The sequence below is a fragment of the Phoenix dactylifera genome, chromosome 8 (assembly GCF_009389715.1).
Source record: "Phoenix dactylifera cultivar Barhee BC4 chromosome 8, palm_55x_up_171113_PBpolish2nd_filt_p, whole genome shotgun sequence".
Taxonomy (NCBI): Eukaryota; Viridiplantae; Streptophyta; class Magnoliopsida; order Arecales; family Arecaceae; genus Phoenix; species Phoenix dactylifera.
This window is the reverse complement of record NC_052399.1, coordinates 3,426,146-3,497,168: the sequence shown is the minus strand read 5'-3', so window position 1 is coordinate 3,497,168 and position 71,023 is coordinate 3,426,146. Positions and strand designations below refer to the sequence as shown.

The 71,023-nt window shown below is 43.2% G+C and overlaps 5 protein-coding genes and 1 long non-coding RNA gene across 8 annotated transcripts in view; 4 read left to right on the top strand and 2 right to left on the bottom strand.

Moving 5' to 3' along the window:
- LOC113463628 overlaps positions 1–1,217 on the top strand; it is a 4,526-nt gene extending 3,309 nt beyond the window's left edge. For 2 of the 3 annotated variants that reach the window (XR_005512691.1, XR_005512690.1), the window contains exon 3: positions 1–142. This exon is cut by the window's left edge and continues 287 nt beyond it. This is a non-coding gene — a long non-coding RNA (uncharacterized LOC113463628). Of the gene's footprint in view, positions 143–381 lie in introns of those variants that run through there. The other variant, XR_005512692.1, reaches the window with a different exon arrangement.
- A 21,253-nt stretch (positions 1,218–22,470) lies between these two features.
- On the bottom strand, positions 22,471–25,400 carry LOC120111516 (acyl transferase 7-like). The gene is given in 5 exon segments (XM_039128672.1): positions 22,471–23,123; positions 23,125–23,223; positions 23,225–23,628; positions 24,868–24,985; positions 24,987–25,400. Coding segments are annotated over 5 exon segments (1,257 nt in total). The 5' UTR covers positions 25,281–25,400; the 3' UTR covers positions 22,471–22,781.
- A 7,720-nt stretch (positions 25,401–33,120) lies between these two features.
- On the top strand, positions 33,121–35,959 carry LOC103720854 (acyl transferase 9-like). The gene is given in 3 exon segments (XM_008810798.4): positions 33,121–33,601; positions 34,907–35,542; positions 35,544–35,959. Coding segments are annotated over 3 exon segments (1,233 nt in total). The 5' UTR covers positions 33,121–33,193; the 3' UTR covers positions 35,733–35,959.
- Positions 35,960–41,656: 5,697 nt separating this feature from the next.
- LOC103720855 (syntaxin-32-like) lies at positions 41,657–47,012 on the top strand. The gene is made up of 5 exons (XM_008810799.3): positions 41,657–42,344; positions 44,393–44,643; positions 44,769–44,938; positions 45,444–45,647; positions 46,411–47,012. Exons 1-5 carry the CDS (start codon positions 42,107–42,109, stop codon positions 46,568–46,570), a joined length of 1,023 nt encoding a protein of 340 aa, XP_008809021.2. The 5' UTR covers positions 41,657–42,106; the 3' UTR covers positions 46,571–47,012.
- An 8,820-nt stretch (positions 47,013–55,832) lies between these two features.
- LOC103720856 (neurofilament heavy polypeptide-like) lies at positions 55,833–66,510 on the top strand. The gene is made up of 3 exons (XM_008810800.4): positions 55,833–56,755; positions 65,324–65,585; positions 65,879–66,510. Exons 1-3 carry the CDS (start codon positions 56,450–56,452, stop codon positions 66,259–66,261), a joined length of 951 nt encoding a protein of 316 aa, XP_008809022.1. The 5' UTR covers positions 55,833–56,449; the 3' UTR covers positions 66,262–66,510.
- A 2,787-nt stretch (positions 66,511–69,297) lies between these two features.
- Positions 69,298–70,783, bottom strand: LOC103720858 (F-box/kelch-repeat protein At1g80440-like). The gene has a single exon (XM_008810802.4). It carries the CDS (start codon positions 70,471–70,473, stop codon positions 69,397–69,399), a length of 1,077 nt encoding a protein of 358 aa, XP_008809024.2. The 5' UTR covers positions 70,474–70,783; the 3' UTR covers positions 69,298–69,396.
- Positions 70,784–71,023: the final 240 nt, after the last annotated feature.

Genomic DNA, 71,023 nt, shown 5'->3' with positions numbered 1-71,023 from the left:
GTTGGCCAATGGAGAAGGGGAGAGGGGAAGGACTGAGTCAGTTGCCATTAGTTGAAATTAAATGAACCAAATCTTGTACTTGGTTCATGAGCTGAAAATTAATTTCTTCATTACTAATATAAAAGCTGTTTTTGGAGGCTTAGCTAAACTATTATGTTTTACAAAATCCTAATATACTTTATTGCAAATTTAGTAATTCTCGTGATACGCTTAATCATGATAATTTCTTTTCATATTTAATTGTTTGAATCGGCTAAATGGTAATTCAAATTTGAATTTTGCTTGAATCAAACTTGTTTCAAACTTGATCCAAGCTCAAATTGATTTCAAAGCTATCGAACTGAATGAATGTTCATGTGACGAAATTAAGATGAAAACCAGGTTTTGTCAAACAGCGGGTAAATGAAGCCTGATCTTAGAATTCATGCTGGAGAACAGTTTGAAGCCAAGCTGGAGCAAGAACACCTAGGTTCCACGACAAGGGGGAGAGGGAGGATAAGGGAGAGAAGGTGTACTTGAGTGTAGATTGGGTGAGGAGGGAGACATGGGTGTGTCTGTTAAAATCTAGAAGCATATCTGATTACGGCAAATCCAGTGATGGATGATCTCAGATGAAGGTTGACATTGGTGAAGATGATCTCAGATCTCGCTCTCTGAGAATTAAGACTGGTTAGAGCTGCTCCAAAACTGTTTGTTTGCTTCATTTGGTGCGAAAAGGCATCAATTCATGTGCCATTTACACCAATTGGCACGCGCACAACTTTCCAATTGGTCAGAATCCACAGACGATTTTAACCCAGAGCGGGCATCGCATGAAACTTCTTTTCAGCGTTATAGCCTGAGTTGTTTGTTGTGATAGCAGTATTCTTGGTCCGTGTCCCATGTTCCAATGGAGAAAAACACCAGGGGAATCTATTCGGAGGCCGCCACCTTTATAGCATGCGGAAGCCATGAAGCTAAAGCTTGCCCCGCATCGGAGGCTTTTTAAACAGCCTTCACCAGCATCGGATGCTTGCTTGATTCTTCAGCTGAGGGTACAAATATGGGAAAAGTTTAGCTGTTGATTAGACCACATATCTAAGACATCAACTAACTCAAACCCACGGTTTTCTTTTTCCTTAAAGAAATGTATACATCTCATTGTATCAACTATTTACTCCAAATTAATTGTAATACATCGGGTCAGGAGTTCCTAACTTTTTCACTCCAAAAAAAAATAAAACCGTATCTATGTTGCATCAAAATCAGGCTCGTCTGCTAAGATTATGCCAGCACCCAAATCCATGGATTCCTGTTTTTTCTAAACTGTGACCCGGCAAAGAGTTGGTGAGGAGATTGAATCTTTAAACTGTCACCAGCTCGAGGAACAGGCTAAGCAATCAGAGATGCATCTTGAGGACCGGATTTTGGTAATGCGGAATTGTGTCCGGATAGTCTCAAGCAAGGCCAAGACAAAGCTCCAACTCTAAAACCCCTCCAAAACACAGCCATATCATAAAACAGTCCAATGTCTAATCCACGTGCGTAATGGACCTATAATGGCTTAATTAAAATGAAACATTAGTAGTAGAGTATCAATTATTGAATCAATATTTTGTACTCCACTGCTAATATGGATCAGACTGAGTACAAAAGGTTCCCTTGATCGAAGCAACTGTTCTAGACTTGTCGGCTGAGCTCCTTGCTTCTTGATAAGTTTAACCCCACCTGCCCACCTATTTCCTCCACATAAGTATACAAATTAATTCCACGGCCGGCCTTGTAATTATACGTCACCATCGAAACCAGCCAACTCTTCCACGTCAACTCTTCCGTCTGTTTCCTCGCTGTTTGTCTTCTTACATTATCTATATCTATCTATATAAATATATATATATATATATACACGAGAATCTAAACACCGAGATCGAAGATTAATGGCTGTCCACGTATTCGCCAAGGGGGATGGGCCCCATTGGATGTCGGGGCGGGCTTCTCGAAGGGCAGGTGGGCGGCAGCGGGAGGATACAAAGCGGGACCGGTAAGGACGACACGTGCGATGTTGGAGGATGGTGCGGGGTTCGCCTCACCGAACCCACACGGCTCTCTTCTCTTTTTCTAGCCCCCTTCCTTATGGCTTGTGACGGCCAGGTGGATATCCGGCCCTTTTTAAATGAATGAAGTTACCAAATTATCCCCTGGATGCATTTTTTTTTCTTTTCTCTGATCATAATTGTATTTGCAAGCACTTTTCTATTGATAGAAGCATATTTTTTTTTAAGCCGGTCGTTCTTATCCATCTAGTCCTTTTACGGTAAACATGGATTGCAGGTACATAGAGAATGCAGAAATTCTAAGCTACTTAAATTTAAAAACTTATGAAAAGGTCTCTCATTTTTATCATCCTTGCCCATTTATCATTTGGTAATTATGGAAAAGTCCCTTGCTATTAGGGGCTCGTTTGGTTCGTGAAAAAAGAAGGAGAAAAAGTGTGGTCAAAGAAAAATAATGAGATGTCTTTTATTTGATTGGAGTTTTCAAATGAGAGAGACGGAAAAATTGTATTTCCATGGAAATATTATTCTCACGTTTTATGAAAAAATCTTTTCTATGAGAAACATAAGAAAGTTACTTTTCCGTGAGCCAGAAATCACTTCATTTTTATTTTTTTCAAAAAAGTCCTTTGACATTAAAGAGGCATTAAAAACCTAATTTTTGTTAAGGATATAATAGAAATTACATATAAATTTTTCAGAAAAATGGATGGTCAACTAAACATAAAGAATATGGAAATCCGTCACTTTTTCATTGTCAACTAAATATACCAAAAATATTTTTTCAGATATTTTTTTTCTCAAAAATCTATTTTTTAGGGATGAAAAAAATAATTTCCGCAAACCAAACGAGCCAGATAAAATATGTATGACAATATTATATTAAATAATCCTGGTCGCCCCCGTGCGAAAGCAATCGCTTGCAAACGAGTGGTTGGCATTCCGGTCATTTTACAGGTGCAAGCCTGCAAGTTAATTTAACGCGACCTCACCATCAGCTCCTCTCCAGTGGCCTATTTAATGACGCGACTCCCTCTCCCACGCCCCGATCGATCACCCCCTTGGGACTTTCTCAGCTACAGCTAATTCTGTGGCCATGGCTGTTTCCTCCTGCTACTTCTACTCTCAAAGCTGCCAGTCTCGCCGGCGGCGTTCCCACAAGCCCGGGCTCCGCCGGAAGTGCCTCGCGATGGTGAAGCAGCAGAAGACCCGCTTCTATATTCTGGGCCGCTGCGTGTCCATGCTCCTCTGTTGGCACGCCCACGATCCGTCCGACTGATTCCTGCTCCGCCGCGGCCAGCCTACGCGCCCACCCTTGTGGCCGTCTGCTGGCTCTCTCCCTCTCCCTCTCCCTCCATGGCTTCAAAACGAGCGAATTAATGACCGGGATGGAGAGAAGCCACGCGTACGGTGGCTGCCATCAAAGTCGCAACAATATCAGGTCTCTAATGGGGCCCGCATGCAAGACGCTATGGTCTTAGAAATCTTCGTTTGGGCTTGCATCCGAGGGATAGAGAAAGGGTCTCTTTGGCATGAACCCTCCTCCGTATGGAGAAAAGGAGGGTGGGGGAAAAAAGGAAATACCACACCACTATATCTTTGGATGGGAGGTTGTAGTAGCGAGAAACAAAATTTGATTGGAGAAGAGACATTTCATCTTCTTCGGCACGGGGTTTCAAATGAGCCAGCTTAATTAGATGGGGTTCAGTATTGCCCAATGTTAGCTTGAATTCCTTTGTTGTCAAAGATGTACGCTCAATTCGCATCCTAAACGATCAGTATAGTATGAACGATGTTGGTACTTCTCCTTCGGAAAAGGGAAGTCGTGAATTCGAATCTTGTTTTGCTGTTCTGGAATTGTTGAATTATTTTATGTGGCATGCTGGTAGACTTGTTCATGAGGTATGTGTATAAGATGGAGACTTAATTGTGAAGCTAATTTAGACAACTCTTGGATCTTGGTGCCTGAATTAATATTGCAGAACTATGAGTCTGGGTGGGAGCCCGAGGGGCCCTTGATCTAGCATTTAAAGGCTTATTAAATAGAGAAAGATAAATGATAAGAAAAAAATATATGATAAGGCTGGGTTGGCCTTAAGAAAATTTTCTTAAGAACTTGGCATGCATAAAAAATTTTCTGAATTGAAGTAGGGTTAGTCTATTGCAAATAGTCTCACTTCCAGCTTAAGAACTTAAAAAACTAGGACTATCAAAACAAGACCTCTCCCCAATGTATGGTTTTAGGTTAGGTTGGATTCAATATTCATTTAAGCTCAAGTTTTTGAGGTTCAAAAGCCTAATTAATAGGTTCAAAGCAGATAGGCACAAATCTAATATACTTATTATCCAGTATTAACTATTTAACTATCATCATCATGATAGTCATAGTAATTAATCTAGAAGAATTTCTAGAGTCGATGTAGACTACTTTGGCCGCTACAAATATGGCTGAACAAGGTTTCGGAGCAAGATCCGCTACATCGGAAAGCCGGGTCACAAATTAAACTTTCGGATGCCATAATTTGCTCATACGGCGTCTGATTGAGTTGACTTCTTCTTTAATCGAACAACTTTCCGAGATCTACGCCATGACGCCACATACTTTAGAGGGCGATGCCTCTAATGTTCGGGCCTAAATTTCATCATTTAGGACTTGAAGGACCGATCAAATCGAAAAAAACAAAATTCGGATAAGATTTTGAGCAAATGTATCTCACAATCTGGAAAGAATCAAGTGGAGCAACATGAGACAAAGTTGATGTAAAAGTCGAGATATACCTTTTAAAGATTTTCATTTTTTTCGAGTTAATTTGTACTACTTATGTCTATTTTAGAAATGAGGGTTTTATTAGAATTAGGAGAAGAATCCGACTCAGATTGTGTAAAGACGGACCTCACCATTATAAATAAAGGTGTGTACCTTAGTTGTAGATCATCAATGAAAGAAAATGAAACGTAAACTCTATTCTATATTTTTTTCTAATTTTTTTTAGAGAGATTCTAGTTGAGCATGTTGAGAAAAATCTTTCTTTTTTTTCCTGATGGGATAAGTAATAATAGCATACACACTCTTGAAGGTGGATTAGGTTACTGATATCAGAAATTCATCGGAAGCTGCATAGCACTCTATAGTATGGCCCATGCATATAGTCCTCCATCGCCCTTTGACCATCACCTGCGCATATAGATAATATAAAGTAATAACACAGTATCAACTGATGTCCCCCATGGAGGCGCTGGCGTTTGGTTCGCATTTTTCTTACCATTTTCTATGCCGCGTCGAGAGGGACCACGCGCGAGGCAGGCCATCAGATGCTGGTAGCCTGCAGACTTCAATTCGATTTTTTCTCCGCTAGTTCTCACCGGCGCTCGGCGGACGAGCTTTCGAGGACCGGGCAATTTTGTCCGCTAGTCTGGGTTGGTAGCTTCTTGTAGCAGCCGCCTTCCACGCGTTGGATCAGCGGTTAGTGAATAAAAATCCGGGATCGGCAATTTTGTTTTGAGTTCTTGACTTGGACTTTGTTTAAAGGAAGTTAAGGAACTGCCGTGCTTGTCTTTTATGGAGAGACGTGTATTTGCAGGCCACTTCTAACTTCTGTAATTTTGGCTTATGCTCAGTTTGTAAATTTGTAAAAATAAAATATAGGATTTTTTTTTTTTTCGGGCATGGATACTGTTGCTGGAAATTGGACCCGGGGGCGATCGTCCGTCGAGGAGGGGGAGCTGTCGGCGGACGCGAGGGAGTAGCGATGCGTCGGCGGGCGGCGTCCTCTGTCGGGGTGCCTGCAGAAAAGCCGGTGGCCGGGTCTTCCGGCGCCGGCCCTCCGATGCTTAAGTCAGAGGGGGCAAAATAGTGTTCAAAGAAAATGGGAGCAGTAGTACTTTCTTCTCTCTTTCTTTCTGTTTTTTTCCCCCCCGCCCTTGAGAAGCACGGTTCCCTTTTATAGGGGGGTTTACCTGCGATGTGACCGGTCAAGGCCGTCGGACAGCTCGGCACGTTGCTTGATCTGGTGCACGGACAAGTAGATAATTACACTGATGTCGGAGGTAAGGCCGTCGTACGACCTGAGCCGTCGCGCGATCGGGTGAATCATTGCGTTGATGTCGGCGGTGAGGCTGGGGTCAGACTTATCATGGCGGGCAGGACTCTGCCGAGCTGATTTGCCGTGGAGAGCTGAGGATCCGTAGATGAAAGGAGCCACGCGCATTAATTGTTGCGTAGGCTGGAGATTCACATTAATTGTTGCGTAGGCCGGAGATTCACATTAATTGTTGCGTAGGCCGGAGATTCACATTAATTGTTGCGTGAACTGGGGATTTGCCGGGATCATGTGTAATAAATGCTGGGGCAGTGGCAGGATATGGCCCTTGGCCGGACCTCGGAGAGATACGGCCGCGGCAGGTGGTTGACAAAGACAAGCCTTTGAGGTTGGAAGTCCTCTAGGTCGGATGATCCGGGATCGGATGTTCTGGGGTCGGGCGCCGACCTCAATCGTCCGGGGTCGTCGACTGCATAGTCTTCCGGTGGAAGGGTTATTGTATTACTGGGGGAAAACCGTATTCCCCCAACACTACCCCCCGACTTCCGAGTTCGAGCTGCAGACTCGGACGTGGGAAGTAGAAGTTGTTATCGTGGTTATCAAGGTCGAAGGGGATCACGCCCGCGCCCCTAAAGCTTCTGTAACGAAGCCCGCGCCTTTTGAACCTTCGAGGTCGCTTCATGTGGTGGATTTATGATGAGGTCCGCGCCCTTAGGCATTTCGAGGTAGTTATGGCGTGGGCTGCGCCCTTACGTATCTCGAAGCAGCCATGATGATTACGCCCTTTAGATCTCTGAGATCGCTTTGTGGGGTGAGCTCATAACGAGGCTCCCTAGGCCCGATGAGGTGGCGCCTCGACCTTATAATCGAAACCGCCTCCTTAAATAGGCACGCCGTTTCGCGCTTCGAAATGGGCACGTGGCATGATCTGAGGTCGGACGTTTCCGATTTTGTATTGGCGGAATAACGATCTGGGAGGCTGGGGTTATCTCAGCGCTCCACGCGTCCCTGAGGCTTATTAAATGAAGGAAGCGGAGGTGATGTCCGCTCGTCTTTTAAGGTGATCCGGTTCAGTGGGCCTATGATGAGGCCGTGAGATCCGATGGGACGGCGCCTCGGTTGCGTACCCGGGATATTGATCCGGAGTGAATGCGGTGCTTCGGGTTCCGAGGTTGACACCTGGCGCAATCTGGACGGGGGATGGAAACTAAGCCCGCCAATCCGGGCCGTTAGGGGGGTCTATATAAGCCCCTCGAGTCTGCCCTAATAGTCCTATTTGGTCGCCCTTTGCTTTTGTCGTCCCTACCTCCATTCTTTCTTCCAACAATACTTTGCCGACGGTCCCCGGAGCGGTTTCCGGCGACTCTTTCCGTAGGTTCTTGCCCCATGTTATTTAGGGTTTCCCTTCTTCTCCTACCTACTCCTCTCATCTTTTAGTTTACTTCAATTTTCTGAAAAAATGGGTCTTGGTCCGGAGGAGGTAGGGTCGAGCTTATCGAGGGAGGAGCTGGAGTTAATCCGCTCCCGGTTCTTCTTCCAGCCCGGGTTTCGTCTCGAAACTGCAGGGCCGGAAGACAGGGTGACGCGGCCGCCCCCAGGTCAGATCGCGATTTACCGCGAGACGCTCTGGGCCGGCCTGCGGTTCCCTGTTCACGAGTTCGTGAACGACTTGCTGGTGGAGTATCAACTCGTCCCAGCACAGCTTGCTCCGAACTCGTGGAGAACTATCATCGGGTTCTTGTCCTTGTGCCTCGCGCACGGGATTCCGATCTCGGTGAGCATTTTCCGCCGGTGTTTTTTATTAAAGAAAAACCCGGCGGATGCAGAGTGGCTATACTTCGCCTTTCGGGGCGGTATGTCGCTCTTCCAGGGTGCCCCTTCCTCTATTCATCAGTGGAAGGGAAAATTTTTCTTTCTTGCATCCGAGGTGCCGTGGGGGTTCAACCCAAGGTGGGGGCATCCTCGGTTGAAGACTCTCAACAGGCTCTCCGATCCCTCGGGGAGGGAGCTGAGGGTCTTGGACTCCCTACGGGCCCTCGGAAAAGGATTCGACCTAACCGAGCTCCTACGGGAGGGCGCCTTGGCGAGCGTGGGCTTGAGCTCGGCGCGCCCCGAGGGTAAGAATAGTTGTCTCGTCCTATTTTTTCCTATTTCTTTTTTTCGCTAACACTGGTCTGACACTCGAAAACTTTTTTGGTTTCAGACATCCCCCACATGCCGACTAGCAGCACATCCCTCTTTTCTCGGCTGAAGAGGCGGGAGGCCGAGGCCGGCGGGGCCATCCCTCAGCCCCGGAAGAAGTCGAAGTCGGCCGCTGCTTCCACCTCGGCCGGGACGGGAGGCCCGGAGGCGGGGGTCTCTGCGGGCGCCCAAAGGCGGGCGCCAGATACCGGCAATGCGGGCTCAGCAGCCCCACTCCGTCCTACCCCTGTCGCCCAGCGGGGAGGACCGATGGTGATCCGACTGCGGCCTTTAGAGCCCGGACCGAGCAGGGGCCCCGAGGTCCCCAGCTCGGGCGAGCCGAGCTCCCCGAGGGATCAGGCGGGGAGGTCAGCCGAGCTGGGGTCCCCAATCCTTGAGGGGAGCTCGGCCTTCCACGATGCCGATACCGCGCGCGCGGTATGTCGGCACGCCATGCTTCCAGCGGACCGGGCCGAGTTCCGGAGGGCGTCGCTGGAAGAGATCGTCGACAGTACCTACTGTAATACTGTTCGGGTGAGCTATTGCCTCTCATTGGCTGCTAACTTATGCATACACTGCCTGCTTTTTACTTATAGTTGCTTTCTTCTTCTTTTTTCCTCTTTTGCAGCGTATCCATGAAGTCGACTCCCTGGTGTTTATTGCCCAAAGTTGTCAGGCGGAGACTCGACAACTCAGCCGGCAGTTGGAGCCGGCCAAGAAGAGGGTCGCTGAGCTGGAGGCCGCGCTGGCCGAAGCCGAAGCGCGAAGGGAAGCCACCGAGGCCGGGCGACTCGCCATGGTCGAGGTGCTCGAAGAGGAGAGGGCCGCCCATTCGTTGACGAAATCGGCCCTGCGTGCCTCGGAGGCGCGCCTGGGGGAGGCCCAGTCCGAGGTCGCGGGTCTGAAGTACGAGGCTGGGGTCTTCCGCCTCAAGATCGAGCAGCTCGAGGCCCGGGAGAAGAGGGCGCTCGAGCGGGCCGAGAACGCCGTGGAACTCTTCAAGGAGTCGGAAGAGTTCCGCGATATGTTAGAGAAGGAGACTGTGGACGGGTTCCTCCGGGGCTTTGACAACTTCCGGAAGCAGATGGCTCGGATATGCCCCCAGTTCGACCTCTCGATGATCCGTCCGAGGATAAGGTTCGGGTACGGCTCCGACGACGACGACGATATCCCCGCTGCCCTCATGTCCGAGGAGGACCTTGCTGAGGCCGGAGCCGTGGCAGCTGAACCGGCGAGGGCGGAGGCCATACCTCATGAAACCAGCGAGGTTGTTCCCGCGGCGCCGGCCGAGGCCCCTGCCGCAGACCCTGAGTCCGCGCCCGCTGCAGACCCTGAGCCCGTGCCTTCTGAAGACCCGCAGGTCATTCCTGTAGACGACGAGGGCGATGCTAATGAAGCCACCGCCTCTTAGGACTTCGGTTTTTTCTATGTTCATTGTAAACGAGGTCGGCCTACAACTTTGTAAAAGGCCGGCCTCTAGTTTTGTACTTAGCCTTTTGGCGTTTCATCAATGAAAGCTTTTTCTTTCACTTCTACATTTATTCTTCTTCTCTGCCTTTTTCACTCGCAAACGAGGTCGGTACTTCTGCCGACTCTCGACTTCGTATCCGAGCCTTCGGATAATATTAATGAAGACATGTTCTTTGGCCATGTCTTACCTTTCTTCTGGTGTGTATAAGTGTCCGAACTCTGATTATGCTAGCTGGAGGGGGCTCCGAGCTTAGACTTTAGGGAATTTCACCAAGTCTTGTAGCTCGGATTCGTAGGTCGCAGAGGTTGCCAAGTTCGGCTTTTAGGTTCTCATGGCACCGGGTTCGGGCTTCGGGCCCCCAAGTGGGGCCGCGCTAGACCTACATGGGTCACTACCGAGGTGCTCGGCCAAGCTTTTGAGCCTGGCTCTTGGGGCGCAGGCCCGTAAGAAAGTTGTCCCCCAAAGGGGAGCTTAGGCCACTAGTCACATCGTCGCCAGGTTTTTCATAGTCATTGCCCTCGGACTCTGCCGAGATTCAGGCGAGCAGGGTTGGGGCCTGTAAGGAACACCTCGGCCTTTGAGGTTATCTTCACAAGTTGACATCGGAGTCTGGGCATGGGGGCTGTGTTGGGCCCTAATTTATGAAGACTTTGTACAAATTGTGGAGACTTGATGAGCGGAGCATGCATGATGTGGTTAGGAGATCGGTCTTAAGCCGACCCATTGGAGAAGCCCGGGTTTGGGGCGAGATAAGACTCCAACGTTGGATGAGGTTCTGCTTAGCAGTATGTAGATAAAATTTGACAAGGAGGGCGTCGAGTTAGATGTACCTCTTGCCTTCTCAGAGTTGTGCTTCACATGGCGGAGTAGGTTGCCTCCCTTCCTCGTCGACCTCCGGAGTCATTTTTGACTTTAAGGGGGGCTCGGGCTTCTCACGGACCCGACGGCACCCGCCGAGGTTGAGAGGATTTGGGGAGACTTTATTGATTTGTAGCTCTTTGCGAGGTCGAGGGAGCTTGAGACCCTATGGTCGGACCTCGGGGCGCCCCGACCTTGGTCGAGGGATCTCGCGTCAGGTCGGCGGGTCTGTGGGCGCTTTGCTGACCTGTGGAGCCTCCCGAGGTCGAGGGAGTCTGGTCCTCTATGGTCGACCCTCGGGGCATCCCGACCTTAGTCGAGGAATCGTTCGTCAGGTCGGCGGGTCTATGGACGCTTTGCTGACCTGTGGTGCCTCCCAAGGTCGAGGGAGTCTGGCCCTCTACGGTCGACCCTCGGGGCATCCCGACCTTAGTCGAGGAATCGTTCGTCAGGCCGGTGGGTCTGGGCACGCTCTACCGACCTGCGACGCTTCCCGAGGTCGAGGGAGTCTGGTTCTCTACGGTCGACTCTCGGGGCATCCCGACCTTAGTCGAGGGATCGTTCGTCAGGCCGGTGGGTCTGGGCACGCTCTACCGACCTGCGACGCTTTCCGAGGTCGAGGGAGTCTGGTTCTCTACGGTCGACCCTCGGGGCATCCCGACCTTAGTCGAGGGATCGTTCGTCAGGCCGGTGGGTCTGGGCACGCTCTACCGACCTGCGACGCTTCCCGAGGTCGAGGGAGTCTGGTTCTCTACGGTCGACCCTCGGGGCATCCCGACCTTAGTCGAGGGATCGTTCGTCAGGCCGGTGGGTCTGGGCACGCTCTACCGACCTGCGACGCTTTCCAAGGTCAAGGGAGTCTGGTTCTCTACGGTCGACCCTCGAGGCATCCCGACCTTAGTCGAGGGATCTTGCGCCAAGCCAATGTCTCATCGTCCTGCGATACTTCCCGAGGTCGAAGGAGTTTGGGACTCTACGGTCGAACCTCGGGGCATCCCGATCTCAGTCGAGGAATCGGGGGGCTTGGCGCTTGATTCGGCGAGCCTCCGTCTCGTCATGAGGCAAGGTCCCGTCTTGGAGGTAGCAGACGAGCCCATCGATCCAGCTTGGCTCGGAGTCGATGCACATGGTGGGCTCGGGTTCCTCCGTGCTGGGGATCTGAAGATACTCGAGCGTTGTTCCCTTGGGAAGCTCGCTCATGCGGGAGGTTGCCAATTTGGACAGCTGGTCTGCCCTGAGGTTTTCCGCTCTGGGAATGTACTGAATATTGAAAGAATTCAGGGCAGACGTAAGTTCCCGCACCTTTTGGAGATACTTTTGCATGGATGGCTCTTTAGCTTCAAAGTCTCCTTGGATCTGGTTCACTACCAGCTGGGAGTCGCTGAAGGCCGTCAGGTCTTCCACTTTCAGTTCTTTCGCCAGCTTGAGCCCGGCGATGAGAGCCTCATACTCGGCCTCGTTATTCGAGGCCGGAAATTCGAGGCGCAAGGCTTGCTCGGCCACCACTCCGTCTGGACTGGTGAGGATGAGTCCGGCTCCGCTACCCCCCGAGGTTGAAAACCCGTCCGAGTGCAGGACCCATGGCTGCCTCGGGGCTTCCTCCGCGGATACGGGTGGCAACTCGGGGTCGTCCGGCAGGGTACATTCCACGATAAAGTCGGCGAGTATTTGGGCCTTGATAGCCGGCCTGGGCCGATATTCGAGGTCGAATTCCCCAAGCTCGACCGCCCATTTGGCGATCCTCCCCGCACGATCCGACCTTTGCAATATTTGCTTCATAGGCTGGTCGGTCAATATAGCTATGGTGTGGGCTTGGAAGTAAGGCCTGAGTCTCCGAGCCGAGATGATGAGAGCGAAGATGGTCTTCTCAAGTCTAGAATATCGGGTCTCAGCATCCCTGAGAACCCGGCTGGTGTAATAGACCGGCTTTTGGAGCTTGTCCTCTTCCCGGACGAGGACTGAGCTCACTGCGGCCGGGGAGACGGCCAGGTATAGATAAAGAACCTCGCCCTTCTGGGGCTTGGTGAGCAGCGGGGGAGAGGCCAGAAGGCTCCGGAGCTCTTCAAAGGCTCGCTGGCATTCTTCTGACCACCGGAAGTCTTTCGGCCGTTTAAGGCTTTTGAAGAAAGGGAGGCAGCGCTCGGTTGACCGAGAGACGAACCTTCCCAGGGCGGCAACTCGCCCTGCGAGCCGCTGCACCTCCTTAACTGTCTTCGGAGGCGACATCTCTTGCAGTGCCCGGATTTTCTCCGGGTTGGCTTCAATTCCGCGCTGGGTTACTATGAAACCCAGGAACTTGCCCGAGGTGACCCCGAACGCACACTTCGCCGGGTTGAGCTTCATTTGGTATCTCCTGAGCTTGGTGAATGTCTCGTTGAGATCGGCTATATGGTGTTCCGTCGCTCGGCTTTTTACCAGCATGTCGTCCACGTAGACTTCCATATTTCGGCCGATCTGATCTTTGAAAATTTGGCTGACCAGCCTCTGATAGGTGGCTCCAGCATTCTTCAGGCCGAAGGGCATCACCTTGTAGCAGTAGGTGCCCTTGTCGGTGATGAAGGCCGTCTTTTTCTCGTCTTCCGGCGCCATTCGGATTTGATTATACCCTGAAAAGGCGTCCATAAAAGTTAGCAGTTGGTGTCCTGAGGTGGAGTCGACGAGCTGGTCGATGCTCGGGAGGGGGAAGCTGTCTTTCGGGCAGGCCTTGTTCAGGTCGGTGTAGTCTACGCACATGCGCCATTTCCCATTGGCCTTCTTTACGAGGACTACGTTGGCGAGCCAGTCCGGGTAGGAGACCTCCCGGATGAAGCCGGCTCCGAGGAGTTTGTACACCTCCTCGGCCGCAGCCCGTTGTCGTTCTGGGGCGGAGCCCCTTTTCTTCTGCTTCACAGGTCTGCTAGTTGGCTTCACCTGGAGCCGATGGACCATGACCTCAGGGTCAATTCCTGGCACGTCCGCGGGCGACCAGGCGAAGACGTCAGCGTTGTCCCGCAGGAAGCTGACGAGGTGGTCCCTCTCGCAGGCGCCAAGGCCGGAGCCAACCTGCACAGTTAGCTCAGGAAAATTTTCTCGTAGTGGAACTTGAACAAGAAGCTCACCGGGCTCTACTTGCTTCTTCCAAGGGGTGTCCCTCGCATCGAGGGTTTCTATGGGTAATGAGGGGTCCGTTGGCTGAATCGTTGCCCCGGTTGGTCGCTTTACTCCGTGGGCCGCCATGTAGCATTGCTTGGCAACCAGCTGGTTTCCACGGACCTCGCCTATTCCTTGGCCGGTGGGGAACCGCATGAGCAGATGGCGGGTTGAAACTACGGCTCGAAGGGTGTTTAGCCCCGGGCGCCCAAGGATGGCGTTGTAGACCGAGGGCAGACGGACCACCAGGAAGTCCGTCCTCACAGTGCTCTCCCGGGGAGCGAGGCCAACCGTGACAAGGAAGCTAGCCTCACCTTCAACTGGGACTGAATCCCCAGTGAACCCAACCAGTGGGGCATTAATTCTCCGGAGATGTCCTTCTGGCAACCCCATTTTTTGGTAGGCATGATAATACAAAACGTTGGCTGAACTTCCATTGTCAACTAGGACACGCTTTACATCAAACCTATTTATAATCATAGAGATGACCACAGCGTCATCATGAGGGGTCTCGACCCCTTCTAAGTCCTCGTCCGAGAACGAGATGACTTCATCGGTGCGTGGGCGCTTCGGAGGTGCTCTCTGGGCGGCCGTTCCTGCCGAGGCCCTCCCAATCATGTTGATGGTGCCGGCAATGGGCCTGTTGCCGTCCGGATTCTCGGACGGTATGGTATTCTCCGCTGGCCTCCTTTCCTCACGAACCGGTTGAGTACTCCCCGACGGATGAGTGCTTCTATCTCGTCCCGGAGCTGGAAGCAGTCCTCTGTGTCGTGCCCACGGTCCCGATGGAAGCGACAGTACTTCCTGGAATTACGGGGAACTCCCGTGTCTCGCATAGGAGGCGGGGGTCGGAAGAAGTCCCGACCCTCGATTTCCATCAGGATCTCGGCTCGGGGAGCATTGACAGGCGTGTAGTTCTCGTACCTCCCCGTGTACGTCCGAGGCCGTAGTGGAGACCTCGGTCGAGGGGGGGTCCTCTGCTGAGGTCGTCCCTGCTGCCGGGGCGGGCTCCTCAGCCGGGGGAGATTCTTCTCTCGACGGGGAGATCGACTCCTTTGTCGGCCGCGTTCCTCGCGGCGTTTCTTCTGCTTCTTTGAGGCGGGCTCAATTGCTCCCCGCCTGAAGGCGATCGCCTCCTCGGCCTTGGCGTACTTCCGGGCTCGGGCCAGCATCTCGGTGAAGTCGGCCGGGAAGCTCTTCTCGATGGAGAAGAGGAATCGGTAGGAGCGAACCCCAGTCTTCAAAGCCGACATGGCTATTGACTGGTCTAGCTCGCGAACTTCCCAGGTGGCGGCGGTAAAGCGGTCCAGGTACTCCTTAAGGGATTCCCCCTCCTTCTGTTTGATGTCCAAGAGGGAATCTGACGTCCGTCGTTGGCGTCGGCTGGCAGCAAAATTAGTGGCGAACTGCCTGCCGAGTTGCTCAAAAGAGGATACCGTGTTCGACTTCAGTCCAGAGAACCAAAGCCGAGCGGTCCCTCGGAGGGTTGCTGGGAAGGCCTTGCAAAGTATGGCTTCCGAGGACCCTTGTAGGGCCATGAGGGCCCGATAGCTCTCCAAGTGAGGGTCGGTGATTCCACTGTAGGGCTCTACCTGAGGCATTTTGAACCTCGCGGGAACCGGCTCGTCCTCGATCTGGCGGGAGAAGGGGGACTTGGTAGTGAACTCAAAGTCTCCCTCTTGCCTCGCCTTCTTGCTGTGGAGCGCCGCAATCTGGAGCTCCAGATGCTCAACTTTTCGGCCGAGCTCCTCCGCCCGCGGAATTGTTGCCGTGATCTGCGCCGGTTCGCGGTGGTCTGGGGCTGACTCAGCCTCAGAAGGCTGGGGTCTTCTGTTGAAATCTTCCCCCGGTAGCTCTCTCTGGGGGGAAGTCCGCTCTTCGTTGTTGGCTCTGGAGGAGCCATGCAAATTCTGGCCTGGGAGAACCGGGCCGTTGGGAGGAAATTCCGGCAGGACCTGGGCCTGCGGGGGAAGCGTTGGTAAAGCCTCCTCGCGCCGTAAGCCTTGGACGGCGGCGGCCAGGGCCTGGACTTGCTGTACCAGGGCATTGAACTGTTCCGGCTGGACCTGAGGAACTGGGTCAGCCGGAGTTGGAGAATTCTGGACGGAGCGTCCAGGACTTTGCGGGGGACGCCGGGAGATGTTGGAGGCTCCCTTGCTTCTCAACTTCATGATCGCTACTCGGGCCCTCCCTCTAGCGCCAACTGTTGCTGGAAATTGGACCCGGGGGCGATCGTCCGTCGAGGAGGGGGAGCTGTCGGCGGACGCGAGGGAGTAGCGATGCGTCGGCGGGCGGCGTCCTCTGTCGGGGTGCCTGCAGAAAAGCCGGTGGCCGGGTCTTCCGGCGCCGGCCCTCCGATGCTTAAGTCAGAGGGGGCAAAATAGTGTTCAAAGAAAATGGGAGCAGTAGTACTTTCTTCTCTCTTTCTCTCTGTCCCCCCCCCCCCCGCCCTTGAGAAGCACGGTTCCCTTTTATAGGGGGGGTTTACCTGCGATGTGACCAGTCAAGGCCGTCGTACAGCTCGGCACGTTGCTTGATCTGGTGCACGGACAAGTAGATAATTACACTGATGTCGGAGGTAAGGCCGTCGTACGACTTGAGCCGTCGCGCGATCGGGTGAAGCATTGCGTTGATGTCGGCGGTGAGGCTGGGGTCAGATTTATCATGGCGGGCAGGACTCTGCCGAGCTGATTTGCCGTGGAGAGCTGAGGATCCGTAGATGAAAGGAGCCACGCGCATTAATTGTTGCGTAGGCCGGAGATTCACATTAATTGTTGCGTAGGCCGGAGATTCACATTAATTGTTGCGTGAACTGGGGATTTGCCGGGATCATGTGTAATAAATGCTGGGGCAGTGGCAGGATATGGCCCTTGGCCGGACCTCGGAGAGGTACGGCCGCGGCAGGTGGTTGACAAAGACAAGCCTTTGAGGTCGGAAGTCCTCTAGGTCGGATGATCCGGGATCGGACGTTCTGGGGTCGGGCGCCGACCTCAGTCGTCCGGGGTCGTCGACTGCATAGTCTTCCGGTGGAAGGGTTATTGTATTACTGGGGGAAAACCGTATTCCCCCAACAGATACCCTTCTTCAAATTCAAATTTATATAAATAGCTTCATAAAACATTATTTTTGCACAAATATTCTTAATATAACGATTCTCTAATACTGTTAATAAAATTATATTTATTTAATTAATAATAAGATAAAATTTTGAAATTACTTTTTTGTTCTCCATGACGATAGTCTTATAAATATTTCCTTTTGCACATCTATCTATTGCGAGATTTTCACCCCGACAACAGTCCGCACACCGGCCGAGCAGGGAAAGCGACTGCGTCCCTTTCTGAAGTATTGTCCGCTTTAGGGCTAACCCTGCAGGCGCGGAGCTCCCACAGGGCGCACACCCGACCTGCGGGCGCGGAGCTCGCACAGGGGGTTTGGGCGATCCCTCACGGTTTTGTCCCACAAAAGAGCCCTTGGGAGGAAAGGTTGGACCTTCTCATTATAAGGCACAGACCTTTCCGCTGATTAGCCGATGTGGGACTAAACTTCAGAACCCCATTCCACAACACTATCCATTAAGAGTATTTTAGTCATTTTAATTTGAAACCGTTAATTTTTTAACAGCGTTAGATAGCATGGGTACATATGCAAAAATAAAAATAAAAAAAATAAAATAATAAAATAAGTATTTTATGAGAGTATATATGCAAATATCAATTTGGAAGGTTATTTATGCAAAATTTGATATTTAGGTGGATATTTATAAAAAAACTCAAAAATATATTAAAAAAAAAATAGAGAGAAAAGAAGGAGGAGAGAGAGAGAGAGAGAGGTGCCGTGCTCGTGCTTCTCAAATCTTAATAGATGTTACGTGCTCCCGCATGAATAAATAAATGTTGTGTACCAAATAAACAAATAAATAATAGATGTTACGTGTTCTCACTTCTCTTATCTTCTATATATCCATAGTTTTTGCCAAATGCTCTTAAAAGAAACCAAGCCTCGTTTCGTCAGCCTCAATCCCTCCCTCCACCGCTTTCTTGGCTCTCTCTTTCTCGACATTTTCATATTAAAATGCTTGACGTCGAACTCTCCCTTATCCCCAGCCGTGTTGCTGGTCTTTTCCTCCTGTGCTCTCTCAACCGCCTCTCTATCCTTGCCTTCGAAGAACCTTCATGGCTGCCTCTCAGCTCCTTCCTCTTCAATGATCCTTGTTGTTAAAAAAAAAAATAAAAAAAAGAGTAAACTGAACTTTTTTTTTTGTTGTCAGATATTTGAAAAAAATTAAAATTATAATTCTTATTTCTAATTTTTTTAAAAAAAGGTTATAACGATGCCAAACGTAGCCTCTAAGTTTCCATGGTTATAATGCTGGCCAACCTTCCTATGGAAAGGGGCATGGATTGGCTCTATGATGACCTCATTGTCATCTCTTCAAACCTGAGCAAGGGCTATCTGCTACCTCTAGTACCAGGCAATGAAGAAAAGCAGGCAATAAAGCCTATTACTATGGCTTCATTTGAAAAGCTTTTGAAGGACTAAAAAATACTTTCTAACTCTCCAAAAATACTTTTAGATAAAATATGGGTATTTATAAAAATTTTGAAAAGCTGTTTTAGCTTTTTCAGAAAGCTAAAAACAATTTTTTGGAAAAATCTCCATTTTGAAGCTTTTCGAAAAAGTACTTTTTTTGACCAACATACCTGTGATAAAATATAATAATTACATAAAACGTCCCTTTGTAATCCTGAAAATCTGCTAGAAAATTTGTTATAGAAATAAATGGTCATCAAGAGGGTGAAAAATTAATTTACAAAAATAATTATAATATTTTATACCTTTATTATTATATTATCTATAAATATAATATAATATTACATGATATTATAATACATTAATATATTGTGTTAAATAATTTAATATTATGTTATATTATGAAAAAATAATTTATGATAATAATTATAATATTTATACCTTTATTATTGTATTATACTATAAATATAATATTATATTACATTATATCATAATACATTGATATGTTATGTTAAATAATTTAATAATATTAAATTATTATGCAATAGTATACAATATTATATTACTATATTATAATAATAGTAATATTATACTATATCATATATTTATGTATTAATATATATTATATTTTATTATGCTTTCTTGTATAATACTATGCAATGTTCTTTATGGTCATTTTGTTATACCAAAAGTACTTTCTCAGTTTATTTACCAAACATATGTTTAAAATGCTATGTTCTTTTAGAAATATAGTTACTAAATAGCAAACATTTTTTATAAAAACTTTACTTCCAAAAAACTTTATTGTCAACAGCTTCCAAACAGGCCTATTTCTAGTACCAATCGATAGAGTCTAATTAATGGATTGGGCCAATGGCCTTTGGGCCATACTGGCTTGATCATGTTGTTCACTTTGATGCAAATGAAAAAATTTTATTGGATCTCGACTGCCGCAAAACCTAACAAAAGAGAGGGGTGCTTTCGGAAACGTTGCGAACATAGATGATGCATGGCCGTCGTCGGCCCTTGCCATAAGGTATTGGGTTGAGTCCTTCAACGAGCGCAACCCTCATATTAGTTGCCACCATTGAGTTTCATTCGGAGCTCCACGCTATACTGGAAATCAAACAGCACTAGTAAGTTCTTGCAAACATCAGCTTCTCATCTAAGAGAATTAAACATGTAGCTTCTCACACGACTCTTTGTTAAGACATTTTTAGCTCGATATATACTATCGACCGTGATAATTGGATTATAAAATTATCAAACTCATAACCATAGGCCAAAAAATGTCTTCTAGAATTAGATTAGTTTGCCTTAGTAAGTATGGAAACATCGACGCAATCAGAAATAAAACAAAACATATCAATCATTAGGTGGGTTCCTAATATTTTAGGGGCCAAGAAGATCGAAGAAACGAGACCAGGATTACTTCATGCTGAGAAAAGAACAGGGTTTGGCCGGCGATGATTTTGTTAACAAACAAAACGTTAGGCAAAACTGAGCAGGTTGGCCGTCAGTTTCCACAGCCACCAAGGGTTCCAAACTAAAATCTTGCGAGTTTTAATGTTCAAGTCAAGACCGAACAGCTTATCTCCAAAAAAAAAGTCAGACTAAACAGCTAAGAAGTAGACAGAAAAATGACTTCCCACCATCCGTTGATCCGTTCGTTTAGACCAAGCAAAAGGAGGAATACAAACAAAACCAGGACTTATAGGAGCGATCTGGCAAACAATTCATGCCAACAAAATGACACGCATGTATTGAATTAAACGCTCGATTTGTTTATTCAAACTAGGAACCTTCCTCCTACCTTATTTTGTTGTTTGCTTCCAAAGAAAATTCCAAGCTAGGTTCATCTTCCAGCCATCAAATTCCACTTAGGGTGTGTTTGGGTAATGAAATAATTCTCTTTTGGGGTTTAGACGGTGATGTTTCGGTCCCTACCGACAAATTCAAGGCTTTTTGAACACTCTTTAGGACTCATTTGATTTGTGGGAAAAGAAGAAAAAAAAGTGCATCAATAGAAAAATAAAAAAATACCTCATATTTGGTTGGAGTTTTTAAAGAAGAGATATGAAAAAATAGATTTTCCATGAGAATAAGATTCCTACATTCTGGACTCGTTTGGTTCGCAAGAAGAATTTTTCTCATCGAAATATTTTTTCTGAAAAAATAATTTTGGCATGTTTGTTTATAAAAAGTGACCATTCCAGGATGACATATGTTTGTTTTCCCATGTCCCTTATAGTTTTTATTTTTCATGAAATAAGAAAATCTTATTCTTATAGGAATGCTATTTTTCTGTCTCTCTCTTTTGAAAACTCCAACCAAACAAGAGGTCTTTCTTCATTTTTTTGTTGACCATGCTTTTCTCATTTTTGTGAGGACCAACCAAGTCTTAATGGAAAAGAAAAACCCATATGGGGTATGAAAAAGTCCAATTTTACCCACTAAAAATTGGGATAATTTTTTTTTAAAAATACCCTTAAGCTTTTAGATAAAATGGGGTATGGTCTTTTTCTATATTAAGGGTATAAAATATAAGCCACTCTGAAATGCTCTACTTTTTCATAGTTAACCAAACATACAAAAATCACTTTTTCAGACGTCATATGCTCAAACATCAACTTCTTAAGAAAAATATTTTAGTGAGAAGAAATTATTTCCACAGACCAAACAAGTTGTCGGTGTTTAGAAAACAAAGGATCGTGAGGGTGGAAGCGTTGGGCACTTGATGGAGAGTGGCCGTGGCATGCGCATTACGAATTAAACAAATACACGTATAAATTATTATCTCTTATTTATTTTTTGCTTGTATGTTTTATAATCTGCCCAGACTATAGAGCTCCGAGAGAAGTTTAGCTGTTTAAAAGGGAAATGTATCTATATTAGGACCCACAGACATTAGATCAAGCATCATTACCTTAAAGTATTAGAAATTTCTAAAAAGGTTATGATATCATGGATCCCAGATAGAGTTAGGTATATATTACATGTGTGATAACTTTGTGAGGTGACTGCGATCTTAGCTAGATTGGTGTTATATTTGGATAAATGCATGCTTTAGGGCCCAATCCTGGTTATCAAAAGAAGCTCCACTGTCAGGAGATTGGTGCTCTTCACTACAATCCTGCCGTAAATTCCACTTCACCCCTTAATCACGCTGGTCCCAATGCTTTCTTTTGGTGCCATGATTGGTTCCCGTAACAAGACACGGCATGCATATTTTTGACATCTTCTGCGGAATTCCACGGTAATTAGATGTTCTGCAACGAAGCTAGACATCAATACATGGCCTTTTTGAAAGGAATTCACTTGGCCTTATCCCCTCCATTGACGCAATGACATTGATATCCGGACTTCCATACGCTGGCATTTCTTATTCAGGCCCAACGCCCGCCAAGAGAGAGCGACATACAAGAGAATTCAGACTCGGCGGAACGACCTAGCCAAGGCCACCAAAATAATATACTTTGCGGTAATTAAAATCAAAATAAACATTTTTATTAAAATATTTTATTTCTCCGTTCCATCATATTCAGTATATCTCAAGGATTATATATACTCGTATATAGACTCTATATAAGAAAAATAATATAGCATGGTATAGCATCACACTAATAATGGAAAATATAGCATCACACTATAATGAAAAATTATATATACAAGTTGTTATTTGATCCCTAAAATCACTCTAATAAGATGATGCTAATTAAAAAAATAATATAAGTTGATACAGAATCATGCTAATAAAGAAAAATATTATAGGTGATGCAGGTTTTTATGTGATCCCAAAAATTATGCAGGTTGATAGGTGGCAGAGTTATTAGCTACATAAGCGCTCAAATTCCTTCATCGTTACTGCCCTGCCTTCTATGATCAAACTTTGGCACATTTAGGTTATGATCAAACTTTGGCACATTTAGGTTTTGATCTGGGGCCATCCTGGTTTGCAGGACCCAACACAAGTATTCATCTTTAAACTATACCCCAACCCAACTTGCTCTGGCCTCGGGTCCTCCCGCATCTCTTCCTCAGTAAGCAGACCATGAAAGCAGGGGGTATCCGCTTGGACTAATAGAAAGCAGCATATCTATTTTGTCCCTCCTGACCGAACCCGCCTAAAAAAGAAAAATAGTTGAAGGGAGGTCGCGTCGGAGACATCTTTATCTGAAGAGGAGGCTTCGTCGTTCGGGCTCCTCATAATTTTTTTTAGGATCGGCCGGCTCATCCTCGGAATCCGAAAAGAAAACAGAGACAGAACAGATTTCTTTCAATGACATATCTAATAAGACTGAATAGGATGTCTCATTCGCATCAATTTCAGCAGAGGCTTCCATATACTAGCATTTCTCATTCAGGCCCAAGCTAAGAGAAAGCGACAAAAAAGCGGAAGGACCGGCAAAGGCTGCTAAAATAATATACTTTGCAGTAATCAAAATCAAATCGAGCATTTTTAATCATACATTTAACAATAATAATGAAAAAGAAAAAAAAAACTAACAATAATGATGATGAAAAAAAAAAAAAGTTTTAGGCAAGGTTCATCATTCCATCATGGAATGCCATCAAGTGTTCCTCCGAAACACACTGCGTCATCAAACGGGCACCGTGCTTTGTGGCGGATGGCTTGATAAGGATGCAAGTAGCTATGCTATCAGAATTCGTCAATGGGACAACATGCACCGGCGATCCCCATCCATAGTCCACCTCGGAGAACCCCAGGTGGGTCCAGTCCGAAACCAGCAACGAATCATAGGCCGTCGTCAACTTATATGGGTCCTCCTTTAGCTCTCCCTTAGCCCACTTGGAAAATTCCACAGGAAGCCTCTTCTTAGCATCTTTAATCAACTTCACGATCTCAATTATTGGGGACTGCAAAGATTTTCCCACTTGTAGTGGTGACGTTCATGATGTAGTAGCAATTCCCGTAGTAACCCCCTTGGGAGGGCAGCAATTGGTGCAGCAATGGGCGAGGCATTCATGGCGAAATAAAGATGGACATTGGACTCGGGCTCGAACCTAATCGCCTGCGTCCGGCTCTGCCAAGCCTTTGCGATTAGGACTTCGAAAGCCGAGCATCTCTGACCTGTTTGCTCCATGAATTGGTTCTTTAGATGGTTGATGTACTCCAAGGAGACATCCATTACTAGATACTGGAGGCGGACGTCGGAGGGGGAAAGTTCAGGGGCCGACTTCAATTTTGGGGGATCAGGGATGGCGTCCCGGCTCCAAACCGGCTCCACGGTTGGCCCCGCGAGGCCTTTGGAGAAGTCTGCAACGGCTGCGACGAATTGTGCTGCTCCCGGGCCGTCCGCGATGGCATGACTGAATCTGAGGCCGACCACGAATCCACCGCAAATGAACTCCGTGACCTGGATTTATTGGAAATTTGAGTTGGAAGTTGTTTGCAATGGCTGAAATGTTAGTTTATTGTATGGATATTGCATCATGCTACTAGAAAAAGTTCTTAAAAACTAAGAACATCTTAGAAGCCCAGAGGCTGCAGACTGGCCTCGTACATGACATGACCAACCACCCTGAAGGTACTTTTTAAATTAAAAATATCGTACATGACATGATCAACCACTCACTCTTTTAAATTAAAAATAATAAACTGCATGGTGTGCTCCAAAATATACCATATTTTAATATTTTTTTATAGATATATCATCTATTTCAAAAAAAATAATAATAATAATAACATCTTGGAGCACGACCCGTCTGAATTTAATTTAAGTCTTTCAAGAATGGAAAATTATTAGTTAGGCTAGGTTTACCGTAGACTACTGATAAATTTATTGCAGCCATCACACGTAAGAAAGAAGAGGAGGAGGAAAAAGTGGCATTCTAGATTACTAGGCCGTCCAAGGTGACGCTCGGATGCTCGCACGTAGATTTTTCATAAAGGGCAAAAACCTAATTAAGCACATAGATTGTCAAAAACGAGTAAAAGATATATATTATAATTCACGCAACATTTTCAGGATCTACTTTAAATCACATCACCCATCGTCAACGACGGGTGATTGAATTGGACCACTCCCTTTGGAGGACTCCATCTTGGACGTCCATCCGTCGAGACACGGAAATGATCAATTGATCTGGGTGGCGGTGGTACAGCTCTAGAATGGTCTGCCAGCTTGTGGCTTTGAAAAGAGTACTTTCCCATGTGCAACTCAATTATTTCTCTGGGTGGTTGGCAGAACACTGGCCTTTTTCTGCTTGTCGGCAGCACCGATCTGAGTAAAATACTTTGTTAGCTGGAGAACACTCTTCCATCCGTATATGCCTGGTGATCTACAGCTCTAGCTAGAAATATATCTAATGGTTTGCACCAGTGACTTCAAGACATGGGAATTCTCGCTTGAAGCTGCAAAGTCTCGGTTTCCCACTTGATTGCAAGCGGAAAGCAGGAGGGGGGAAGGTCACAGAACTTGGTTTCAATTCAAGGAATTCCGTTCGTCCTGAATCGGGATAACCTATTTGCATCGGTTAATGAAACAAAACCAGGCAGAAAACTTTTTTTTTAAAAAAAAAGACTCTGTTTAACTATTTGGTGAGAGAGAGAGAGAGAGAGAGGGGGAGAAGGGGGGCAAAAAAAAGAAGGTACCTGAAACGAGCAAAAGCAATTCCTCTTCTTGAGATGGGTCTAGCTTGGGCCGGGGATGAGGCAGGAGCTCATCCTTGGATATAATCAAAGGGTGTTCCAAATAATCCACGTCCTCGAGGCTGCAGTTGGGCCGATGCCTCCATGAACCAGACTCCATCACCGGTGCATGAAACCTGGAGCTCCCCGCGGTCCGACACCACGAGCCGGCCGGCGAGAGGGTAGTAGGGGACCAATGCCTTGGCCAGCGCCCGCTTGATGACCGTCGCCGGTTCGTGCCCTTCCTTGAATACATGCAGTGACTCGATGAGGGCTCGCTGCGTCGGGTATCGGTCGAGCCACGAGAGGCGGAGGATGCCGGTGGGAGTGGGCTCGGAGGGGACTACCAGGTTCTGGGAGAGCCTGTTCACAGAGATGGTCATGGTGATCAAACGGGTGGTAAGGTATGCTAGTTGTTTCTGCGAAGCAAATCTGTGAGTTGCTTTGGAAAAGGGTTACGGGGAACAGGGATGGAGGAGGAGAATTTATGGCCGATTGCTTTAGGTGTTTCCCTCTCTCTTCCTTTACTCCCTTGGCACTAGTGTGAAATCTTCGGGGAAGAGAATGGATACTAGCTTCATTTTATGTTATGTTGTTCCGTTAAGCATTCGGTCTTCTCTCCACCTACGTTTGTCAATATTTGGTTAGTGTGAATGTGTGGTCCGTAAAGGCCCACCTACCTGCCACCAAGGTGGTAGCCTAGTGCTACTGGGCAGCAATTCTAACCACAAGGTCCCAAGTTCGAATCGCTGCGGTGACGATTAAATTGTGGACCAGAGCTCACTACTTTGGCTACTGCTTGGACTTGTGGTGTAGGACCGCTCTTGAACCGGTAGTAGCCGGGGTGGTGCCGGGTGTGACGTACTCACACGTGGGACTCGAGCCAGAGCTCAGAGGAGTAGCTGAGCCGGGCCTACGGGTGGGGAGGGTATGAGTAAACCGGTCGGGGTGCCCAACACACGGCCATTTCTGCCCGCATCGAACATTCTCCTGGCGGGGCGGGGGCCAGTGAGAGCTGCTATGCGGGGGTGGGCTTATCCTTCCTCCCCTATCCCTTTTTTATTAGCAAAAAAAAAAAAAAGGCCCTACCTGTACAGTAGTTAGCTTTTTTTTTTTTAATCGTTTTGCGACACGTTACTGCAAATAAGCCCTTGGGGAATCATTACGATGTAATAAATAATATGTGCCCCATTGTAAATGTGAAATGTGTTGTTTCTCTTGGTAGGACGATCCTGCTGCTTATAATTATAATATCTGGCAATAACCGTTTGTCAGTTTCTGTACTAATACATGTTATGTTGCCCATTGAGCTGCTAGGGATCGCGGGAAGGCACCGCTTGTTGTATTCCGCAGTTGTCAATCACCGAGGGAACAAAAAAAATTATACGGGGCGGGTACTGGAGATGGTAATATTGGGCAAGCTTCCTATTTTGCAGGTACCTATATTACAGTAAAAGCCCAAAATTAGGGATCTTTTCTACCAATGGAGTAATATGCACCTATTCAAGAACTAGAATTATCTTCATTGGCAAGTGGCAGCGAGCTACCTTGGACAGCTTCTGCTATCCATCGGAATCAGATGGCGAATCCGGCGAACTCTGTCTATTCCTCAGGAAACTCGGTCCAGACTGGGACGAAACCGGCCCTGAGGTAGACTCGGAGGTAGACTACTCGTCTGTCTTCCTTACGTGCAACCTACTCCCGAAAGCTCTTGGTTGCTGGATTTTGGGCCGTCGCCAACCACGGGCCGAACATCAGCCTACTTTTAGTTCTCGGCCCTTCCTCCCGTCAGGGTAACCACCTCCGTTCCTCCATCATCGAAGCTAGGGAAACTTTGTTCGCCCTTTTTTCCTCAATATCGGCACCGGCAGCGGCTTGCTACGATCTTCATCTTTATGGTCGATTCCGCCACATTGATAGCAGAAAGCCGGAATATTCTCATAGACCAAGCTTTGCGAGAACACTCTAGCTCGCCCTCGGATTAAGATCCTCGGTTTGAGCTGATCTAGAGCATTCATCTCAATCTTGACTCAAGCATAGCCAAGCTTTCGAAACTACTTAGTGAAGCTGTCAAGAGCTGGAGGCTGGCTCGTTATCGCTGGCAATCTCTATGATCAATTTCTTCTTCTAGTATTCCAGCAGGAGACAGGGTAGCCGGATCCAAACCACCAACTCTTTGCCTTGTCCACATTAGAGATGAAATCCGGTGCCTATAGTTCCATCGCCGGTGGTTGCCCGGCCACTACCCACAGTCCACCTGCCAGAGCCCCGTTCCGGTCGTCCTCACATCGAAATTGGAAGACGTTGTAGTCCTCCACCATCGGAAAAGGTCTCCACCTCGTACTTCAACTTTTTCGGAGTCATGAGATCCCGAATGATTTATTCAACAGGGACTCTCTGTCTGAGACTTTGAGTGGCGATCGCCATTGTCTCCCATGCATGCCTTGCCGCCTCCACTCGCTCCTCTGGTAGCTCCAAAATCTCTATAAAGTACCATTGGAGGTTTTCGATCTCTTCCTCAAAGATCCGATGGTACGTCCATACGGTTATCGGAGAATGCTATGTACCACAGCGGATCACATCCGATTGTCCGCACCTTTCCCTTGGTTCGGCCGGTCCTCATTACCCGAGGACCCCTTCGCCGGCCTTATACTATGGCAAGCCATTCTGGTTACCCACCCCTTACTCGATCGAAAGTAGCCATTAAGGGCATGAATATTAAAGCTTCGCGTGGTAAATTTATCATTCAACCGGAATGAATGATGCCTTTTACCCACTGTTCTCACGTCTCTCACTTGCACCATGTCACATTTTGCTTTCTAAAAGCCTTGTGTACTTAATCTGTTACTTAATTATTCCTCTCTTTTTCAGAAAAATGGCATGCTTGGTGGTCAAAGAAATACGAAGCATATTGGACCACATCGAGAATCCGACGAACACTGGATGTATCGAGGAGGTTTAATCACGGCATCAAATGAAATGTGAAAGCTCACTTTTGCAGCTGCCTTGTTCTCTCGCAGCAACGGGTCGTCAGTCGCTGCCGTCTAATGGCTTCCACTGCCAAAGGGAAAGTTTGGCATCTGCCTACCGAGGCAATACCACTGTGTTTGGGTTCCATTCGTATCATGGCGTTATTTAATTGCTGCTTGTGTGGTGTCAAATCAGCACTGAGAATCATAGATGCAAAGAAATTTATGGATTGCGTGTGACTCTTCCACCGTGATTAGCTGGCTGAAAACAAAAAGAGACATTGACGCCTCCCATATCCACAAGGAAAGAGTTGGCTCTTCAACTTTCTCTCGCTAGTCAATATGTTTGGCTCGAGTCTGCTGGGTTTGCTTTCAGTATATCCTAAGTGGGGGTCACATTTCCTCCTCCCTAGAAAAGAAAAAACTATTTTTAATATTTTATATAAGAACATAAAATTTGATACAGAAAATATTTTGATTACTTAATTTCTATTCTTTATTTTTTAAATAATTTTTATTATTTTTGAAAAAAATAATAGTGAAAATTTTTTACTTCCACTTTTTTTAAAAAAATAAAAATTCTACAATCTCTCATCCCCTCCTTCTAACCTCTTAGTCTCGGGTCCGCTCTTCTGCCTCCTTGAGGCCGTCACCGCCCTCCTCTATCTCTCCAGTAACTTCTTCCGCTGTCTCTCACCATTTGTTCGTCCATTTTTAGCGTCTATCTTCTATCATCATCCGTCCGTTTTTTTATTCTCCATTTGTTCGAAACATCCGTCTTCCATGTCATTCATCCATTCTTTTGTTCTCTTAGGAGCGGTAATATTCGCCCATTCTTAACATCTGTCGGTCCAGTTGAGCATGCTCTAGTCTTGTTGTCTCCCATTTCTCTCCTTCACTCTTCATCCTTTAGGTGCTTACTAGATTCTATGCATTTGACTTTTATTGTGGTCATTCGCTTTTGTTATTAAAAAAAAAAGTGCCAAACGTTCGTTTTATAATGAGAGATCTGAGAAAGAGAAAATTCTCTTCAAAGTTGCTCACTGTACGTCTCCAGTTCTTTTCTTCGTGCTTTGGTATGTGGAATCTCACCGGTCCCATTAACAGCCTATTTCAGCTTCATCGGTTCTACCGGAGAAGAACTCTGGATTACATTTTCTTTAGTATGTGGAATCCCACCTGTCCCATTAACGAAATGCATGTAGAGAAAACTAAACCTTAAAGCCTTCGAATACATTGTGGAGATCAAAGAGAATGGTTTGGTGTATTGCACGAAGTGCTTGTGTATGAGTCAACGTGGGGCATGAAGCAACTAGGCATTGGGTCCGGTGGTGCGCCTGTCACGACGACCATCTAGTTTTCTTTAACAAGAGTGCTTGGCGCACCAACTTCACCAACCATCGTCACCCCCTCTCACCATCCATTCCCTTTGATTTTCTTCTTTCTTTTCCCACGTTCTTGATAGCATTCTCAAAAAAGAATTTGGCCATACATATATAGCATGCCGTTGTTGATAGCCGTCCATCTTTTGATAGCGATTATCAAATACTGCATAGTACTCTCGGAAGCAAACCATGCACAAGAGGTTATTGTATGACACCTCATCACCTTTCTTGAGAGAGAGAAAAGGTGAAGTGCGCTTAGATATTCTGAGTTAGATATTTGTTATTGATAAAATAAGATCACAGCTTTTTCTTTTTCAATTGCTTGAGATCTTGCTTGAAAGGAGACGATTCATTTGACTTCTCCAAAATGTGGCTATAAAGATATAGTCGATTTGAGTCATGAACTACATGGGAGGCATATGGAGGTTTAATATGATAATGGCAGTGATCTAGTGATATGATAACAATTAGAAGCTTCTATATCACGAGCTGTTGAATGTAAAAGCTTCAAGTCAATCAAGACCAAAGCTTTACAAGATTTTGATAAGATTAAAGCTTTAAAGTGGTTAGTGGTTTCTTATACAACTTGTCTAATTATATGGAAAAAATATGGTAAGATGTCATTTGATGAGTCGCAAGGTATTTCTTTTTACATTTGACAAAATTTGGTATATCTTTGCTTCTACAAGAGAGTGAGCAATATTTTTCTTGATGATCAATCATTATTAGTGGGATCTCGTTGCACCAATAAAATATGAGATGGTTGGTGTGGCACCACGTGTTCTACATCATCAGTGACGATAATTTAATTCATCAAGACAACTACATAGCTAAGCGAAGGTGACTCCCCAACCCCAACTCCCCCTTTTTTTTCAAACACGTAAGCGTTCTCAATGCGTGGAACCTTACATTAAATGGAGAAATTAATGGCCTGGTAGCGAATATTTTTCCTGTCGCTGCCACCAAATAAAAGGGCCAGTCAAGTTGCGTAGTGTGAAGTTGCCAACTTGTTTAGTGGCCAACCACCCAAGAAAAGGCCGGTGAAAATTACTTTTTATCTCCATTGAAATTGTAGAAAACATTATTAGGTTAGATCAAATCCACCGCAAACTTAGCTCTATATATATATATATAAATTATATTTATTTTAGATCTCTAATGAATCTGATTCACTTAATAATTTCTTCTACCTGACTCGATACGCATAAAAAAACTTTTGATATCAACTTAATAGCTGCCAGGGCGCGTTATTCCCTCTTCTCTTTTCAAACCAATGTGGAGTTGAAAAGAGAAGACTTGGCAACTTAATAGTCAGTCGACTTAGCAACTTGTTTATAGGCCAGCCACCTAATCCTTTCTTCATTAAAATTGTAGAAAAAGTTATTAGATGGATCCGATCTACCGCAAACTTAGCTCCAGGATATATTGCCATTACATATAATAAAACAATTATATTCATCTTAGATCTTTAAATTATAATGAACCTAGTCCACTTAATAATTACTTCTACCCTAGTGGCATACCATGACTCAATGCGGATAAAAAGGTCTTTGAAATCAACTTACTAGCCGCCGGGCACGTTATTCCATCTTCTCTTTTCAAACCAATGTGGAGTTGAAAATATCAAAAGGTACGGGTCTAAGCGGAAGTCAAGCGTGGAATCTCACAACCAGAGCCATCGCTCCTTGTTTTTGCTCGAGAAAGGGGCAGATACCAAAAGCGTTTAGAATGTTGAGCATTTCTCAGGCAAACTTGATGTCCAACAAGTAAATTAAGGAGAAGAGAAAAAAGAATTGATAGAAAATTACTGAAAAGATTAACTTTTGAGCTGCCTTTGATATCTCAAAGAGTATTTTGTTTTGCAAGTCCTTATGTTAAGTTCACTTTGGATATTTTGGTAAAGCCCTTGACTTGGAACCGCCTAATCTTTTCTTGAAGTATGGCCAATATCCTTCATCTTTTTCTCAAAAAAAGATTAATTTGTTAACAGTACAAATATCTATCTTATAACAAGTGTTTTTTCTCGTTAAACTCTTATTTACATACAAAACTTCGCTTCTAAATAATTTCAATTTTTTAAAAACACATATTTGTACATGTGATCTCTCCCCATCAAGAGAAGGGCACAAGAGTCCATTTGACACCCCCAATCCTTTCTTTAGGGAGAGTGACGCGTCGAGCTAATTAAGTAGAACAATCACCTTTAATCAATATATCAGAAAGAGCCCTATTCTATGGAATATATGAATAGGTCTCTTTCTGTTTAATTTCTGTGTGGCACACGGGGATCTACCTGTCTCATTCTAATATACAATGAATAATAATATATCACTCTCATACACAGATAATATCAACTCTTACAAGCGATTGTAAGGGTGTGTCATCTTGATCCAGAGTTTCTATGGAAAAGGTATTAAAGCTTCACTTGAACCGACAAAAATTATAATGAGAAGGCCACCGACATACAAGGTCTTGTACCCATAGATAATTTATTATGCATCCCTTTCCAACATTTTTCGATGCAGCACTCATAAGAAAAAATGGTTCTTATGCAGCATTATGTATAAATGAATGTCTAAAATTTGAACTCATCCAAGCCTTTGTAGATTATTGCTTAAGTATATAGTGAGCTTCTATAATCATGTAAAATTTAATTGTTGTAATTTTAAATATATAGAAACTTATTTTGTAATTTTTAAAAAATATTGGGGGTGAGAGAGTGAGGGAGAGAGAGACCTTCCATAGTTTCTTGAATAAGTCCAAGAGTCAATGTAAAAAAAGTAATACAAGGTATGCAAAATAGGACATATATACTTTTTCTATCTGTACCTATAGCATCATCATCGTTATTGTTTAGTAAGAAATATGATTAAAATGCCACCATCTCTGTTGATTTGAGTTTAGATCTCTCCTAGTTCATGGGAGTGGTGCCAACTAGATGGTTGATATATCCCAGCATATTTATTAATTATATATGATAGCAGGACAAACCAAAAATACTATCCAATCTTAAAAGATGAAGCAAAAATAACAAATTATTGTCCTGTCAGCATTCTTGAATAGCAGCAATAAAATTAATATAAAAGCATTTCACATCATCTTTTTAAAAAGGAAAGATGTTCTGGCCAAGTATGCAAGTATCTTATGTTAAAAGAAAGTAAAACTAGGAGTGCCATGTGATTGGAGAAAGGGAGGTATCCAGAGCGCTCTATGATTTGATATCTTTTGATTTTTTTAACTGTATCCGGTTTAGCAAAAAAAATATATACATATAAAAGTAGAACCACGTAGAACTTCGTTAAGGAGAAAAAAAAAAGCTAGCAGAATGTCTACGACTGCCAATTATCGCTGCAAGTGAATTTATTCAAAAAAAACACACTAAATGGTCCACATGAAATTTACAACTTAAACTCTTGATTAGTATTTTTATAAATAAAACTTTCAAAAGCTCAAACATGTGTCACACCATGGCTTTTTATCAAGCAATCCCTAACTTCGAAGAAAGCATTAGCATTATATTCCAAGGCACATGCACGGGCTTCGGTGGGACACCGGTGTCGGCAATAATTTCATTAAACTACACCATGCCAAGTTGCCGACTCCTCCGCCATGTTTTCCCGTACCAAACCCCATCGCTGGAAGCCATTGTAGCCGTTACATCTCGTACCGAACCTGGAATTTTAAACTCGAAAACAACACGGACAGCTGTGCCCCAAAAGAAGACGACAAAACACGGGCAGCCCCTTACCCTTGTTGCCGTTGATTTAGATTAAGCACCCAGAAAAGTGACCCCCTTCTGTGACTCGGTATGGTATTGTAAACCCACTTACCCAGAAAAGGCCCCAGTTTTATTATATATATACACCGGCCGTAGGCGTTGGGGAAGAGAAAAGGAGAGCTTTCCACCGTTTACCTATCGACCGAACTCTCCCTCCCACCGCTATGGGCTTTACCATCACCAAGTCTTCGGAATCGCCGGTCCGGCCGGCCGAGCCGACGCCGTCCGGGACGCTGCCGCTCTCGTGGCTGGACCGGTACCCGACGCACCGGGGCCTGGTGGAGTCGCTCCACGTGTTCAAGCACGGCCGCGAACCGGCCAGGTCGATAAGGGAAGCCATGGCCAAGGCGCTGGTCCTCTACTACCCCCTGGCCGGCCGGATCGTCGAACCGGAGGGGGTAGAGGCGCGGATCGAGTGCACCGGCGAAGGGGTCTGGTTCGTGGACGCGTCGGCCGACTGCAGCCTGGAGGACGTCAATTACCTTGAGCGCCCCTTGCTCATACCCCAAGAAGACCTGGTGCCCTACACCAAACTGGAAATCGAGCCAGCCGATACCATCATGATGGTTCAGGTATATTACATAAATTAACTCTGGATTTTTCCTTCTTCCTTCTTCCTTCTTCCTTCTTTTTTCAGTTCTTGATCGACCGTGTTATTCTAAATTTATTTCAACAATGTAGACTAGAGAAGGATTTGTGGATTTTAGATTAAGCTTGGATTGCAAAATTAAATACAGAATTCTTTGCTTAGAAGATAGAGCCTTAATTTATCCCCGATTTTGATGCTGAGTTATCCCGTCCGTGTCATCCCGAGTCACCGACGGACGAGGATGGAGACTGCGACCGTGATTCCAGCATTGGGAAAATGTCACCATCCCGTTTCCCAACAGAAACGCAAAAGAGAAATGTTATTTTTTCGGGACTTTACCGTCACCTAACTCCCGTCGTACGGCGACAAAAACAACTGCCAACCCTTGAAGAAAATTAAATCCAAGGGCAGAGATAGGAGAACGAACCGCGTCCCATGCATTCCTACTCCCATCGCATGACCATAAATGACATTAGATGCCCATGTTCATTGTTCCCACCGTAACAAAGTAGAGTCCATCATTGGATACAAACATGGCACTTCCTTCCGTGGACCACCGCCTGCAAGTCATTATCGCAGTGCCCGGCTTGGGCCGGGTCCAGTTTATGGTCTTGAATGTTTTTTTTTTTTTTTTGTTGATACAACCATAAGTGCTCCCATGAGAGTCATAAAGAAAAAGACGGAGGGGGGAAGAGGTGAACCCAAAACTCTCCCATAGAAGTTCTGGTGAATGGTGTACCATGAAGAAAGCGGCTGAGTTTGTTGCACTATTCGCCTCTCGAACATATAAATGACCTATAATACCACGAGCCTCTCACAAGCTCACACGTGTCATGCAGCGGGTGCCAAACACACCATCTGTGCGTGTCAACACTCTGCTAAATACAATCGATCACCATTGCAGCATCTTCTTCGAGGTAGAGCATAAGTAATATCTGCCCGAGCTGCTCTCTATTCTGCCCCACTAACTCATCGTATATGTGCCGTCCTCCGATCGCCACGGTAGGAAAGGGTCATCTTTGGACCTTTGGTACGAAAGAACAATCGATCTTTTTACCATTAGATTGCAACCCACACAAATCTCAAAGCACTCCAATTTTTTTCATCATCTGTACGGATCTCAAAGTAGCTACTGCAACGATCCAATGGTGGGTTCGTTCGAAGGAAGATGAATCTTTCTTTCGCGCAAAGATACAGCCCCTATCTATCTTATATTCGGGTAATGCATACGTATATGTATATAGGCCACATGATTGTCATCGCTTGACCGGTGAATTCGTGGACTCAGGTCACGGAATTCAGATGCGGCGGATTCGTGGTGGGTCTCAGGTTCAACCACGCGTCGGCCGACGGACTGGGAGCGGCGCAGTTCATCAACGCGGTCGGAGAGATTGCCCGAGGGCTTCCAGAGCCCGCCGTGAAGCCAGTCTGGAACCGAGAGGCCTTCCCCAACCCAAAGATCAAGCCTGGGCCTCTTCCAGACCTCCCCAAACTGGCTTTAGAGTACTCTGCAGTCGACTTCCCCTTGGATTACATCAACCAGCTGAAGAACAGCTTCATGGAGCACACCGGCCGAAGATGCTCCACCTTCGACGTGCTGACCGCCAAGGCCTGGCAGTGCCGGACCAAAGCTCTTAAACTGTCGCCCGAAGTCGACGTCCGGCTCTGTTTCTTCGCAAGCGTTCGCCATATTTTGAAGCTTGACAGGGGTTACTACGGCAACTGCATCTTTCCCGTGAAAATGATGGTGCCCAGTGGGAAGGTCGTCCGGTCATCGCTTGTGGAGGTGGTGGATTTGATCAGAGATGCCAAGGACAGGATGGCGGCCGAGGTCTCAGCGTGGGCAAAGGGAGATGTCGACGGGGATCCGTTTAGCATGACATTTAACTATGAAACGATATATGTCTCGGATTGGACCAAGCTGGGGATTCTCCGAGGTGGATTACGGATGGGGTACGCCGATGTACGCTGGTCCCCTGACGAACAATGACTTCATCGCCTCGTTGATCCTTTTGAAGTCGCCGGCGCCATTGGAGGGCGCTCGTATGATGACAAGATGCGTTTCCAAGGAACACATAGAGGCCTTCAATGACCTTATCATGAACTTGGATTGAAGTGTATTGAGACCGAGTAGATGTTTCTACTTTGAAGAATAAGCTGTGTGGAGGCATAATTGCCATATGATATATGTGGCCTTATCATTTAGCTTTTTTTTTATTCTTCTTCTTCTAAACTGATAACCGAAGTCTGTTTATTTGCTTATAAAGCAACGAGAGATATGTACACTAGTTCTATTTTTTTATTAGAAAAAAGAGAAGAAGTTGTTCCTAATTCTGTTTAATGATCAGAATAAGTATATATACTGCCCTCAAGTGTAACTTTTAGGGCATGAATAGAGCAAGTGAATTGCTCTAGGTTCATCATTTGATCACGGAATGCTGCTAAGTGTTTCTCATTAAATGAGCGCCTTGTCTGCAAGAAGTTGGCTAAGTGAGAATGCAAGTGGCAATGTTGTCACACTTATTGCTGACTTCATTAAAGCCCAACCAGGTCCATCCAACACCAACAACGATTTGCAGAACGATCTCAGCTGGTATCGAGTTCTTGTTCGCCGATTTGAAGAACTCGGCCGTAGCCTTTTCTTCACATCCATGATCATCTTCATCACCTCTTCAGTTGAAGCCTCGTGATGCTTGTTGATATAAATCGAACCTTTTTTAAAAAGATGATTCTAAAATTTGATTGACTCGGATCGCTGATCTGCTCAAAACAAAAACTGTAAGTATGTATATTTTTTTAATTTAAAAACTTATTTATTTAAATTTTCTGATTCCAAAAATGTACTTAAAATTTTTAGTTTAAGTACCTTTTTTTAAGAGAAAAAAGAGAACGACAACAATAAGTAAATATACGAGCTATAAGGCTCGTCACTTACAAAATGCAATTCAAAGCAGGTGAACTTTTCTGTAATTTCTTCTGGATGCAATCTCCAAACCAGTCAGCAAAGAAAAATTTGATCCTGTTAATGATATCAGCAACCTCAGAGCTACCGCCCTTAAAATTTTGTTATCGCTTTTCAATCTATAGTGTCCTAAGGATGACGGGCCCCCGGACATCCCAACCTCTTCTCCGAGTTGCTCGTGTCCAGAGAGCTACATGGAAACTTTTCTTGGAGTAAGGCCGAAGGAAAAGCCGATGGTTGGCTGGCAAGACACCATTCACGGGTAGCGTCTGAAATGCAAAAGTAAACAAAGATGCCGACATTTTATATAATGTTGCACTTAATTGGACTCATCACTTTGTCGAGCAAGCAGGTGTAGCTTCATCATAAAGATCAGTTCGGACTCTTCTAAGAGCTTTTTTTTTTTTGGTAAATCAGAAAAAATTACTCGATTGTACTATAAAAGATCAGCAGTAGAATTTAATAAGATAGTTTCTTAATAGTTGGCTGCATAAGGTGACATACAATCATCTGCACTATCAACTTTTCTGTAGTTATGAAATAACGGAGAATGCTCAAAAAAAGTTGGCAACTACGGCGTGTCGAAGCCTCAATGAAGTCGCGTACGTACCTTGGTCGATGCCTTGCTTGAGATGTTCTTAATTGTAGCTAGGTCTGCTTACTCTTAGGGCTCGTTTGGTTCGCAGGAAAAGGAGGGGGGAAAGTGTGGTCAATGGGAAAGTAATGAAATGCCTCTTATTTGGTTGGAGTTTTCAAAGGAGAGAGATGAGAAAGTTGTATTCCCATGAGAATATAATTCCCATATTTCATGGGAAAGTCTTTCCCATGAGAAACATGGGAAAGTTACTTTCCCATGAGGTGGGAATCACTCTTTTTTTATTTTTTTCCAAAAAGACCCTTCAGCATTAAAGAAGCATTAAAGAGGCATTAAAGACCTAATTTTTATTAAGGGTATAATAGGAATTATACATAACTTTCCTAGGAAAGTGGATGATCAACCAAACATAAGCACTTTGGAAATTTGTCACTTTCCCATGGTTAACCAAACATGCCAGAAGTACTTTCCTAGGTATCCTCTTTCTAGGAATCTGATTCTTAGGAATCATATTCTAAGAGAAAAAATACTTTCCGCGAACCAAACGAGCCCAATAGTAAAGTAGAGGTTTTGTCTTGGTAGTTATGAAGACGAAAAAGTGGTAGGTGGCATGGGATAATGGTAAAGGGGATCCAAAGCGTGTGGAGCCGTGTTAACTAATAGTAAAGGCCGGATGTAGCCTTGAAGAAGTTAATTATTCGATTTTGGAGCGACCTGAGGATTTCTCGAGAAGAACTCCTGTCATATCTTAAATTGGAGGATCCAGTGCCAGTTGATACCATCATGATTGTACAGGCATGTCCCTATGTATCTTTTGGGCCTATTTTCTCTTATTAAAGAGAGGGTTGTTTCAATTCTAGCCTCTTTAACAAAAGTTCCAAGTTTTCATTCTCTATCTTCTTTTTTTCTTACATGAATATGATAAAACTTACCGATATATGCTGTTATCATTGATATGTCGTGCCTGACGCATCCATTCAGGACCGGTTTGGTTCATGCGAAAAATTTTTTTTACTAGAATATTTTTTAAAAAATAATTTTTACATGTTTAGTTGGCCATAAAAAAAATAACATATTATAGAGTCATTTATATTTGGTGAACCATGTACTTTTTTGAAAAAGTTGTGTAAAATACTTGTTACGCTCTTAATAAAGAAAAAGATCTTATTCATTCTATGCATAATTAAAAAAAAAATCCCAATTGTCATCGGGCTTTTCCATGTCTTACATGATTTTTTTTTTTTATGAATTGTGAGAATCTTATCTTTTTTATTTGAAAAACTCTGGTTGAATATGTGGTCTTTCTTTATTTTCTCATTAATCATAGTTTCCCCTTGGATTGGGAGCAGCATAATTCATTAACGCAGTGGTCCAGAGCCCACAATCAAACAAGTCTGGGCCGACCCAAAGCTGAAACCAGGGACCCCTTCCAAACCTAACCAAATTGGCCCCACGATACTTTGCACTGAATTTTTCCTTTCCCTTTAGGCTACGTCAAGAACCAGTCCATGGATCACAACGACAAGATGCCCAACGTCATAATTGCACGGATTTGGCAATCGCGAGCTAAAGCTCTCAGTTTGCCGCCTGAAGTAAAAGCTTTATTTCTTTGCAAGTGCTCTCCATCTACTGAACTTTGATAAAGACCATGGAAACTGTATCTTTTCATGTTTTTCAAAGGATTTTCTTAGCATGCGCGTACTCTTACAAATATAGTTTATTATATATTTATTATTTAAAACTCATTATTTGCATATATATATATATATATCCTTAAATAATTTATTTTTTACTTAATACCCCTCTTGTTACAAAGATAACATGAAAAGATAAGATGATTATATATATAGTAATTTTTGGAAAGTAAATATGTAGTAAGTTATATCGTAAGGCATATCTGCAAAGAGTACCTGTGACAATTTTTTTTTTTTTTATACACAGGTTTAGTCTAATGCTACTTTGCAATTTTTGTTGGCTGGTTCTCTAAGGTTGCATTTAGTTCATGCATAAAATAGGAATAAGTATGCTAGTCAAATGATATTTTTAAAGGTGACATAAGCAAGGAACAATTATGTCAGTCATATTTGTTTACCACCGGCATAACTATTTGAATAGGAACAGTCACAAGCTACTCATTGATATGAAAGCAACTTTTACACTACTTTTTACCTATTATGTATTAAAAAATCACCATTCAAAAGAAATTCCATAAACATATATTTTATTATTCAAAATTAAGTCAAATAAAAATTAGTATAGCTTATGACATCACAATTCTGATGCACATTAACTTTTATTGCTCTTTTATTATTATTATTATTATTCCTGAACCAAACTCATCCTAAGGTATAATTTTTCTCATAGTCCTTAGTTCAGAGATTGACAACTTGCAACCGAGCATGGCCTCCCGAAGTAGAGCAGGCTTAGTTTTATGGGCCTGCGGCCAACTAACCAGCCTTGGGCTTCTAATTGCTGGTTCTTTGGGCCAATTCTTTGCTCCTACGTACTAAGAGAGACTTACCACAGAAAAAGTCACGTTGCACACGCGAGTAAAGCTACGTTGTCTTTAAAGATCACTGTACAAAATTTTTTTGCATCAAAATTTTTTATTACCTTTTATTATAGCATAAATAAAAATATTCATGAATTAACTATTATTTAAAGAGTTTGTAAAATAATTATATATGAACATCGTGATGCACAAAAGTTAATTTTTAATTGTTTTTAACAATAAAACTTGGAAAATATCATAAAGAGTACATAAATAAATTTTATTTTTGATTTTTGTGAAAAAGAAAAGAATTACAATGAAATAAAGCATAAAACATCTTCGACAAACAAAACTAGCAAAGCTTTTTTTTTTTTGATTTGTACAACCCTATCAACTTCTAGTCACATGATTTGTTTCTATTCATGCTCCTAAATACCTCGTCTTTGGTCCCAGTAAGAGATATTCCATTAACGCCACATGTAGACATCCAGATAAGATCCTAATTATTTATTGGCGAGTAGGGTCCTCCCTACTTAACGACGTGGTCCATTTGTAGGTAGCTTGCACCTACCACTAGAAATGAGAATTTACGTGGACATAAAAATACATACTCGGTAGCATTTCTCCTTAAAAAGAATACCTGCTTGCTCTTGCATTGATCCCACTGTTGCTGGAAATTGGACCCGGAAGTGACCGCGGACCGAGAAGGAGGAGCTCCGGCTGGTGGTGCAGCGGCGGATGGCTGTCTTCAGGAGACCTGTAAGAAGTTGGTGGCCGGGGGTTCCAGAGCTGGCCCTTCGATGCTTAAGTCAGAGGAGATTTTTTATGGAGAAAAGTAATGGAGAGGATTGATAGGAGGATGTATTGGCTGGGGCTAGAGAAGAGATTTCTTACCTAGAGCTCTTCCCCCTTTTTATAGGGAGTGTAGCGGTTACCTGTGATCGGGCGTGATTGCGTAAATCAATAAGTTACCATAACGGCCCGAGATTTCGGACTAGCTGGTGATCCGTTGAGATCGGGTACATTCAAATGTTGACAGCCGTTGAGGCGGAGATCGCGGGATTTGATTCCGGATATGGAGGGCTTGATTTTCGATGTGGCGGGGAGGTCTGCTTCTTCCTTTGTCTCGGCCTTTTCTGGTCATAAGGTCAACCGGGCTCAACTCTGCCGAGACTATGCCTGCAAAAGGTCATGCCGAGATCGAAGTCGTGAGTTCTGTGGTTGTCGATGTCGAGACCGGACGCTCTGAGGTCAGGCGTTTTGAGAGCATGATCGTTGTTGTTGCGTTCACCATCAAGTGCCAGCGGTTTGACCACACGCCTTGGGTGATTCATTTTTCCCCCAACACCCACCACCACGTTTCTTCACTTTAATGCCCATTACTGGTAAGCTTAATAGGACCTAAATTAGGGTTTGCCAAACTGAGCCGAATTATTTAATTTAGATAGTACTAAGCCGATATTTCAATTCGGTTTCAACACCTGCCGGCCGAAATTTTTATTGGACCAGCCAGAACATATCGGAACCGGTTAGAACCGACTAGAATATATCTTTATCGAGATTAAAAAAAATAAATTATCAGAATGATCAGATTCAATGGATCAGTCCAATATTTATATAATTCAAGATCAAAATAGATGAGAATCTATGTCTCCAAATTGAAGTGTTTTACAGGATCTTATCTATTTAATAAATTTTTTTAAATAATTTTACAGCCGTAACGTTCATGCATTCTTGGATTTGGAGTAGTCGGTTAGATCTGGTCTGTCCAATAGTTTCTCGTAACAATTTCTAATTAGAATATATACCGTAAATATAAATGGCTGTAGCTTTAAGTGCGTATTTATTTTTTCTAAAAAAATATGCTGGGATCAGAAAATCACAACCGTCTGCAATATCATATACTTGTATCGGACGTGCCAGATTCTCCAGGCCACGTAATAATGCCCGCTGTTTGTCCCCGTGTATCTGAGCGTCAGCGTAGATAAATTAATTTCATAGCTTTTCATGTCACGGCCCTCTCCAGCTGTCGGGGGCATTTTCCTCCTTCACCTCCAAGGTGCGCAAAAAGCTCGTCTTCTTCGGATCCATCGTTTCTAATCGCAAATTGGAAGAGGTTCTTCCGGTTTCTTTTAATCTTCGCGATTGATCCCTTCTCCTTCCCCTTTTGGATCCCGAGAAATCCTAGTCCCCCCTTTCACTCCGAGACGCTGAGCCGGATCTAGGGTTTCTCTCTTCTTGAAATCGCGATTTGCATCGGTTCCGGGCGTGATTGGCGTCAGATCTGGAGGTTTGGGGGGAGTTACGACGATTTGGAAGAAATTATTGGTAGAAGATTGACGCTGGAACCCTAGTAGTTCAAGAGATTTGCGGTGCTTCTTGACCGAATTTGTTTTCCGTTGGTGCTGGATTTCGGAGATACTGGGGTTTCTTTTTGGAGATGCGTCCGAGATCAGGACAGGCGTCTTATCGGGATCGGACGCAGGAGTTTCTCACCGTCGTCGAAAGATTGAAGAAGTCTTTCTCGTCCGCGCCTGATGCGCCGAGCAGTAGCGCTGGATCGAAATGGGAGGGGCAGAAAACCGCGGTCTCCATTCAATCGGAATTCAACAAGAGGGCTTCAAAAATTGGCCTTGGGATCCATCAGACTTCGCAAAAGCTTTCGAAACTTGCAAAGTGTAAGTAAATAATTCACCGATGGTCTTGCTTCTTGCGTGAATAGTCTTTTATCGTTGCCCGAGGACTATACTTTCGTGTTTCTCTACCCTTTTCCAATGATCGCCATAAGTTAGAAAAGAACAGGGCTAGAATTACTAGAGATTTGCACTATCTCGGTTTCTTCTTGTCCAAAGGCTTCCACCATGCGGGTATTAGAAACTAGCCTAAACTTTCTGACATCCTTGTAAGGGCCCTAACTGAATGGTGCTCTAGGAAGAAAGAATGTTAGATCGTCAAATAAAAAGATGATGCTCAATTTTGTCAAAATTAGTTATTGCATGGTGTGTTATGGTGTGCTTAACAGTAGTACTACGTGAACAACCTACAACTTGGTTCTCGTGAAGGTCCCATGAGTGATGGAAAAATCATGAATTATTATCACATGGCACGGCCTGCAAGGTTTTAATTAGTGGGAGTTGCGTTGCCTCTGCGAGTTTCTATGTTACTGTTTGTGAAGAATTGAGTATACTCTGTCTGGTTTGACTTTTGATAGAGGGAAAAAAATGGTATGCTTGGGTATTGTCGTGGCGCTACTCCTAGTTTTTTTTCTTCCCATTGCATGAAATGCAAGTCCCGTATATCAAGAGCGAAGCAATATAAAGGTAAAGCTGCGAGAAGCTATTCGGAGTTAGAGAGTGAAATGGCTTTAATACCATGCTCCGGTCCTGCTTCTCATGGCTTCATGCTCTTATCTTTGATTTTTGTTCCACATTATTCGGAATTCTCACGTATAAGATGGTGAAACTTTTTTGTTTTAAAATCTTATGGGGTTTGGTTCAGTGCTTCGAAAATTGTGATTTTTCTTAAATTCGGTGTGATGTTTAAAGAATCTCAAACTTACAGAATCACCAGTGAGATTTTTCTTGTCTATTACCTAAAAAATAACGTTTTACCATGTTCTTTGGTGGGCATTAATCTTTCTGTAGCCCACGTTCATAATTTTATAAGGCCAAGATAGAGTTACATCTTAAGCACCAAGAAAGAATTGCAGATACTTTATATCTAGTTTTGCCTTTCATGATTTTACTTTTCTGGTAATTGGTGGTCTTGGGACAAGAATAGTGTGTAAGGAATAGATAACTGAGCCAGTAAAGAGTTCAAAGATGAGAAGGTCATGTCTAAACCTGATCGGTTCCTGAACCTTTTTACTAATGTCTGTCATATTCATTAGTAGAAACGTCAGTTATTAAATTTTAGAAATTTTTGGAACAAGATCTCTGAGTGATCATTTTAGAGGAAATTTTGCACTTAATCAACCTTTAGATATAAATGTTAAGATTATTGGGACAGATCTAACTGATATGTTATAACTTCAAATCAGAGCTATTATCTTCTCCAGTCAATTTACTTTATCATTAGTCATGACTTGATGACCTCCTATTTGTTGTTGATGCACAACGTAACAGGCATAACAACGTATGAGATGAACTTATAATTGTCCTACAATAATGTGGACGATTCTCCTTTGATAATGGCAGAGCGAAAGCCAATTGGTCTCATATACAAGAGGATTTATTGTATCAGGACTTGTATGATGGTCATTAGATCTTCCTGCTGGTGGGCATGTATATGTTTGTTTGTGATTTTTAGGGGTTTAAGTCTGGGGAAGCGTTTGCCTTTACGATTGTTTATTTCTACCAGTTAATGCTGTCATTAGCTAATGGCAGAGTAAAAGCTAGTTGCTTTTGTGCGCGAGAAGATTTATCGGATTGAGAATCATATGATGGCCATTATATTTTCCTGCTGGCGAGCATGTATATGCTTGTGATTTTTAGGGGTTTACAGGCTAGGGAAGCTTTTGCCTTACCTGTTGTTTTGTTCTACAAGTCAATGCACAACATCAAAGTCCATCAGCATCATGTATATCATTATAACTAACCACCCTCTACACAATCTTTCTGTTTTGAAATATGTCCTGGGACTAAGTCCTTCAGATATTGGTTGTCCTGCCGTATGTCTTTCCAATTGGAGATGGTCAACTGCTGCTAAAATCTTCTTATTTTTGCAGTGGCAAAGCGAACATCAGTTTTTGATGACCCCACCATAGACATACAAGAACTGACAGCAGTTATCAAACAGGATATTAGTGCTTTAAATTCTGCGGTTATAGACCTGCAACTTCTCTGCAATTCACAGAATGAAAGCGGTAATATTTCCAGTGACACTACCAATCATTCATCCACGGTGGTTGATAATTTGAAGAACCGCTTGATGAGTGCAACAAAGGAATTCAAAGAAGTACTGACCATGCGAACAGAGGTAAATTAAAAAAATTTACCTCCATCTTTGGCTTAACCTTCTTTATTGCTTTTGGTTCGTTTTTTCTAAATGTTTGTATTCTCTCGGAGCATGGAATCTGACTCTCGCATTTATTGTATATATAGAATTTGAAGGTTCATGAGAATAGAAGGCAGTTGTTTTCTTCATCAGCTTCAAAGGATTCAACCAATCCTTTCATCCGACAACGCCCTCTGGTGTCCAGGGGAGCACCTGATTCATCTGCACCCCCAGCACCATGGGCAAATAGCTCAACATCTTCTCCATTATTTCCCAGGTAATAGTGTGAAAGTTGAGGGTCATAATGGTGGTAACTGTTACTCGTGTTGTAATTTGTCAAATCATTTAAGAGATGGGAAATTTTTATTCTTTTTACATAGAAAGAGAAGTTACATTTCTCTCTATGCGTGCTTCTTGCAAGCTGAGGGGTCATAATATGTCGCTTCTAATCATCTAGAATCTTTCTGAGAAGTCTTGTGAAATGCTATTTGTAAGTGTTGTTGTCCTGGGAAAATGATTTCTTTCTTCTTTTATTTGTTCTCGCCTTTGTCTAGCTATTCTCAAACTTTTGTAAGCTTATATTTCGATCCAGAAAGCTGCCACTTATAGAGGGAATAGAATTTGGGGCCTTTCAATAAAAAAGTTAGATCTAGCTGTGTCAGGGCATTTTTATTTGTTGAAGTGTTTATTACTTTTGACAATTCCCCACTTCAGTCTACAGAATCTTCTCTCTGATGTCTGCCGCTAATTGATATGCTCCTGTTGTTTTCCTGGATTGCTAGAAAGAAGATGAATGGGGACCCGTCCTCATCAACTCAGCCATTGTTGCAGCAGCAGCAGCAGCAGCAAATGGTTCCAGTACAGGATAGTTACATGCAGAGCAGAGCAGAGGCTCTTCAAAATGTTGAATCAACAATTCATGAGCTGAGCAACATATTTACACAACTAGCTACCATGGTGTCACAGCAGGGAGAGCTTGCCATCAGGTTCTGTTCTTTCTATTTTTCATTTTGAGCTACCTTTTTTTTTTCTTTTTTCGTGATTGAGACCTTAATTCGATTCGGTTTGGATCGTCTTGCCCTAGCATTTATGACATATAATTCTCAAATGTTTTGGTCGTTTTTTATATAGGTGCATTCCAGCTTTCTTGTACTTGACAACATTCTTATACTTGACTCTTCCCTTTTAGGAAGTCATGATTGAATGTAGAAAGATGGAATTTTTTTTGTGCTCTTTAGGGTGCTCTGTGCCAAAAACTGTAGGAAGATCTGCATCGTGTGCCTGTAATTAAACTAATGCTAGGTTATGTGCATGTTATATACACTACCATTTGCTTGTGTTCATTGGATTGTTTTGTTTGCAACTCAGTTCCCTGGATTGCTTTGCTGCTTTGTTAGTTGTTCCCCTTTTTTTATATCTTGCTTTCTCATCACATATTTACACACACACACACACACAACCCACCAAATCTCGTGCTTGCACACATGGGCAACCCAAGCAAAGAAGGGCTCCTAGATTTATTTTGCAAAAAGATCTCAGCATAAAAGGAATCAACAAATTAGAAAGTCTCCTGGAAAGTGTCTGATGCAATTCAGTTTGACAACAAATGTGTTGGTTTTTCTTAACCCTCTTTTTTGGTTTTGTGATAGACAATGATGGCTTTGGATACATAGAACTGACCCTAATTGTTATGATTCTATATGATTCCAGTGTGGCACTTCTTACTAACTGATGTTAAAACTATGACAGGATTGATGAGAACATGGATGACACGTTGGCTAATGTAGAAGGAGCACAAGGGGCACTGCTAAAGTACCTTAACAGCATATCGTCCAATAGGTGGTTGATGATCAAGATATTCTTTGTGCTGATGGTTTTTCTTATGATTTTCCTATTTTTTGTTGCATAATTCTTATCGAGACATTAAGAGCACCATCTTTTTGTCCGATAATTGGCTATGCATAGTATATAATTTTTTCCCCCTGCTCACAAGTTATTGCCGCATCTTTTCCGCCAAGTGATTAGCAGCTTTGCCGAATTTACCATGGCTTTCGTTGAGCTTGTCCTGTTTCTCCTGATGAGGTAGTTGATGCAAGGCCCTGCTCCCTGAGCAGAAAGTGCATAGGTTCTTCAAGACTTCGAGGCATGGCGTCATGATAACCAGCCCCTATCGAGGATGACTATGTTCATCTCTGCGTCGTTTGGGATACATGTGCTTCACTGTCCTACTGGGTTTGAATAGTTGCATGGTTAGAATGCTACGATCTTTCTTGTATTCTAGGCAACTATATATGCTTTTTTGATAAGAAAGCCTGAAATTTATTATTCTTAATATATCTGCCTTGGTATCATATATCTTGTCATTCTTGATCCGAGTTTATTTTGAGTACCATGACGGCTTTGCAGTGCGAGTAAAAGTCGAAGAACATAATTATATTTTTGATAGCGTGGTTCTTCACAAATAGTTTTTGGTGTTTGCTTGTTTGCGCATGCATGCATAGGGTAGAGGATGTTTAGATATTTCGAGTTTGAGGAAGAAAGAAGGGATCAAGTTCGCCCTATGCTTTTCCTTGCAAGTTTGCTTAGTAGGAGGCAGTTTGTGCGATGGATGTTACCGGGTAGCACCCATGCAATTCTTGGAATGTTTGAGCTAGTTTTGCTTCGTTGAAAGATATTCACTATTTGCCAATGTGATGCTATGATTTTGAGGTTTTAGGTAAGATTTCCTTTCCTCCAAAAATTTTGTTTAAATAGCACACATGTTAAGGTTAAAGTAACTGGCCTGGTGCCGTATATCTGGTTTAAGCTTTTAGGATGCTAGATGCAGACAAGTGCGATAGCGCTGTAAATCCAAAACGAACCACCCCACCTTGGGAAATCATACCCTTGGTCACGTTTGATGTAGCAATTTACCTTGATGTGATTATAGGTCTCAAGCATTGTCATTTTTCTTTTGTTTTTTCTCTTTTTTCTGTATGCAACATTGCTCTGTGATTAGCAACCTTCTCAATATTCCCCACCACCGGCTTCATGAAGTTCTTCCCAAAAGAAAAATTAATAATGGTGGTAGATGAAATCATGAAACGAATGAAATTTCTAAAACTCATGTAATCAGCTCGTGGTAATCCTAGCAGATTCTAAGGTACCAAATTTGATTGCAGCTTGATTCAAAACTACTTGGGAGGACGCGCAGCACTCACAAATGAAGATGTCTTCTTTAATCATTGAATATAATTAATGATTCTCATAAAAGAAGAAATAAAATTTTGGTTCTTTAAAGGTTTTTGACCTTTTTCATCGACATATTATACCTTACATTCCTTTTTCTCTCTCTCTACAAATTTCCATAGGGACTCCTTTTTGACCAGAGTCCATTATTTTCCCTTCCACTGAAATGAGCTCTACCTTCCATGGAGGTTAATATGAGGTGATTCCTTGCGTAGCAAGAACGTAAGGTTATTTGATGTTATTATTAGTGGGCCTATTATGAACGTGATGTATACTTAGATCAAGGTGTGGTAAGAGTAGATTGGAGGGGTTTCGATCGATTTCCAGAAGACCAAAGTTGAAAAAGTTGCAAGCGAAACATGAAAAGGCAATATATGGAACTATTCTCATGTAACTTACTAGTAAGTGTACAACAATCAAAGCAAATGCAATTTGGCATAAGTTTTTTAACTCTAAAAGACTTACATCCAGCTAGAGATTTAGGCATGTAGAAAGAGAGATATGTCCAACATGTATTCTGTTCAAAAATTATATAATAAATTAACTATCAGACATCTTATCATCCAGAGTCGAATTTCAAATAGCGATAAATATGAGGTAAACATCGGCATATATTCCCAGTTCAGTTCATCTTCCTAAGCTCATGACGGCCTAATGGTTAAAAATTTTTTTTGTTCTTTTCCTTTTTCATTACCAAACCAAACATTTTGATTTTTGTCACCACGGCAGCAATTATTTGCTAAGAAAAATTGTGGTGTTTTCTACTCAAAATATGAAGATAAGACCGCACATGCAACTGATATCATGGGATCCAAGGAGTGAGAAGCTGGAGACTAATTTCACCGGTCAAAGAGGCAAGGGAAGACTTGGCCAAAGTTTTTTTTTTTTTTTGGTTACAATGGACGATTCATATAGTTTCAATACGGATATATCTAAAAAAGTTAAAAAACGGCAAGTTTCGGAACGTTTCCCTCCCTCCAACCCACAAAGCTTCTTGAAGTGATCGGCCTTATACGAGACCACTTAATCCATGACTCCGTTAGCTTTTCTATAAACATGCTTGGCCTGAAAGACTATGTTGCCACTAATTATGGCCGGGATGTCTTGGAGCAAAGGGTAGCAAGCACCCAGCCAAAGATTTTGGAAGCGAGGTGGAACAACTAATGTCATGACTCGTGCCTATTAGGTGCACCACCGCCGCCCTAGAAGGTGGTGAGATGAGGCCAAATTGTGCTCGTGTTTCCACTTTATTAAAAGACGAATAATGCCTGACTTTTATCCCTCTTCTCTGTGGCCCCTGGTGTGGATTATTTATCCCGAGTTTGGTAGAGAATGGATATCGATCTATTGTCGCTTATATTAATTGCATGGCTTATCCGGACAGCAAAGAATCGACGGGCTTTGCAATATTCATATTCTTCTCCAACTAAAGTGGTAAGGCAGTCTCATAGTCTATTTGCTGACATATTAAAGTGCCAATTACATGATGCCTCAATACTCGGTCAAGGCACTGGGGTCCCAGCTATGGGATTTTTATCTCTTGGCTGCCTGCCCTTGAAGTATTAAAGGTCAATTTTAATAATGCTGTTAGAGGAAATCAGGCACCTGTAGGATATATTATTCCAGGCACTGAAGATCAGCTTCTATGGGCTGGTGGCAAGCGGCTTCCGATATCTTCAGTACCATTTGCAGAGCTCGTGGAAGCTTGGAAGGGACTTTACTTGGCTGTCTTCATATGTGCAGCAGAGGTGGACTCTTTTATGGTTATCTCATGGATTAACGGGTCTATTGAAGAACATCAACTAATGGAAGGCTACAGGATGGACTTTCAAGACGACACATATCTACCGAGAGGCCAAACAAATGGCTAATTAGCTGGTAGCATGAGCTCTAGAAGGAGACTTCACCATTTGCAAGGGAGATCAGCTTCATCCTTACGGTGGATCGCCATAACCTCCTATTTTGTATTCAAAAAAAAAAAAAAAAAAAATTGCTGCTAAATCCTGAACTGAGGTCGGAACGCTGCTCGGCTTGCGGTGAGGTCGGTGAGAACTGCATTGAATGAGGTTGGATGAGACCGAGATGAGAAAGAACTGGTCGCCTTCGAGGCCAACTTGTAAGAAATCTACTTGCCGAAAAGTTTTAGGCAGGAGACTCTTCGATATCCAAGTCAGAATAATAGAGTAACAGTGTGGAAGGGAGAACATTTATTGAGAGGAATTTCCAAATGAGTTTACCTGAGGATCTCCGGGCCATCCTTTTATATAGGGCAGTATACTGATCGGTTACCTGATTTGGCGCGACGTACCTTAATTTTATGGTAATGGTTGGCTGTACATTAACAACATGGTAACCGTCCTGCGTGAGCAGCTCGCGGCAGTAATTACGCCGATCATGATTGACTGCAGTGTCGCCTTAACTGCTGGTCTTTATTAGTGCGAGTAGACTGACACCTCGATTTTCATCGAAGTTGTTCACCTCAATTAACACCGAGGGCAAAAAAGTCAATCTAATATGAGATCAAGATGTCCAATATTTTTTCTATCACTTGTCTTTGACTTCTAAGGCTGAATTGAATCTTAATTCGGGTGACAGAAGTCGGCCATTTTGAACGAGGACAAGACATCTAAAAGGGAGTTCTAACATGTCGATCGATCTTCTCGAAGCATCATCATATCGAGGTTGTCCCACGACGTCATTATTTTAATTTTTTTTTGAGGTGCTATTAATGTGATGATCAAGGTGAATCACTCACGTCGTATCCCGAGTTGATACATAGATGAATCAGCTTGGGTAGTCAAACCGTTATTTTAATAATGGCCGTTCATACCCCTATGTAAGGTAACCCTCTACTTTATTTCGGACTTCTTGCTTCTTTTGCGAACTCCCCAGCGGGCACTTCTCTGGTAAATTTTTTCCCTCCGGCTTTGGTGTCCTCCTCGGTTTCTTCTTATCACTGGTGGGTTTCTGCTTTTGGTTACTCAGATTTTTTCTTTCTTGCCTTTTTTTTTTCTTCTCTATTTTGTACACCATGAGCGACACTGAGATCAAAGTCTCAATGAAGAGTTGGTCATCTGACCATTCTCCTCGAGCTCGACAATCCTCACCTCCAAGTGAAGCTGAGTCCGAAGTTTACTCTCGCCTAGAATATGAAGTGTTGGTCCTCACCCAAGAGGAGATAGACTTGCTCCATGCTCAGCACTTTGTCCCTCTCAAGCTCACTTTTGAGCTCGACGGTCATGAGGACCGAGTGACAAATCCTCCATCTCGACTTGGTCTGGATGCTAAAACTCTCATCGCTGGGCTTATACTACCTCTTCACCCTTTCATCAGTTAATTGATAAGGGTTTATAGCCTCATCGGGACCCAGCTTGCTCCAAACTCCTAGCAAGCAATTGTAGGTTTTCTTTCTTTACGTCTTTTTTTATAATAGTCAAGACTAAGGTTCTCTTTTCAGGGGATGCTTTACTCCGAAGAGAAATTCTCAAAAAAGCGATTGGTAGTATTTCTCTCCTCAGAAAGGTCGCCAGTTGTTCCGAGGCACTCTCTTCTATTCATGAATAGAAAGAGAGATTCTTTTTTGTATCCTCCGAGCAGCCATGGCAGTTTTAAACCCTGTGGAAGACACCTCGGAGATCTCTAAACCAAACCCCGAGATTGTCTGGTGATGATCAAGGATCCTTGGACACTCTTCTTAAATTCAAGATTCCTCCCTTACAAGAATTGTTGTCCGAGGAATTACTGATTAACGTTGGTTTGAGCCCAGCCAATTTTCAAGATAAACTTCTTTAGAATTTTTATTTTTTCTCCTCGTCATTATGTTCTTATCTAACCTTGTTTTCGACATTGTAGTTGTTGCAGTTATGAAGACCGATCTGGATCTGATGCTTATCCGAAAGGCCATGTGCAAGAGAACAACTATGACATCTGGGGGTGAAACCCCTCAGAGGAAGAAGTCGAAGGGAGAATCTACCTCAGCTCCTACTAAAGCAATAGTTGAGGCCTCTATTCTTGAGGTCTCTGCTCTCGAGGTGCCAGCAACTCGAACAGAGGTTGTGGAGCTCGACCCGGAGGTCAAGATTGTGTCACCTATTAGGTTGGCTCCTCTCATCCTCGCCGGCCATTTGTTGCTGTTGTTTCTTCTTGTCCATCATCATCCGAGGTTAATACCTCAGCACGGGCTGGTTCGAGCTTGTTAGCTCCAGCAGAAGACAACCCTTCAGCTCTGACTCCTGCACTAGATTCCTTGGCTCGCTCTTCTAGGGTCTACATTTCGAGGTGGTTTGTTAATGACTCTAATTCGGCCTTGACAACTCCCCGGAGGGCCAAGGATGTGGTCTGAGCTATATAGCTATGCACCGATAAGAGTATCATGCACTCCTTCCGAGTCATTGACCTAATTGACGGAGCCTTCACCTCGATTATTCAAGTAAGCTTTCGTTTTGTAATTTTCACCTTGTCCTTTTACTTTGGTTACTGACTATTTTTCTTTTCAGCATGCCATGAGATCAACTATTTGCACGAGGCGATTGTATCGCTTAGGTGGCATGCTTCGAAGTTTGAGATAAAATGGAAAGATGCCGAGCAAAAAGTGGCCGGCCGATCTTGGTCAAGCGGAGGGGCGAGCTCGGCTAGCTTAGGAGAGAGCAAGGAAGTTGCTGGACAAGGTTGAATTGGCAAAAGCTCAAGCTCAGCTGCATGGACTCGCCCAATGATTTTAGACAGTCATTTGTCTAAGTCTAGGGAGGTTCTCTTAGCATCTGAACAAAAAGTAGTAGAGTTGTCTACGATAATTGTTTAGGCCGAGCAAGAGGCTGCTGAGGCCAAGGAGATGGCTAGTAGGGACGAGGAAAGGGTTGCTAAGGCGGTCGAGGATTTTCTCTTTGGAATAATTCAAAGCAGAGTCCTTTGAGAACGCCACCCACACCTTTGCAAAAGGCTTCAAAGACTGCCGAGCTCAAGTCCTTCGACTTTATCCAGAGATGGACTTCAACAGCGTTCACATTGACCTCAATGATGAAGAGGAGAACGAGGATGAGGATGACGATGACGAGAAGTGAAGTATTTGTTTCTTCCCTTTCCTTTTGTTTTTACTCGAATTTACCGAGCTCGGTGTATTTTGCTTTTACTCAAGTATTCCGAGGTCTTTGTACAAACTTCTAAAAGTAATGAAAATGGAAATTTCTCCAAGTCCTTGACTTTGGTTTAGACTAAGTTGTACTTGCAGAACTTACTTTTTTGTTTGAGTTCGATTTATGGTACCAAAGTTCCTTTCTTTTGATGCCTCTTCTTAGGCTTAATTCCAATCAGAGGATCGATGGGGATCCCTAGCCAATCTTGGGTTCGTCGTATGATTTATCTAGGGTGATCCCTAGCCAATCTTAACCTCAGAGGTCTTAGGTCGGGGCCTAAGTGTATCTGGGGTATCCCTTGTTTTATCGGAGTTGGACATGCTAGTCATAATTGTCCGATCTAAAAGATAAAAATATAACAAGAAGATATTTATTAGGAATGAGCTTGGAATACAATGAACCTTATTGGTAATATATACGCAGGTTCTCAGAGTTCCAAGTATGAGAGATCGGAGTACTGTCGAGATGCTACAGCTTATACGTCTTTGGTTGTATTGCTTCGGCCACTCGGTATGGGCCTTCCTAATTTGGGCTCAACTTTTTTAGTTCTTTTGATTGTGACGTTTTGGTCTTTCTTAAGACGAGGTCGCCAGGTGGGAAGAGCTTACCCTTGACCCTTAAATTGTAATACTGAGCTGCCTTCTGTTGATATGTTGCCATACGAATTTGAGCCCATTTTCTAGTTTTTTCTAGAAGATCAAGGTTAGCTCGGAGCTGATCTGAATTTGTGTGGTCGTTGAAGTTCTCTATTCGAAGTGACGGAAGTCTGATCTCTAGCAGAATCACTTCCTCTGTTCCAAAAACAAAGTTGAAAGGCGTTTCCCCGATAGGAGTTCGATATGTTGTTCGATACACACATAAGACATTTTAGAGCTATTCGACCCATAGTCCTTTTGCTCAGTCCAATTTTACTTTTAGTTGTTGTAGAATTATTCGATTGGTCACTTCGGATTCTCCATTAGTTTATGGGTGCGCTACTAAAGTGAACTGGTGATTGATTCCAAGCTCATCACAAAATTCTTTGAACCGGGCATTGTCGAATTGATTCCCATTATCTGCGATGATTACTCGAGGAAGTCCAAACCTGCAAATTATAGCCTTCTAGACAAAGTCTTGAGTTTTTACGTCGGTAATCCAAGCTATTGGTTCGGCTTCCGCCTATTGGTGAAGTAATCCACAGCCACGATGGGGAACTTGTGCTATCCAGTTGCCACTAAAAAAAGGTCTTAGGATGTCAATTTTCCATTATTCAAACTCCCAAGGGGCGTTGATCAATGTTAATAGTACCACTGGGCGTCATTGGATATTTATGCGGCGTTGACAGCGGTCGTATTTCTTGACAAAGTCGGCCGCATCTTGCTATAAAGTTGTCTAGTAGTATCCTTATTGCAGAATCTTGTAGGCCAAAGATCTGCCCCCAAGTGATTGCCATAGATTCCTTCATGAACTTTTTGAAGTGCATAATCTGCCTCGATTGGACGGAGGCACTTGAGGAACGGTAGTGAAAATGATCTCCGATATAGTTTGTCATCAAGAATAACATAATGTAAGGCTTAATGCTTTATCCGTCGGGATCCCGCCCAATCTGCAGGCAATTTTTCGTTCTTTAAAAAGTCGATGAGAGGTTCCATTCAGCTCGGTTCGATAGTGGTGTTAATCATGAACCCGGGCTATTCAATGCTTGGCATCTCCAGAACTTCGAGATATGTGGCTTTAGTCAGGTCGGCAGTCTTTGAGGTGGTTGATTTTTACAATAGATCGGCATAACCTCCTACTTTGTATTCCAAAAAAAGAAATATTATTGCCGCTAAATCCTAAATCGAGGTCGGAGTGCCGAGTGTTGCTCGCCTTGCTCCGAGGTCAGTGAAAACCGAATTGAATGAGGTTAGATGAGACCGAGGTGAGGAAGAACTGATCGTCTTCGATGCCAACCTACTAGAAGTCCACTTGTCAGAAAGTTTTTGGCGGGGGACTCTCCAATACCTATGTCAAAATAATAAAATAATAGTATGGAAGAGAGAATTTGTTAAGAGGAGTCTCCAAATAAGCTTACTTAAGGATCCCAGGCCACCCTTCATATAGCGTAGTATATTAATCTGTTACCTGATTTAGCGCCATGTGCCTTAACTGTATGATAACGGTCGGCTGCACGTTAACAATATGGCAACCGTTCTGCGTGAGCAATATGCGATGGTAATTATGTCGATCATGCATTGTTGCAGTTGTGATTATGCCGATCACGTATTGATTGCAGTGGCGCTGAAGAACTGTATCACCTGCCTCCTTTGAACATCTCTAATTTTTCCCCCGTCAAAAAGAATAATATTTCCCTTTCGATCAGTTTTTCTCCTGAACACGATCTTTTGCACGACTTTCACGAGTTGTAAACAGGCGTCCTGTCATGCCGAAAGGTAATAGTATAAACGTTACAGTAGCTTCCTGGTACTTTTACCGGCTGCTCCCTGTTGACGAGCAAAACTCAATTCCTAGGATCGCAACGATACCGCCACCGACCTGTCACCCGATTCCGTATCCGGCGGACTATTTTACCATAAACCCCATTCCCAGCAAACTCTTCCTCGTCTGATGCAGATCGGACGGCTTTCATCTTCCCTTACAATCGGATCCCTACGGCTCCGCGGCAACACTTTACGATAACGTATCCCACAGCCTTCTAAGCGAGGCGGAAAGGGTAAGCTTTTCCTTCCCGGCCAGTCGCACCAGGTGGCGTAGGATACTTTGTCCTCCAACCGCGTGGACAAGGTAAGAAGCTTCCTCACGGCGAGAGAGAGGAGCTCTTATCGTTGATGTAAAGAAACGAAGTCGACGCACTCGTCTCTCAGCGGCGTTATCTAATACCCTAATCCATCTCTTCCTCTCCCCCTCTCTCTCTCTCTCTCGCTCTTACGGCCTCCTCTTTATCCTCCGCGGAGAGCTCCCTTATCTACCGAAACCCTAAATCGATCTTTTAGGGCTGGCTTTTTCGATCCAGAAACCCCTAATCTCATCTCCTCCTGTTGATCGTTTCCTCCCGGCTTTCTGTGACCGATTTCTTAGTTTTCTCCTTCCATTCTTTTTTTCCAACCGTAGTTTCTTTTTTTTTTTTGCTTATCTTGTTGCTTCAAATCGCTTCGACAGCCGCAGTTTTGCTCGTGTTCCCCTAATCTTTGTAGAGATTTTGGTTTTGAGGTGATTTGTCTCTCTTTTCCGAAGGTTGTAAGGTGCCGGGAGTCGAAGCGTTGCTCTTTGTTCGATCGTTAGAGCGTTGATCTTGATTCACGGATTCTTTTGATAGGAATAAGTTTTTGTTTCGATTCCGGGAGAATAATCTGCGAAAGCTTCGGTCTTTTCACGGATCGAGGGAGGTTCTTGGTTTGAAACCCTAGCCTGGATCTGTTAGCTGTGGCTCACCTGGGATCGCGGTAGAAATGGTCGGAGGGGGAAGCAGAAGGGACGATGGGTCCTTGAAGATTGGGAGCAACAACGTTTTCGCCGCGCTCGAGACCCTCAAGAAGAAGAAGAAGTCGGACAAGGATAAGAACAAGGGATCGTCCAAGAACCGGGCTAAGGAGCCCGAGCCACAGGTGTTTTGGGCGCCGACTCCGCTGACAGTTAAATCTTGGGCTGATGTCGATGACGATGATGACTACTTTGCCACCACAGCCCCGCCCCAGTCCGTTTGGGGATCCTCGGACACGCAGCAAAACAACGAAAGCTCGGCTGTGGTAGAGGAGGTAAGTGCTCTTTGATTCTTTTTGGTGGCAAAATCTTTTCCCTTTCACATTTAGTCTTCAGACTTATTTTTCTTGAAATTATCAACTGGAAACTGCTATTCATGAATTGGATTTAAGATTTATCTAGATGGCCATCCTGTTTTCGATGTCCTCATTGGTTTCTTCTGGTGAAATTGTTTTTCTATATCTTGTATATGATTCTATTTTGATTTTTCATGCATCGACGACCTCCCCCCCCCTCCCTCCTTTTTTTTCAATACGATTCTGTTTATTTGAATGGTAACAGTAATTTTGTGATACCTTCCATGTTATATATTATAATGCATCTACTATTGTGGAAAAGCCATGCCATAGGAAATGCTTCCTGCTTCTCTTTTGCACCATTTCCTTCTCCGGTTACTACGTTTGCTTGCTCCTTGTTTCTATAACTGTCTGCTGATTTAGTAGGTTGAGTTATCTCTATTTTTTCATGCTTGCATATGTTCGTACCGTGCTTCTATATGAATGAAAATCATGCGTTCCCTTTCTGTTAGCTGTATCTATTAATTGTTCATCAAATTATCAGGTAGTGCTGCATAATGTCATACGCTAACTACATCTGTCTATAATCTTGTGGCTTGATGTATGCTTTTGAGTATAGTGAATTTTAGGAGTCAACAACGAGCATTTTTGAGGATTTCTAAAAGTTCTCTCTCTCTCTCTCTCTATATATATATATGTATATGCATATGTGCATCTATCTATATGTTTACTGTGTGTGTATATATATTTATATATATGTATATGTATATATCTATATATATGTGTGTGTGTATCTATATATATGTGTGTGTGTGTATCTATATATATGTATATATAAACACACACACACACACATATATATATACACACATGTATATGTATACATATCTATATATACATGTATATGTGTGCATGTATCTATATATGTATGTATGTATGTATGTATGTATATATCTGCGCATATATATGTGTGTGTGTGTGTGTGTGTTACAAGGTTTTGAACTGATAGTGATATTACTTTTGTTGCATTACTAAAGCTTGATAAAAGTATAATGACATGACAAGTAGTTTAATGATACACAATATGTCCATGCATACCATGTTCCTAGGACATAGGCATAGGCACATGCTCTGCATGTTCAGTATGAAAAGAATTAAAATAAAAACTTAGATGGAATAAGAGATAATAAAAATCAACCGCAAATATTATAAATCATAAAAGGTATATGATGCAACAGCCACATTTATTAGATAAGTGATTGTTAAATCTTTTCCTTGGTGAAATATTCTAATTAACAGAACATGGTATTATTGGTAAATAAATTCATTTGAAAGAGTAATTTCCGTTGGGGACATATTCAAAATCGACATTTTCTCTAACAATACTTGTACGATCATGATGAGAGGAGGAAAAAGTGTCTACCTCTTTTACTCTTTATCCCTTAGAAGACTGGTTCATGGATGTATGGTTGTTTGGCACATGTCAAAGAGAGAAAAGAGCAGATCCTTTCCTAGATTGGGGAGAGAGATTGTCCCATCCAGTATTAGGGGAGAAAGAGACAATCTCTAAGGGGCAGAGGGTTGATTTAACCTTGGATTGGAATGTTGGCATGAGTTGTTGTAAATGCACAATAGATATTTTTGGCATTATGCGGGGTTAGCAACACGAGAGTGGAAAGAGATGGAGAGAGTGGGTGGGAGGGGGAGAAAATGGGGCTCTTGTTGGATTGAGACTGTGGGTTTACAAATCTTTTTTGTCCAAAACATACCTTATATTTATGAGTATTGCTACTGTTCATCCATACATTTATCGCTCAATTTGTTTGTCCAATATGGTAATCAGGAATTGGTGCGATACATGGGGGTAGGTGGTGTTAGTTAGGGTCCCATGTATTGCTTAGCTAATACCTGACTGCCACACCGGACAGGTGAATTGAGCAGCGATATGAGAGGTGATCCCCAGCATTTTTTTATATTTATTATATGATAAAGTTCTCCAAGTGAACTTACTAAATTTTCTACCCAAAGCAAATTTGATTGACCTAATAATTCCAATTTTCTCTTCTAGATATAGCATAAATTGGTGACATTTATGCATGCATTTTTTTTATTATTTACATATACTTTATGGCTCTTCATTTATTGCACTTTTTTGAGGATTTCTAAAAGCTCTCTCTCTCTCTCTCTACATATATATATGTATATGTATATATCTATATATATATGTGTGTGTATTTATATATATGTATATATAAACATATATATGTATGTATGTATATATGTACATGTATACATATCTATATATACATATATATGTGTGCATGTATCTATATGTATGTATGTATGTATGTGTGTGTGTGTGTATATGTGTATATATGTTGTAAGGTTTTGAACTGATAGTGATATTACTTTTGTTGACAGTATTAAAGCTTGATAAAAGTATAATGACATGACAAGTAGTTTAATGATACACAATATGTCCATGCATACCATGTTCCTAGGACATAGGCATAGTCACATGCTCTGCATGTTCAGTATGAAAAGAATTAAAATAAAAACTTAGATGGAATAAGAGATAATAATAAAAATCAGCTGCAAATATTATAAATCATAGAAGGTATATGATACAACAGCCACATTTATTAGATAAGTGATTGTTAAATCTTTTCCTTGGTGAAATATTCTAATTAACAGAACATGGTATTATTGGTAAATAAATTCATTTGAAAGAGTAATTTCTATTGGGGACATATTCAAAATCGACATTTTCTCTAACAATACTTGTATGATCATGATGAGAGGAGGAGAAAGTGTCCGCCTCTTTTACCCTTTATCCCTTAGGAGACTGGTTCATGGATGTATGGTTGTTTGGCACGTGTCAAAGAGAGAAAAGAGGAGTTCCTTTCCTAGATTGGGTAGAGAGATTGTCCGATCTAGTATTAGGGGAGAAAGAGACAATCTCTAGGGGCAGGGGGTTGATCCAACCTTGGATTGGAATGTTGGCATGAGTTGTAGTAAATGCACAATAGATATTTTTGGCATTATGCGGGGTTAGCGACACGAGAGTGGAAAGAGATGGAGAGAGGGGGGGAGGGGGGGTTAGCGACACCATGTGGGCTTACAAATTTTTTTGTCCAAAACATACCTTATATTTATGAGTATTGCTACCGTTCATCCATACATTTATCGCTCAATTTGTTTGTCCAATATGGCAATCAGAAATTGGTGCGATACATGGGGGTAGGTGGTGTTAGTTAGGGCCCCATGTATTGCTTAGCTAATACCCGACTGCCACATCGGACAGGTGAATTGAGCAGCGATATGAGAGGTGATCCCCAGCATTTTTTTATATTTATTATATGATAAAGTTCTCCAAGTGAACTTACTAAGTTTTCTACCTAAGGCAAATTTGATTGACCTAATAACTCCAACTTTCTCTCCTAAATATAGCATAAATTGGTGACATTTATGCAAGTACTTTTTTTTTATATTTACATATACTTTTATGGCACCTCATTTATTGCACATTGATGACAAAATGTCTGTATTTGCTACTAATTCGTTATTTTGCAACTTTCCCTCATGGTTTCTTTGAGGTAACTAGGGGCTATATTTAGGGTTATGATTTAGAAGATCAATAATTTAATGATAGACTATGGTTTATTGCAGATGGGTAAATGTGAAGTTCTGATTCTTGAGCAATGAAATTCTAAGATCTGATCATGCCTCATTTTCGGGAATGCATCAGCTTTTCTTTATCTCGAATGATGTTTATTTGAAGTGCACCTGTTTTTTTTTTAACTTCAAATCTTACAGCAATATTCCATATTCACTGAACAATTTTACGATCGAATATGGTCCTCTAAGACATTTTCGAAACATTTATGTTGAACGTCTATTTTTGACATTTTTACTCCAGTTTATATCTTTATTGTACAACTCTGTGCTTATTTATTCAGTTCAGTGTCAAATAAATAATCTAAGATGGCATAATTTTGGAAATAATGGCTCATACCAGCTGATCTTCCATGATGTGTGCCATCACAAATTTGTTGTTACTCTTCATTGTTCTGATTTCTTTTTTCCCATTTTTTTTGCTCCTTAGATATGTTGAAAACCTACACAGCTTGGCATATGGTTGTTGGTTAGTGAACTTGTGTTTATTTATGAATTTTTTGATTGTTAAGGCACTATATATGTTTTATTTTATGCATGTTAGAAGCATGTTTTTGTAAGACTTTTGCGGCTATTCAAATTTTAGTTATGTAATGTTTTACTCAAGATTACATTAGAGGCATACTTCATGCATGTAGAAAGGTTGAACATATGAGGACTATCTATTTTGCTTCCTTCCGCAACTTGCATGCCCCTAAATATGTTATTACTGGCTTTTCATTTCTTATTAAGATATCTCATAGTCCTTGATGAAGTTGGTGTCGAGTAACAATTATAGAACTTAACATTTAAGCCATATTTCGTTCATGAATAAATGTGCTAAACCTGAATAAAATCCACCTTTTCAGCCTTATTTGGTTTCTTCAGACCAAGGTTCGTCGTCTTGGTTTCGAACTTTGTACCGATGCCACACTATTATAGTGTCGGTACGGCACGGTATGCGGTACACCACGGTACCGATACCAGTATGGTATGTTCGGTACCGTTCGGTATGTACGGTATGGTACAACATACCATGCTTTGGACAAACTTTTTGGGATCTCGAATAAGGTCTTAAGTGAGGGGTACTTTTGGGAGTTCAGAGAAACTAAAGAGCACCTTTTGGTACATATTCAGTTGCAGTCGGTTTAAATCTATTCAAGGGAGGGGGTTGAATACTTTTACTTGGTTAATGGGGAATATGCAATTTTTTCTAAGTTATTCAAGGAGCCTCACTAAATTATTTGAGAACTAAAGTGGGCCTTAAGGTTCAATTGAATGTGAATTTTGGCACATAATGTTTGCAATGAGCAGTCAAAATAAAAGTTTATTTTTAGAAGGGAAGGAAAAGTTTATCTTTGGAAAGAACATATAATGAAATAGTCTAATTGTTGGTAAACTTGATTGGTTAATGATGATTGACATCAACAACTATTTGTATTTGGATAAGCTTGGCTCAATCAATATGGATGTCGTTGGTGATGGTTATGAATTTGAATATTAACTTTTTTATGGGGAGAGTCCAACTTTTGGTCGATATAGTTAGTCCCAATGTTTGACCTAACAAAAATGTTTGATCTAACGAAAAAGCTCCATTATCCTTATAGTTTGCTTTGAGGTTGTGATGGAGAATGTTGGTGACTTCAATATGGAGAATGTGGGTTGTAATGTGGTGGTGATGTAGGAGAATGTAGGAGACTGGCGATGGTGGTCGGTGGCACTAAAAGTTTTAAAGGTGAATAAATGTGTTGGCAAATCTTGTCCGGGTGGTGAAAGGGAGGTAACTAAATAGAAAAGAAGGGGGCAGGTGGAGGATGAGGATGATCAAAGCTGTCGAAGGGTTCCTAAATGCTAGAAATTTGGAGAGCAAGAGAATAATATAAGGCATGGTCTTTTTTATACTCTAGTAATGATCTGTTTGATTTATTTAACATTCTCACATAAACCTTTTCCTTTATTTTACTTGATAACCAAATAAAACCCTTGTACCCCTTTAAAAATCTGTAAGGATGTTTGGCCTGGGATTTTCTTCAAAAATTCTAGTTGCATCCAACTTAAATCTCATCCCCTACCCTTACCAATAATTTGGGTACAAGATCTCTTGGATCAACTTCATGATGGACTGGAGGCACCATGTTGGTTGCACAGTTGTGAGGTGAGTCTAGTTTCACTAGGAAATTTGCTTTTAAATCTGATTTTGTACATTAGATATAAGGAATATATAATGTTGCTTACTTGGAGCACCTTGCAGGTAGTGCAAGCTACCCAGTTACTACACACACCTAAGACATCAGATCAGCATGGTTTTTCATAATGCTCCTACAAAACAAAGAACAATTGATGATTAATGGTGCAGTTATATTGTGATATTTAGATAAATATTTCCAGTGTTAGATAATGCTGTATCCTGATGGGCGCATGCTTGATCTGCCAGTCTGCTTGTTTTCCTCTCAATTGTTGCTGCCCACTCACCAATGGGTGTTTGACAGCTATCAAACAAGAAAAGAATGGTATTAGAAGTTAAGGATAAAGAAGAGTCGTTGGTTGCAATAGATATTTAATTTGTACTGGAAGTAGTTTTCTTGATTGCAACTCTAGAGCTGGCTGCCCAGTTAGCAACATGGGCTGGTCAGCACCTAATGTGAGTGCTATTTGTTTGAGATTCATTATGTGATTTAGGTCTTTATTCATTTTTCTGGGGTTCATTTTCTTGCAATTCAATCTCACTGGTTCCCAAGAAAATTGGTAGCGATGATGTGCATCATTTCTATCTTTAATTTCTGATGGACAACATACCTTTTATTGTTCTACTCTTGCAAAACCCTGGGTTTTACCAAAAAAATGACCTCATTAAATTAATTGAACTGTTAGGTTCATATCTAAGAGCATCTAATCCATGCTCAAGTAATATTCTGGATGATCTGATCTGATTTATTAGGGTAACTTGGATAAGAAAATCACCTTTTTTCAAAAACAGTCTGATCTGGAATCATTTTGAAGTGGTGTTTCTGTATATTAGATATCATAATTATGTTTTTCCTTTGTGGTTCATCCTTAAATCCTAACGTATTTATTGCACATGTTGATTATTGTGTTGCAGCCATGGGAAAAAACGATTGTAGTATTTGTGATGAAAATGAGTTATATCTTTAGTTACTTTATTATCTACTGAAATTGAGGGTTCATGCTGATGCTGCTTCATGAATCAAGTTGAACTAATGAGCCAATTTTGATCCCACCCGATTTGTTCCCAAGGGCATTGAATTGTGAATCAAATTTATGCTGCAATCTATGATGACAGGCCTAATAGAAGCACGATTGAATCTATTTTGAGGAATTAATATAACATATCTGGCATGTGTCTTGTGGTCGGATTATCTGCAGTGTCCTGAATATTTCTAGGAAGCTTGGAAAATAGCTTATTATATAAAAACATTCATATGGCATCTGCCTGATTGGGAAGGAACATTATGTTGCTAAATTTTTAAACCATTGTTTTGTTTCAACTGCAATATTTTTAACTTTTTAGATTAGATTGTCCCATTGAATTGCATACTCTTCAATTCTAACATGGAGACACTAGAGGTGTCAATATATAATTTTTTTTGATTTTGTCTTTTGAGGATATGTTTTAAGAAAATTGAGCCACCAAATATAGAGTATAGTTTTCCTTGTAAGAGCTGAAGAGTAGTGAGAAAATAAATGACATTCATGCCTATCGGTGGTGTAACTTTAGAGGAGGTTGCTGTCTCTTGATGTACCTTCAGAGTTGTCTGGAGCGGCACAAGAAAACACTGTATTCACTAACTGCAACAAAAGTTGGCAATGGTATCCAAAAGTCAAGAGGCATTCACTGAGTGTAAAAAAGGTTTTGCTTTCAAGGAATGTAAATCTAGTGGCTTTTAGCAGGATCATACAAATTGAGAATGGATATGCTATGAAGATAGTGGATGAGCTTGATACATGGCTCTCATGATGATATTTTCAATAAAATAGCTGAAAATAGATTTATTTGGACTTTAGTTAGATTCAGCTTGAGGAGCAGGAATTCAGATCGCTTGAGATAAATGAAGGATGACTTGTTGAGGTTGGTGGAGTATTTCTGAGATATAGATTGAGATAGCTATCAATTAAATAAATGGAGTCGAGGAGAGATCTGTCAGGAGTAGAGTGGATGTTAGTCGTTTCTTGACCTGTTCTACTTTGTTTTCTTTTATCGTTTGCAGAAATCATGAAAATTGCAAAATGAGCCATGCTGTCTATCCCTCAAGCTTTATGGTTTATTATGGATACAGATGAAGATAAAGCTAGTTTGATTAGCAAGTACTGGATTTTTTTTAACTGACTGTGAAATGCCTTGACCAAGTATCTATGGAGCTGATTTGTTGGGTGATGATGAATGAGACTTGAAGTGCATTTGTTTACATTTTACAATGTTGAATTCATGCATATAGGGGCTAAATAAAGAATGAATTGCACTGGAAAGGATATGGCATGAGCTATAATAAGTGGCCTTCGCAAGGGATTGCTTTTAAGCCCTTTTTACCTTGATATATTTGCTGGAATGTGAATAGACGTTTTGGTGCATATTGATTGACGATGGATTGTTTACTGTTGGTTAATCAGACTAGGTGGAGTTCAAATTAGAGCTCTTGAAGAATTTACGGAAAATAAAGATGTCAAAAAATAATAACTGAGATAAGTACGGCGTGGATGTTTATGGAAAACCATAAGGGTCTAAGCTTTAGTCAGTTACAGAACTGATGAATATTGAATGTGCTGTTTGAACTTCTCTATAGAAGTTGTTTAAGTTTTTTCTTTGAATTATCAATTTTGCTCTTGATAGTCATTAGATGTTTTGCTTATGCTTTACATGGTCCATACATGCTGCAGGAAACTGAAAGTGAAGATGATGGCCTCGATGAGGTTGATGAAGATGCTGAGGAAGAACTTGAACATGAACCTGAGGTTCCTGTTGTCACTGAACCAGTTATCAACAAACCTCCCCCTGCTGCAGTGCCAGCTAAAGACACAGAAAGGCAACTCTCAAAGAAAGAGCTGAAGAAAAAGGAAATGGCAGAACTGGAGTCTGTTTTGGCTGAGCTGGGTATTCCCAGCAGCAAGGACAGCAATGCTGTGAAAGATGAAACAAATGGTAACAATGTTACATTTGAGATAATTAGATTCATTTTCTTAGGCATGTCATGCGTGGACAGATGTATTGGTGCATCGTGTACATAATCCCTTAATCTGCTCCCCTGTTGGCCACATGGGTTTATCACATCCTCACATTCTTTGGGACATGTCTGATATATGATGTTATCCTACCCCTAATCTGATGTATGATATTGAATAATTCCGGTATTATCCGGTTACTTTCTGTTATATATGGTAGAATAATTAATCAGACATAAAATTTAGTATTCTGATTTGTCCATTTTGCGGCAGGCAAGAAACCAGAGGAGCAAAATATGGATGGTGAAAAGAAGGAGAATGCACCTGCTCCTTCAGAGAGCAAAAGTTCAAAGAAGAAAAAGGCGAAGAAGGACAAATCCTCAAAGGAAGCTAGAGAGCCACAGGAACAGCCTAATGGCTTGGAAACTAATAAAAGCCCTGATGAAGCAGCTGCTGAACCTGAAGAAGAGGATACTGCTGCTGTTGATGTGAAGGGGCGGATAAAGAAGGTGGCTTCCATGAAGAAGAAGAAATCAAACAAAGAGATGGATGCTGCTGCAAAAGCTGCTGCGGTCGAGGCTGCTGCAAGGAGTGCCAAGCTTGCTGCTGCAAAGAAGAAAGAGAAGAGCCACTACAACCAACAGCCAGTGCGGTAAAGCTTTTTTGTGGATGATGAGTTCCATATGTCTTGTTCGTTTGTTAAATTCCAAAATAAACATCAGTCTATCTTATAGGAAAGACCTTATGAGATTGTTCAGGTTCACTTTGAAAAGTCTTGTGGCTTTTTCCAGTCTGTCAATGCAAATGTTTCAGGAATCTGTTTATCAAAACCTTATGGACTTTTACTGCTTTACTGCAGACAGTTGCTGTGGAATTTGTAGCTCTGTTCACTTGTATTTTGCCTACTTTTCTCCCATTGATAATTTCTGCTGCCTCGATTGCTTGATGGGGTACTGGAAAATGGGCGCCTGAGTTTTGATTTGATGCGTGTTGTCTCTTTTTTGTGCTGCTTATCTGGCATAGCTGAAATTTTTGGAGGGTTTTTGGAGTTTTGCTTGTCATGGTACCTAATTGGTGCCCGTCTTAATTTCTCGATTAAAGATTGATGGGGTCTATGCAATCGCTACTGGTCGTTGGTTGACGTTATCCGTTTGTAGGTGCTTTATATGGAGTAATTGTAATGCCAGCAAGTCACTTTTTGATGCCAGCTCTGCTTGTGGTAGTAGTTTTCCGCTTTACAGACGGCCGTCTTCTGGAACCTGGCATGGATGTTGTTTTCAATTAGCTGTCTTCTGTGTGGGTATCTGTCGCCACGAATTGTCATTGAGAAGCCTTTTGATGCTTGGGTAGCTGCGACGGGTTGAGGCCCTTCATGGGAGTTCCTCGCCTGAGTGCGGTCGATGGTAGTGTTTTACTTTTACTACTCCAATCATTTAGTTGAGAAAACCGATGGGCGAGAGCTTTCTTTCGGACTTCATCTGAGTTAAAACACGGGGGAAATAGCTCTAGTTTGACACGGAGGTGGCATAGAACTGTGGAGCCTAGTCCAAATGTGTATGGGGAGGGTTACATTTGCAAAATCTCATCTGTATCTCCTCCATGTTTGGGGTTTAGATATACACACTCTTTATCTCTATCTGGGTATACCAAGAGCACACTTATGTTTTTTGAACCTGTAGCATGCGGATCATAACGAAGCAATTACCGTCGTGCCAATGATCCAATGGATAGTTTTTTTTTAAAAAAATGAATTATAGGAACTCTGTTTTGCACACCGTTCTCGACGTGGAAGGCATCCGAGTGCTCAGAAACTCTTGTTTTTACCTTCCTTATTTGCATCATTTGTAGCTGAAAGTTTGCATTCTCATGCTCTTGCGTAAAACTATGAATTTGTTTTCTTAGGTACCGCATATTGTCGTTGATTTTTCGTTGTCCATTCCTTTGGTATCATTACTGTCCAAATCTTCATGAAGTTATCCAATCATGCATTGTCACCACTAGAGCTCCAGCCTTTATATTCCCTTTCAATTTAGCCATGGTACCCACTCACCACTACATGGAATTGGAGATGTCGCTCTCAATCTGGATCCCTTGTTTCCAAGCGGAGAAGATATGTTGGCAATGAACTAGTGAAGGAAAACACCACTCGGGAGCCCCCATCTCTGAGTCTTCTCAAGATCAACTTCGATGGATGTATTTTGGATGATGACAGGAGGGGTTGAGCTGGTTTTGTGATTAGAGGTTCGGACTTTAGAATGGTGGCAACTTGTGGGTGCCCAATTTTTAACATTTTTGTATTTTTGTCCCTAGGGCACAGCTGATGACAGCTTGGATTGGTCTGTGTCATACTCAACGGCATTTTTGTATTTTTGTCCCTGGGGCAGCGCTGATGGTAGCTTGGGCTGGTATGTATCATACTCAGCATGTACTACTGAGAGGGAGCTGTCTAGAGCACTGTGACTTGTTATTTTTTGACTTTTTTAGATGTATTCATACTAAAATTGTATGAGTCATTCATTATAGAAAAAAATACGTTTTTCTGGTGCGCTTTCACGTGCTTGCATGTTGCCTGTGTCCGCATTGATGGTAGCATTCTTTAGAACTCATCTAGGTCTGTGGAGCTTCTCCAAATAGAGGAGCAATTTTACCGATGTGCTGATGATTCAATTTATATTCAAAAAAATGAATTATAGGAATTCTATTTTGCACGGAAAATTATATCCTTCACGGCGTGCACCACATGATTGTCCATGCTGCCAATCACAACTCATTTCTTAGCGATGCACCAAAATAATTGCTTGATGAATAGAGCCCACGGGAACAAGTAGCTACGATTGGTGGCATACACGGATACAATGTCTAATTTTGCACACCGCTTAGGATTCCAAAAGCATCCAAGTGCTCAAAATCTTTTATTTTTATCTTCCTTATTTGCATCATTTGTAGTTGAAAGTTTGCATTCTCATACTCTTGCTCAAAATGGTGAATTCATTTTCTTAGGCATTGCATATTGTTGCAGATTTTTTGTTGTCCATTTCTTTATTATCATTATTATCCAAATCATCATGAAACTATGAGATATAACCTAAATTTAATTTACCTATTGGTAGAAGGTCAATTTCAATGGGACTCTTATTCCTCAGCTCATTTAGATATAAAAAGTCAAGAGATAATCGCCTACTCAGACTCCAGAAAGTCCAAACTCCTATAGAACAGAGACTCTTCTATCCTAAGCATAGGAAAGACAAGTTATTCTGCACCATATTCTCTTTTCTCTTCTATTATTTCTAATATCTTGTCCGACAAGCAATTTGGGCATCAGCACTGGCACCTTTGGACCATCAGACCGGAGATTTGGGCATCAACACTATCTATTCATGCACTGTCGCCACTAGAGCTCCAGTCTTAATACTCCCTATCAAACCCAAGAATTTGAGGCCATGGGAGACTTTGTGATGGCGGAAACGCCTTGGCATTGAACTTGGCCGTGACATCCACTCACCATTGGGTGGAATTGGATGTCACTCTCGAACCGGATCCCTTGTTTCCAAATGGAGAAGACATCTTGCCATGAACCAGCTAAGTAAAACACGAGCTTCCGCGCGCGTGCGTGCTGTCCGTGTGCGCGCGCGCGTGCTGTCGGTGCCCGTGGGGAGGTTTTGATTTTTCTCTAGCCACAGACCCCCTCGACAATTCTATAATTATGCAAAATAATAATATTATATATGAAAATTTTTATGTACAGCAGAACACTCGCGAAACAAGGATGAAATAGAAAGGAACGCAGCCGTCTAAATTTCCAGGCAGCACCCAGCCTGAACATGACCGGAATATTCCGCCGGCACCTCAGCCTTCCTCCACGCGGCGGGCCCCTTCCCTTCGCCGACTTCGAGAATGTACCCACCGTGGATGCCCGACCCCAGCACCATCAGATTCCCCTTCCACGCCACCATCTGCAGCGCCACCCTCACATCTCCCGGTAGCTCCGCCACCCTCCGCCACGCATCCGCCTCCATCACCGCCACGTGTCCGCCCGTGCACATGTACAGCTTCCCGTCGGCGCCCGCGACGCAGGTCCGGGGACACGCGGCGCTCTCCAGCATCCGCTCCCGCACGGGGCCCCACTTCCACGCGGCGACGTCGAAGGCCTCCGCGGAGGGGGAGAAGCGGCCCTGGGCCTCCGTAGCGTAGCCGCCGATGACGTGGAAGGTGCCACGCAGGAAGACGCCATGGCACTCGTCGCGCTCCCTCGCCATGTCCGGGAGCGGGACCCACTCGTCCCTCGCCACGTCGTACGCCAGCGCGGACCGCAGCGCGTTCTTGCTCTCGTCGTGGCCGCCCGCCACGAACACCGCCCGATCCGCATCCGACGCCGCGCACGCGAAGAAGGACCGCCGGGGCCCCGGCATGCGGGCCCCGCGGCGCCACGCCGCCGACACGAAGTCGTAGACGAACACCTCGTCGGAGGCGGCCCAGGTGCGCGGGTCCCACCCGCCGACGACCACGATCTCGGTCTCGACAGCGGCCAGCCGGCAGAAGAGTGGGAGGCCGTGGCGGAGGCCCGGGATGGGCGGGAGCGGGGCCCAGGCGGCGACGGAGGGGTCGAAGAGGGCGAGGCGGTAGATCGGGGCGAGGGTTGCATGATTCTTGGTGGCGGGCGGGCTCGGCGTGGGCTCGGCCTGGGCGATGACGACGAGGGGGCGGGCGAGGCCGGCGGATTTGCGGAGGTGGTGGAAGGGGGACGACTCCACCTCCTGCTTCCAGATTTTGCAGACGGAGCGGGCCGTGCAGAAGGCGTTGTGCGGTACGCGGAGGAGGCACTCCCGAGCAATTTCCTCCGGCAGGCCGGGTATCAGATCCTCCATCATCCAATAGAGAGATTGGGGAGAAAATTAATTCTCAAAGGAGAAGATAGATTAGAAGAAGAAGAAGAAGGCTGGAAATTTGAGTGAGAGATTTGGAAACGACTTCTTTTGTGATGATTGAATGGTTTGCTGATGGGAATGGAGGGGAGTGGGAATATATATATTTATATATGATAAGGCTTAAGCGGTTTTGATTGCTTTGGCTCTAGAAAGTTGAGAGGCGGAAAAGTAGAGGCAAGAATAGATGGGCGGAGTCCGCAGCATTCCTGCCTCGAGTCCCCAAAAAGAGACCTGCGGAATACTCCCACGGATTCCTCATAATTTTCATTGCTGAGATCAAATTACGGATGATAAACCGGCAACGACGTAAAGTACATCTTAAATTTATCGAGTTTTTGAATTTATCCAGGTTAATAGCGACACTTTGCTCTCTTCTTCTCCCATGATATACCCACATTGCTCCACTCTCTATTGCAGTGTCACCGTAGCCGCCAACAGGAGTCGAAGTCGGAGATACGGTCAAATATTTATCAACTTAAATTCAATTTATTTA

What these genes read in the sequence shown, in the direction of transcription:
- LOC103720855 (XM_008810799.3), top strand. Translation starts at nt 42,107, where the DNA reads ATGCGTCCGAGATCAGGACAGGCGTCTTATCGGGATCGGACGCAGGAG. An exon ending in TACTGACCATGCGAACAGAG is followed by an intron (nt 44,644 to 44,768) that starts GTAAATTAAAAA and finishes TTGTATATATAG; the next exon opens with AATTTGAAGGTTCATGAGAA. An exon ending in TCTTCTCCATTATTTCCCAG is followed by an intron (nt 44,939 to 45,443) that starts GTAATAGTGTGA and finishes CTGGATTGCTAG; the next exon opens with AAAGAAGATGAATGGGGACC.
- LOC103720858 (XM_008810802.4), bottom strand. Translation starts at nt 70,473, where the DNA reads ATGATGGAGGATCTGATACCCGGCCTGCCGGAGGAAATTGCTCGGGAG.
- LOC103720856 (XM_008810800.4), top strand. Translation starts at nt 56,450, where the DNA reads ATGGTCGGAGGGGGAAGCAGAAGGGACGATGGGTCCTTGAAGATTGGG. An exon ending in GCTCGGCTGTGGTAGAGGAG is followed by an intron (nt 56,756 to 65,323) that starts GTAAGTGCTCTT and finishes TACATGCTGCAG; the next exon opens with GAAACTGAAAGTGAAGATGA. An exon ending in TGTGAAAGATGAAACAAATG is followed by an intron (nt 65,586 to 65,878) that starts GTAACAATGTTA and finishes ATTTTGCGGCAG; the next exon opens with GCAAGAAACCAGAGGAGCAA.